Below are 72,089 nucleotides of genomic sequence, written 5' to 3'. Positions count from 1 at the left end.
TTCAATTCTATTCCATTGGTCCTGAGGTCTGTTCTTGTGCCAGTACCAAGCTGTTTTTATTACTATGGCTTTGTAGTAGAGCTTGAAATTTGGCATTGATATTCCTCCAGCACCATTCTTTCTGTTGAGGATGTTTTTTGCTATTCGTGGTCTTTTATTGTTCCATATGAATTTTTGGATTGCCTCTTTTATTTTCTTGAAGAATGAGGTTGGAATTTTGATAGGTATCGCATTGAATTTGTAGCTAGCCTTGGGAAGTATTGCCATTTTCATGATGTTGATCTTTCCAATCCAGGAGCATGGGAGTTTTTGCCACTTTTTAAGTTCTGTTTTGATTTCCTTTTTCAAGTTTTTAAAGTTTTCATCATAGAGGTCCTTCACTTCTTTGGTTAAGTTAATTCCTAGGTATTTTATTTTTTTTGTGGGGCTATTACGAATGGAGTTGCTTTCCTAATTTCAGCCACACTTTTCTCATTGTTGGCATATAGAAAAGCCATTGATTTTGGGGGGTTAATTTTATACCCTGCTACTTTGCCGAAGTTTTGAATCAGCTCAAATAATTTGGGAGTGGAGTCCGTGGGATTCTTTAAATACAAGATCATGTCATCTGCAAAGAGGGAGAGTTTTACTTCTTCTTTCCCTATTTGGATCCCTTTTATGTTTCCATCTTGTCTTATTGCTGTAGCTAGGCATTCTAATACTAGATTGAAGAGAAATGGAGAGAGTGGACATCCTTGTCTCGTTCCTGGTGGCCTCATATCTTATTTATGTCTTGGGAGGTGGAACCCAAGCACAAATCTTACACATTCCATTAACGATTATTTATTAGGACTCTGGGCTGCTAGCAGCAGACCTTCTTCCTTTTGCATCAAATGTGGTGATTCCCTTGTCTCTTCTAGGAGGATATGTAAAAGATCCCCGTCACTTCTGGCTTTGTGTTTATACTAGAGACAGAAATAACCACAAGCAGCATGATGTAGTGAACAAGGAAATGTGTTTTGCCATGTGGAGTTCCATGTGGAGTTGGGTTCGCTCTATAATTCTGATGGTTAGTGCATCTCTTCTATAGGTCAGAGGCTTTTGAAATATTTTCTCCTTTGTATTTGATGGGAGGGAAAATGGTGCATAGGAAATTGAGGCCCTGCTGGGCAGCCCATTCTGAGCTGAGAAACAGGTGCTTGGGAAAAGCATAGGCTTTGAGAATGATGGAATCTTGGAGCAAAGAGACATGAGATTGGAGGAGATCTTATCACCTAGTTTTTAGTGGGCAGGTGGCCAGAGATACCTTCTTTTAGTCTAGGAAATGGATCATTGGACGTAGCATCTCAGACAGACACGTTATCTGTATTTTTCCCAGTGTCACCACATGCAGATTCTCATGGAATGAATACCTCTCATCCTTAGTGGACTCCAGGCTGAGCACTTCAGGCTGAGCCCCTCCATTTATCTCCCCATATTCCTCCCTGAAGACTCCCACTTAAATGGCACTGACGGGATGAAATGGTATAAATAGAAGGCAGGAAGAGATATGGAAACTAGAACAAGAGAGGAGACACAAAATGGATAAGGTATGTCAACAAGTTTTGAGCAATGGTGTGTGGATCAGTGAATGGGAACTGAAGTCACAGAGTGAAGCCAACCAACATCTACAGCTCTGTCAGGGGGAGACAGAAACAAAAGGCAAAGTGATTTGAATTGCAGAGCCTTAGACCGCTTCAGTAACTGGAGGCAGCACCCGTGCCCTCAGATAAAGTGAGCAAAGGGGTATGCTCATAACATGAGGGTTAGTTGATAGCTAGATTCCCAGACTGCCCACCCACCTCCATCCTCCATGCCAATCAGGGAATAGCATGTGAGGATCTAAAGAAACTGGACCAGGATGGCTCTTTATCTGGAAGTATCAACATGGTGAGCAATGTGTATGTGAGGCATGGGAGTTGCTGAAGAGCCTAAATCTTTCTTTTTTATTTTTATTTTTTATTGTGAACATACTGTACAGAGGGGTTACAATTACATGGGCAAGATAATGATTACATTTCTTACCAAGCATTGCAGCCTCCTCCTTTGTTTACACTTCACATCCCTTCCCAGCCTCCCCCCACCTCCCCATTTAATCCTCCCTCCCCCACCAAAGTTCGTTTTCGACATGACAACTTGTACTTCTCATTGTTGCAACGGGTCCACCTGTATCCTTATTTAAACGACTTGTTTTTCCCCTTCCCCTCCACAAATTATACTGACATCAAATATAGTGAAAGCAGGGGTTATACTTTGGGGGAGGGACATAAAAAGCAACAAAGAAATAATCTTATAAATGTGTTAGAAACAAATGTATGAAAGCAAAAAAACCATTTAAATACATATCTAACGGTTCATTTTCCTAACATCACATTATCTGACCTTTTCTGCTTGACTCATACATATACTAGATATTGCAAATAAGGGAAACCATGGGACCTATGTTTCTTTGGGCTTGGCTTACTTCACTTAATATAATTTTTTCCAAGCCTTTCCATTTCCTAACAAATGGGGCAATGTCATTCTTTCTGATGGAGGCATAGAATTCCATTGTGTATATATACCACATTTTCTTGATCCATTCATCTACTGAGGGGCATCTGGGTTGGTTCCATATCTTAGCTATGGTAAATAATGCTGCAATAAGCATAGTTGTGCTGGTAGCTTTAGTGTGGTCTTGTTTGTGGTCATTTGGGTAAATGCCCAAAAGTGGGATTGCTGGGTCATAGGGGAGCTCTATGTGAAATCTTATGAGCCTAAATCTTTCTATCCCCTAGGTCAAAGAAGATCAAAAGACTTTCTGAAAGAAATAGAAAGGACCAAGAAGAAAATAGGTACTATAGATTCTTGGTATCAGTGGGTGTATACATATGGTGCAAAATATTTCTGAGGAAATGGTGCAAATGCTCAGAGTGAATGGAGTTTAACACTGTATGGCGGATGCTAGATTCCTTTTCCCATAATGCCACCTGCCCACCTTTCCCATACGGCCACCTTTCCACACATCTCAAATGGTCACCTTATCACTTCAGTTAAAGCACATTCGCTTTTACTTTGATTTTTGGGCACTGATTTTTTTTTTTGTTTTGTGAGGGGGCATATTTTCACAAAAGTAAGGCAAGGAAACACCTGGCAGATCACAGTGGAAGGTAACACGGGACTTTGAACAGCTTCTCTATGTCAGCTGAGCTGCACACTGCCTGTGTGGACATTTAAACTGTCTGTTTTTGAAATTTCTTTTGATTAATATTTTTTGTTTTAGTTTTCACCATGCTTAGTCAAAAGCGTGTGTAATAAATCCATGGAGAAAGCAGGCTTGCTGCACAGGCGCTGACATTTGGGATTACCTCAATAGATTGGTTTTGGTCCTTGAGGCGGCAGTTCTTGAACTGATGGATCCCAGTCACAGAGCTTCTAATCAGTGTGAGTGATGTGCGTGTGCATGTGTGTGTGTGTGTGTGTGTGTGTGTGTGTGTATGCCAGTGTTCATGTCAGTGTGTGTGCATTTACTGTGTATGGTGTGTGTGAAAGAGAGAGAAAGAGAGAGAGAAAGACAGACAGAAACAGAGAGACAGAGCAATGAGCCTGGTGCTGATGGCTCATTCCTGTAATCCTAGCTACTCAGGAGTCTGAGATGGGAGGATTGCGATTGGAAGCCAGTCCTGGCAGGAAAGTCTGTGAGACTCTTATCTCCAGTGAACCACTCGAAAACTAGAAGTGGAGATGTGGCTCAAAGTGGTAGAGCACTAAGCCTTTTGCAAAAAAGCTCAGAGACAGTGCCCAGGCTCTGAGTTCCAGCCTCGACCAATAAACAACAATGTGGGAGGGGGAGAGAAGAAGGGATGGATGGGAGGAGGGAGGGAAAAAGAGAGACAAAGAGATAGAGAGACAGAGAGAAAGACTCAACTATTCACATTTCACTCTTATCTTCATTTTACCAACAAAAATCCTGTAGTGGAGGTCATGCAGCTCAAGTGGTAGAGTGCCAGCCTAAGTGAATAACTAAGGGGACAAATGCTGCAGACCCAGAGGTCAAGCCCTGTTATACAAAACAAACAAACCCCACACAAGAGGTACAGCCCTGCTGACATCATGCTTTTAAGACTTCTGACATCCTTGGATGTTTTCCAGAAGCAATGGGCAACCACCACACAGCCTAAGAGAGTGTACAGCACTCCCTGAGAACATAATACGTATTCATCAGTGAATGCAAGTGTGAGCGAGCGGCTTGCAGTCAAGAGTGTGTCTCCATCTCACACAAGTCCTTCTTTAGGTCAAGGGTGATGAATGAACACAAACAAACAATGGGCAAGACAATCCTCTGGCCTTCTGAGGGAGAGGTTTGAATCTTGCAGCCAACACACATAGGCTGGGGCTGCTTAACCTGGAGTAAATCCAAAATTGATTTGGTCAGTGACTTGGGGAACCTTATCCGGTCTTTGGACATATCCATTCCCCCATCTGTAGGAAGGAAAAAGTCCAGTTCTCTTCCTAACAGTGAAGTCCGTAAAGACAGTTGAGGTCACTCACCCAGTATACTCCTCAGCAGACCATGCACTATATAAATACTAGGTGGCATTAATAATAAAGATTTAAAGAAATAAATCTGTTTCCACAAACAAATAAAGGAAGACTCCCAGAGGCAGCTGTCACTTAGGAAAGGCTGTGCTGTCTTCCTGAACTAAAACACTTAAGTTTTTAAAATAGCTCCCCCTTTTAATATTCTGTAACATAGGAAATGGAACACACAGCTTTAGGATTAAATATTAAAATATTAAATATTAAATTGGACAGCAGAAATCTATCACAGACATGAACCTGCTTGGTTTACTCAGGGCTCTGAGGTACTCAGAGAAATCCAAGCAGTTTGTATTCACTGAGGTCATTGCTTGCTTGCTTGCCTTTAAAAAAAAAGCCAGACACACAGGCACCGTATACATCTTTTTATTGATCAGGGTGGAAGACTTGAATGAAATAGACCGAAGACTTGCATCTGTACTTGAAATAGCCTATCCAGCATGATGAATGTAGAGGTTACATTTAACAGACATGGCCAATTATTCCAAATGAGAGAGTGTGACATGCTTTGTCTCTTTGGCACAGGCCTGTTTCTCCCCGATGCTTCATGACAGCAGCTTTACGTATCCTCAGTTGCAATTCTGGCACTGATTTTTTGGTAAATTCAGGCTGTAACCAGGACCTGATAATCTGCTGGATGTTATCATCATCGAAGCTGCAGCACTCAAGTAAGTCCCTTAAGAACCTGTTTATTAGATGGATAAAATTTGGGGTTTCTCTACCCAAGAAAAACAACTTTGAGTTTTATCTTCATTCCATCTGCCTTCCTTGCCTGACTCAAATTCTCCTGTCATCCAAAACCTGTTCCTGGGAAATGAACAGATGCCAGGTATTTATATTTCATTCTTTAGGCAGGCCTCATGGTTTCATGACAAGACAAAAAGCTCTAACTCCACTGTTTTAGCTGTTTGGCTTGGAATAAATGGTTTCATCCTTTGTAGCCATTTCCTTACCTGTTAATGAAGATGAGAAGAATAAATGTGATAGCAATCACATAAATTTGGAGATGTAAATCAAGTCACATTTCCTTCGGTGATCCGATTACCAAAGTCCTAAACCCAAATCTGGCCTGACAACAGTTACCCCGGTGTGCATTGGAAGTTGTGATAATGAGAGTGAGGAGAAAAGGTCTCCTGTACAACCACAGTTGCTCCATGCTATCACAGCACTCAGTGGCTGGATTTCAGAAGTTTTCAGTTTTACCCATAAGCATGTTCAGAAACATGTTGAGGTGTGGGCTTTGAACCAGGGCAGCTGGTCAACCTTCTATCCTGTCTCATAGTGAGCTATCAATATCTGTTCTTATTCTAAAGTCATTCAAGGTTGTGTTAGTCATCAGAATTGCTCATTACTATTGGAACTCATAATGGTAAGTGGCCTGTTCTACCCATGGGAATTTGTTCATATCCTTCTCCAAAACTTCTGAGTTGTGTATCCCAAGGAATGATACTATAGTCTTTCTGCAACAATAGCCTTATCACAGTTGTCCATTTTCCCATCAGATTCATTAATTAGCTATTTCAACTTTCCTTGAGCTCCTATCTAACTCCTTTGTTGTTTTCTCATAGTGCTAGAACTATGCCTACCACAGTAATAACATTAAAAAATAAACTCACAGTAATGTCTACATGTTAGACTTTGATCCTAGTCCACATGTTATTCATTCAGATGTTTACTGAGCAAACACTCATCTGGTGCTGTCCTGGGTGCTGAATAAGCATGAGCCATGTCTGGTTCCTGCATTCAAGGAGTGTTAAAGTCTTGACCAGCCATGAACAACTTCTTTGTGGCCTCTGATTAGTGTTGATTTGGTTTTAGTTTTTTTTTTTTAAAGCAGAAACCATATGCACCAGAGACCTCATGTGACCTGCAAAGTCTGACATATTTACTACCTGAACTTTTTATAGAACTTCTGCTATCCCCTGATCATCCACTGTAACTTCCCAACTATCCTGTGAGATTTTCTCTTATACCCATTTTATCAAGGAGTAAACTGGGGTGTGCAGAAGTGAGCTGTCTTCTTGAAGGTGAATTATGATTTCTTATGTCGATTGACAAATAGTTTTGGAGTAGGGAATTCAGACTAGAATATGTTTGGTCAGTCTAGGACCAATGCTTAGTTTTATATTCTGGACTTGGATGGAGGAGATCAGTGTTTTTTACACTTTGCTCTGCTCCAGTCCAGCCATGAGAGCCATTGTTGCACCATGCTGAAATGCTATGAATCCACCCATTTGTTTGGGAATCAAGGAAATATACTTTCAGCATAAGATGATGGGGAGCCACAGCCTGAGAATCAGGAAGCTCAGTTTCAACCCTTTTTTGATCTCTAGATTCCCATACATGAAATGTAGACATTGTGTTGTTTGACTTCAAAATAAGTCTCAGCAAGCAGAAGCGGTCAGATAAGTTGATGTTAGGCAAAATGAACCCCAAGATAAGGACTCCAATGTTTTTTTCTTTCTTGTGATTATTTCTAACATATTTATAAGTTTATTTCTTTGTTACTTTGTGTGTCCTTCCCCCATAGTAAAAGCCCTGTTTTCACTGTATTTAATGTTGGTATAATTTGTGGAGGGGAAGGGAAAAAACAATTGTTTAAATAGGGATACAGGTGGACCCATTGCAACAATGAGATGTACAAGACGTTATGTTGAAAAACAAACTTTACAATTTTGGTGGGGGTGGAGGAGATAAGGGGGAAGGGGAGAGGGATGGGAAGGGGAAACAAAGGAAGAGGCAACAATGCTTAAGAAACGTACTCATTACCTTGCCCATGTAATTGGTTTTTTTTGGGGGGGGGTCCGGGGCCTGAACTCTGGTCCTGGGTGCTGTCCCTCAGGTCTTCAGCTCAAGGCTAGCGCTCTACCATTTGAGCCACAGCGCCACTTCCAGCTTTTTTCTTTTTGCTTATGTGGTGTTGAGGAATCAAACCCAGGGCCTCATGCATGCAAGGCAAGTGCTCTGCCACTGAGCCACCTTCCCAGCCCCTTGCCCATGTAATTGTAACCCCTCTGTATGATATTTTCACAATAAAAAAAATACAAAGAAAAAAATAAGTCTCAGCCTAAAATTTTCTTCTGGGGGTTATTTCCTTTACTTCAGTAGAAGGATCCACATTTCGCTTTCTCTTTACAGTGGCCATGTCATAACTGTTAACCAACTGAATAAATATTACTTGATTTCCATATTTTATGTTGAAAGAACACAAAGTCATATCCTGACTTTACAAAGTTTTGCTTTTTCTGCTTGAAGGCTGGCGTGATTACATGTGTTCTATTTAGCAACTTGTAATGAGGAGGGAGAAGAGTTTAAGACAATTAGCATAATAGATACTTCTGACCGGGTGGGACCAATATGCTAGTTGCCCCAATGGAAACTTGTTTATATGCCACTCCAGCAGCCCCTAAAACCTACCAGCATCTCTAAAATGGACAGCAGCTCAGCCTGCAGCCTTTCCTTTAACCTCTGACCAAATTAACACTGGCTTACTGTGGACAGTGCTTTGTGATTTGGAGTATGAGAAGTACTCACTGTGGTATTTGCCTTGTATTAGCATAAGCCCCCAAATGTACATAGAGATATTTCTCATCTCTGTTCACAGTGCTCTCTCCAAACTTGGTCCTTGTTAGCACACCTGCATTGTGCTCACCTAGATCCAGTGGTTTCTGATCTGTGTTTTGGAAGTGCAGATGACTTATACTCTCCAACTGTTTCTGAGCCTAGTGACTCTCTGTCTATGATATATGTTAGACTCATCTAAGGAGCTTTAGAAAAATACCACAGACATAGTCCCACTCATCAAGATGCTAATTTAATTGAGCTGGGGAAACATTTTCAAAGCTCCACTAGGTTCAGTGTAAGAATTCCATTCTAGAAAAGGGCTCATGGGGATCAAGTGCCTTAGTAGGCAAGATAGCTAATTCTGGATTAGCCAAGTTTAAGACAGAATTAACTCCTATGCAGTTACAGAAAATACATGCATACAACAATGTGAATATCTTCAATAGTTGACACATATAAATGTTAAAACTTCTTTGTGGATTCACCCAAAGAAGAGGCACAGCACAAAACACACTGTACTCCTTTGATTAATTTGTTTTCAAATATTTGAGGGTAGGTGATCATAAACAACCCCGTCCATATTGTTTCTAATTATTTACTGAGTTAAGCAACATCCAAGGCTTTTCAAACCATATGTTGATGCAAATGTTTCATTATTATTTTAAAAGATAAGGAATTTTGCTCTATGTTAACCCTATCATTTTTAATTTCTGAGTTGAACTTTCATTTTCTATCTTTATTTTTATTTTATTTTTGTCAGTACTGGGGTTTCATCTCAGAGCCTCTTGCTTGCTTGGCTTGCTTGTTCAGCTTGCACCCTATTACTTGAGCCACACCATGGGCTTGATTTTACTTTGGAGGTAGATTCTCATGGACTTTTATACCTAGACTGGCTTTATAACTGTGGTCTTCCAGGTTTCAGCTTCCTGTGTAGCTAGGAGTACAGGAGCAAGTTACCATCTCCTGGCGATTTTTATTTTCAGAAGAAGTGGGTCATGAACTCAGAGCTTGCAAAGTAGGTACTCTCCCTCTTGAGCCGCACCTCAATCCCTTCTTGCTTTTGTTATTTTTCAAAAAAGTGTCTTGCTTTTGGCCTCATGCTGGCCGTGAAGTACTGCTGTTTTACACTTTCTCTCGTAGCTGGGTTGACAGGTACAGCCACCCTACCCAGCTTTTTAGTGTTTAGAGATGGAGGCCGCAAGAATGTTTTGCCTAGCCTGGCCTCAAACAAAATCCTCCCTATCTCAGACTCTTGAGTAGATGGTATCATAGGCACGAGTCACGTCATTCAGCTAGCTTTCTTTTTTGCTTTATAAAATTGCATCAGTGTCAGTATGGCGAACTACATAGGAGAAAAATTCCCTTGCTTTTGCCACAAATAATATTTTGTGTGGCAGAAAGGATGTGGTTGGCAGCCTGCAATGCATGTCCCGTGTAACTTGTTACCAGCTTTGGGTAAAGGGATTCAGCGCAGATGGAGCACAATTATGATGTGGGCAAATGGATTCCATTTTGAGTAGGTGCGTACTCAAAGTAATTGTTGAATCATCTCCAGTTGTATTTACCCTTGTAATTGGAAGAGAACGCAAGAAATAAATAGCCAGTGCATCTAACTGTGATTCTATTAGTCTGAAGAGATGAGCCCAAGGCTTATTCAGTCATGAAAAGACACGAGTGCCTGCCCTGGTCCTGCGTGCCAGGCCTCACCGGCACGTGCACTCAGAGGCCCCGCAGAGGGAGATCTGCTTCCACCAAGGCAGTGAGCTCATTAATGGACTGGATTTCTCTTTCTGAAAAGAGTCCCCAAAGCGATTTGTGATTGGTGCAAGTTATCAATGCAGAGCTCTAAGCTGATTGTGGACTCCTGGTCTCCTGTGGTAAATAAGAGTTAGAACAAATCAATATGTACATGATTTTGTTCTGTAGATGACATTGTTCCTAATTTGATCCAACAAACATTTATCAGGCATTTACGATGCCCCTAGTGCTGAGTTAGGTAGAGAGATGGGGACACAGTCACAGAGCTTGACTTCAGTGTGCTCTCAGCATGGCAAAGAAGAAATCTGTAAAAGACAGATTCCAATTCAGTGTGTTGAGAGGGGTCCTGGTACAAGGTGCAGGGGCACACAGGGAAGGGCGGTTGTTTCTACGTTGATGGGAAAGCATAGGTGGGCAGGGGCAGTTTGGAGTACAGGTCAGACGCACACATACACAAAGGACAATAGAAGTTGCTTCAGGAATAAAGCTGCGGGAGGAATCTCATCGCAGAAAGTAGCAGCATTGTAGGAACTGTGAAATTATGGGGAACCTTCTGTGTCCCCTACCACATGATCTCTCTTTTCTGCTGGGCTTCTTCTCTCTCTTCTTCTGAGTTTCTTCTCTGTGCCTTGTCTAGATACACAGGCCTCCAGAACCTGTCAGGACTCACTCAGTCTTCAGAGCTCAATTCCACGTATCTTGGGGCCAGAGAGAGAGATAGAGAGAGAAATTGGTTCAACTCACTAAGGCTGCGAGGTAAGGAAGTAAGACAAATACTTTTGGCTTTTGGCAAGAAAGTTTTAGAAATTCTTTTTTTCCAATTTTTTTTAACTGTAAAGGTGATGTACAGAGGAGTTACAGTTATGGAAGTAAGGAAACGAGTACAATTCTTGCCAAACTTGTTACCCCCCCTCATTTTCTTCCACTATTCCTCCTTCCTAACTCCCCTCCCCCCCAAGTAGTAAAATTCATTTCCAACATATTGTTCTGTGAATATTACTGTTTAGGGATGGAATACAGGGCCTTGCACATGCAGGTCAAGCACTCTACCACTGAGCTATACCTCCAGCTTTCAAAATGAAGTTTTAAAAGCCACTGTTGGGAGGAGGAACTGGGGGAGCAGTCACTAATTGATGTCCAGGAGATACTAGTTTCTGGTACTGGACAAGTTTCTCAGCCATAAAAATACCTGGATAAGAAGTGGTTTGTTACCAGGTGTGATCTCATCACTCAGGAGGCTGAGGCAGGAGGATTACAAGCTCGAGTCCAGCCAGAGATACATAGAACCTATATTTTTTAAAAAAAGTTCTTAATCCTCATTTGCATGAACATTTAACAGTTAGTAACTGTTGAACATAGTCTGGAGTGACCACTTCCTTGCAAATCCAGAACTGAAGAGACTTGTTTTGTTATTTAGTGGTAGGCTCACCACTGGATCTGCAAAACAGAAAAGTAGAAGAGATCTCAAGCAGATGGAGAAAAAAAATCCATCTCTCTAGCTGGGCACTGCTGGCTTATGTCTGTAATCGTAGCTGAGATCTGAGGATCAGAATTTGAAGCCTGCCTGGGCAGAAAAAGTTTATGAGATTCTTATTTCCAATTAATCACCCAAATGCCAGAAGTAGAGATGTAACTCAAGTGGTAGAGTGCCATCCTCATGCACAAAAGCTAAGGGACAGTGCCCAGGCCCTTAGTTCAAGCCCCAGTGACAGGATAAACAAAACAAAACATGGACTAGAGGTGTGGCTTAGTGGTAGAGCACCTGACTAGCAAGCATTGAGGCTCCAAGTTCAAACCCCAGTACTGCCAAAAAGTAAAAACAAACAAATAAAACCCTCCAAATGCATCTCTCACCCTTTGTGACTTTTCCCATAATTTAATATGTCATTGATTGCTCTGCACTGCTTTGGCTCACTATTCAATGTGTGTCTGCTATACTCAGCACACTGAGTATGGCAGGAAAAAAATGTGGAGATAATTGTGTTCTATATAGAGCTGTTGGGGGGCTGAGGTGTGGATCAAGTGGTGGAGCACCTGCCTCGTAAGCATTGAGGCTCCAAGTTCAAATCCTTGTGCCCTGCCCCCATCTGGTATAAGAGTCTGGAGGTGGTTTAGAGCCCAAGGTTTGGAAGGGGACTTGGGCCACAGAAGATTCTCCATAATGTAGTAGGGAAGAGATGAGTGCAGTTGGGAGACAGACACTCTCTCTCCAGATAGTCTGAGGGGGTAGATTTTAATAACAAGAATGCTCTAAGAGAAAGTTTAGATTAATGGCTTTGGAATGCAATGTGAGATCTTCCTCACCGAATGGAATTTTCTATAAATTTTACTCTATCCACAAGGGCACTGCTGAGGATAAATTCTTCTTATGGATCGGTTCACATCCGTACAGTAGGGCAGCATGCAATTAAGCTGCCTGAGTTGCTAAACTAGTCCCTGCTCCAGGTGCTTAAAACATTAGAGCATCATCCAGCGGCCTAGGACAGTGGCTTTGAGTTTTCCAATTTTCTTTTTGTCATAGGAATTAACTTAGTGTATCAAACAACAAAGCAAACTAACAACCAAATCCACAGCATGGATTTGGGGTCATCACAGCCTCTCAACCCTCTGTAGCTATGAACAAACACTTGAGCATCTAAAAATATAAGGCACAGAAACCAACTTGATAGTGCAACTGAACTTTGGCAAAGGAAGTTTCTTCAACAAACATCAACACGTTCCAAGGGCAGCTGGGCTTGCGCGGTAGGAGGTGGGGGGTGGCGGGGGGGGGGCTTGATTGCTGGATATTTCTGACAGCATCACTATTAGTTGTATTGACAACATCCAAGGAAGGTCTGCTCGTCATGAATAGCAAGGAATCGATTGAGTCCAGAGCAGAAGGACAGTGTCATGAGGAGGAAGAAAGTGCAAATCCTTTACCAAGAAGTTCCCTTTCTTCAAGTAAATGCCCTGGAGGCCCAAATACAACTCCCACAGTCACCCCATTGACCCTGAGTACCTTGGACCTCCAGCTTTTCAGTGACTAGGTCATTTGTGCCTTCAGTCTCTGCTCAAGTGCTAACCATTAAGGAAGTCTTCACAGACCACTCATTTCATATAAGCATTCTTCCCTATCACCACGGTGATTTCTTTCTTTCCTCAACCTAATCCTGAGTCATCTTCCATATTTTTTATGTTGCCCTTTTACCTTATGGCTTCCTCTCATTCCTCTTTTTTCTTTGCAACAGTGTTGCTTTGTTGACCAGGCTGACTTTAAGCTTGTAGTGTTCCTACTTCAACCTCCCAAGTGTTGGGATGACAGGCATGCACTGCCATGCTCAGTTTTCCTCCTTCCTAACAAAATACAGCAGTTTTAAAGGCCAGCACTATGACAGGATTCATGGGCAGCTTTATGTGGATTAATGAAGATCCCAGCTGGAAAGCCAGATGCATATCCTGGTAGGTAGATTTCCTTCCTCTCCCCTTACACCTCCCCCTCCCCTTTCCTTCTTCCCTTCCCCTTTCTTTTTCCTTTTCCTTTCTGTTTCTTTCTTTCTTCCTTTTTGTTTTTTGGCAGTTCTGGAGATTGAACTTAGGTCCTTGAGCTTGCTCTAACCTTGTTCTTTTTTTTTTTAATCATTTATTTTTCAGAAAGGATTTCATTGACTTTACTAAGCCTTTCCTCTGCCTCCTGAGTAGCTGAAATTACAGACATCTGTTACCACACCTGGCCCACTGAGTAGATTTCACTCCTCTAGCCTTTGTGCTGCTTGTAATGCAAGCACTTTATAACACACAGGAACATTCTGCTTGTCCACTGCTGTGTGGAACTGCTCCTGGCACACAGTAGGTACTCAGTATCTCTTTGGTGAATAAGTAAACACCCCAATACCTACCAAACACTCCTATGTTCTATAGAAACATGCTTACAGGGGAACACATAGGAACCCTGGAAACCTTTTGAAATGAATGCTCATTCCCTTACAAGCCAGCCAGAGACAACCAGAGGCTCACAGCTGGAACATAGCACACCTGAATTGAGGGTGACTCTTGTGACCTTGTGATATTTCATAAATGTGCCGACCACAGGAGCTCTTATTTAAGAACAGTCAGCTGGTTCTTGAACACTGGCTTTACAGTCAGTCCTTTGTATGTGGCTGGGGTGGTGATTGAAGCCTCCTTTGCTAGAGGTCACACACATACTAAACAGAACCCATCTCCTGCCTTGTAAGAAGGGTAGACTAAAATCAAATCCTGCCAGTAGTTTTGGCCCACGCATAGAGCAGTGCCGACAATCTGCCTCCGGTAGAGATGGGAAAGAACTTTGCAAAGGAAAGAAAAACCCACGTTGTTTCCCTAAATCAAAACTTGCGATAAGAACAAGACTTTGGCAATTCATTTCTCTGCAGAATTAACCTTTGTCTATCTGCAGGCTGCTTCTAAGAATTTACATCATGCCTAAAAAGAAGTGGTGGAGAGCTTACAGAATGGAAATGAAAGCCAGGTTGATAGAGGGGCTGTGATTCCCTCAGTGCCAGCCTCCAGACAGAAATCCTGAGCTGTAAAAGCAATTATCATAGGCCCAACTCCGAGTGCTGTGCTCAGGTGCACAAATGCTACCCCTTTTCCTGATGTTTCTATAACATGTGCCTGGTCAAGATGACAAAAATCTGAGGTCTGGAAAGTGTTAGGTTTTTAAAAAGAGATTGCCAAGTAAGAAGTACACCACGCACATGGTATTCAGGTAAGGGGTAGGTTTATTCATCATTTAGGCTGGCACCAAGCCAGCATGTCAGCACTCCACGCAGCTGGGAAAGAGGGCGTCTGGCCCTGGGCTAGGCCTTATCTAGGGTAGGGGTGGGGCAAGGTGTGGCCACATCGAATCCAAATGTAACCTCAGTGGATGCAGATGTGACCTCTTCCAAGTGTGCCAGTTGCCTAGGTAACACAGGTACTGGGCAGAGACTTTGCTGCAAGGAGGGTCGAGTCCGCTCGCCATCCAGGAGCGGACCTTACAGAAAGGGCATCAGAGAGCCAGCAATTGACCTCTGCCTTGTCGAAGCCTTCCTCTGAGATCCCTTTATTATGGAATTGGTCATGTGGCCTTATAGTTAGCTCTTCATGTGTCAAGGGGATGGGCATTTATTTTGCCTTTTTTTTTTGGTGGTACTGAGGTCTAAACTGTTACCTCTTCAGCTATGCTCCTAGTCCTCTTATTTTATTTTATTTTTTAATCATTTTTCAGATAAGGCCTCACACTTCTGCCTGGGAGCTCACTTCAGACTGTAATCTTCCTATTTCCTACTTCTGAATAGCTGGGATTATGGGCATGAACCACCATGTCTGGTTTGACTTTTAAAAAATCTTTGAGGTTGAATACTTAGCACGTTGTCTGGGATGAAATGACATCTCAGTGAGCCCTTAATGAATTAGTCAATGGACCGTTCTATGAACAGTTGCTTATTGAACTCATACTATTTATTGCCACGTCGTCCCACATGGAGACTGTATACAGAAACACAGCGCATGGCAGTCCCCGCAGGAGCCAGCATTTCCAGTGTCCGTCATGCGCCAGGCATTCTTTTAATTGCTTTACAGAGAGTGTCCTCATTAATCCCCGAAGGCCCACAATGACCTTCATTATTAATGAGACTGAGACTCGGGGAGGTGACCTGACTCTCCCCAAAGTTGCTCAACAGGCTGGAGAAGGGATCAGGCTGGAGAAGAATCCTCTGATAGTCACTCCATGGAGTTGGCTTCTCTGACCTTGAAGGGCACCCAACATAAGGGGTATGGTGCACTTGAGGTTTCTGTCGTGAGTGGCACCTGGGGAAGTAGGGACTGGGAGGTAGGCGCGCTCTACAGACTGGCCTGCCAGGGAAAGACTTAGGGAGGCTATAGGCTCAGGCTTGAAATCAGAATGAGATTTCAAATGTATTGAGGAGAGATGGTAGGTCAGGAACTTGAGTCCTAAATTCCAGCTCTGTGATGCACTTTGAGCCATCATGAATGGTTGGAATATGCCCAACCTTTGAGGCCCCATCTGTAAAAGGTAACCAGAGACCTCCAGTGTCACTTAAGAGAAACATGGATGAAAAATAGCACACGAAATCAAGACACATCTCAAGAATGGTTCAGTAATTCTTAGCTGTTAGCTTCTCATTCTTATAAGTGAGAGATGGCTGCCATAGCACCAGTTATCACATTCATATTCAAGGCAGGAGGAAGGGAACTGCCCCTTTTATCCGGAAATAAAGCCTTCTCAAATACTCCAAGAGGAATTTTCCCCTTACATCTTAGAGACCGAATGGAGGTAGGATCCACCCAGAATTACTGAAAGAATGAGCACAGTGATCCTACTTTCTTCTTATTCTTTTGATAGTGAGAGGTAAGAGGTGGAAAACAGCTGGGTGCCAGTGTGTGATGCCTGCAATACTAGCTACCAGGGAGGCTGAGATTGTGAAGATCCAGGTTTGAGGCCAATATGGGCAGAAAAGCAGATGACATTCCATAGGAAATTGACAATGGCTTTGATAGAGAGTTGGAAATTCGATTGGAAGTTCTCTCCTTCTCCCCTCCCTGCTACTCGCCTAGTTGCTCAGGCTTTACTTACAAAAGCACAGTCATGCGGATGAGGTAATGGGTGCATGGATGTGTGGCAGGAATCAGACTTTATACCTAAGCCCGATGGTAGCAATATGGAAGTGGACAAAGGGCCTGGAGCATCAGACGACATCACCACTGTCCACCTACGTCAGAAACATGGGAGTCCAGCCATATCCACCTGAAGTAGTTGGACCAGGAGGGCTCTTGGTTATCAGGGCCAAGGGCAAGGTAAGCTAGGTGCAGCCCTGGGGAGAGTGAGGATAAGCTAGAGACGCACACGAACACACACTACCCTCCCTCCTCCCCAGGGGCAATGGCTGACATCTGTCCCTCACTCCTCAGACCCAGGGCCAGCTGAAGGTGGGTGACTGTGGCTCCACATCTTCAAAATCAGACAGTTTCAGAATGGAAGTCTACAAGGAAGGGAATTGGGGAAAGCAGTTGTCAGTTTAAGTAAGATGACAATGGCAGACACACACACATCTAGACATAGATGTCTTCAGGGATTGGGGTCTGGATGAAATACTGATGAGCCTGATTTATGTCCAACCTGTAGGCTCAAGTCAGGACCTTGCTCCTGCTCTTAATCTTGCTTTTAAGAAGCTGAGGGAGCAGCTAGGGACAAGCGACAGAGTAGAGTCCTCTCTGTCTATCTTTGTCTCTGTCTCTCTGTCTCTGTCTCTCTCTGTCTCTGTCTCTGTCTCTCCCCCTCCCCCTCTCATGTCTTTGTTCTCTACAGCCTAATGCATTGTTTTTCATCTCCTCAAACAGGCTGAGTTTTACCTGATGCACAGTAGGACCCCAACTAATCATTGTGAATGGTTAGGTCACTAAAAAGATAGGTGAATGAGAAGATGAATTGTTGATGATCCAAAGGGGAACCTTGATAACATGGACCTGGTGACAGATTTTGACTGTGCGGTGAACTTGACCATTGAGGGGAAAGATACTCTAGCTACGTCAACCTGGAGATTCAAACTAGGGAAGTCATGGCCGATTTGGGCTTAGTCGAAGGAAGGATTTCCTAAGTATGAAACTGCCCTTAGTTGAACAGGGATTTCTCTCAAGGGGTTCAAGCCAAGCCTGGAGAATGTCTCACTTAGGGATATTGGTGCGGGGGAATTCAAGGAGCATGTGCCTGAATAAAGGACCATGTGTGACCCACCAGTGTGTGGTCTGTGGTTTCACTTAGGTAACTTCATGGTAGCAATCAAGGTATAGGTTCAAACCCCAGCGATGCTTGCAACCAGATGTGTGACCTCTAGCTGGTGCATTCTTTCTGGGAGCTTCAGGGTCTTCCTTGTGGCAGACTGAGACAGTGAAGCTTGTCTCTTGGGGCTGGAGGCAGGATTAATGTTCTCATAAGGACCGCCACCTGCTCAGAGATTATTCGCAGTCTGAGGCGAGTGTGATCATGAGGAGCAGTGGATGGTTAATAGAGTAACCAGTTACCTACTGCTACCAGCAATAAGCACAAAGCAATTAGCAGCACACACTCAAGAATATTTATGGAAGAGCGATCAATTTTATTGCAGTCATTAACGGAAAACCACCTGCTACTTGGGCAGGCTTGGAGCTACACGGTTTAGATGTATTCTCATTCCATTCTCCCCAAACCCTAGAAGCTATTGTGACCTCTCATTTCTATGTGTCTTTCTTTTCTCCTCTCCTCCTTTTCTCTACTGTTCTTCCCTTTATCCCTCTCTCCCTCTTTCCTTTATTCTGGTACCAAGACTTGAACTCAGGGTCTTGAGCTCTTGCCTGGCTTTTATACTCATGGCTGGTGCTCTGCCACTTGAGCCACACCTTCAATTCTAACTATTTGCTTGCTGATTGGAGATAAGGGTCTCTCAGATTTGTTTACCTGGTCTGGCTTCAAACTGAGACCCCTAGATCATCCCTGCTTCCTGAGTAGCTAGGATAACAGACATGAGGCGCCTGGCTCCTTGGCATGGCCCTTCGTTCCTTGGTCGTCTCTTCTGCAAAGTGGAATGGAAGTTCTCATCTCACAGGTTTGTGAGAATTGGACGTGTAGAAAGTTAATGGGAATATCTTGCTTACTATCTGTGATGAGTGAATGGAATCAGTGTGCCTGTGCCAGTCTCTTTGCTGTGTAACGAATACCTGAGAGAAATATTGGTAGGAGGAAAGGCTCATTTAGGCTCAGGGTTCCAGAGGCTTTAAAACATAGCTGGCCCTATTCTTTTGGGCCTGAGGTGAAGTAGAACACGTGGTGGCAGAGGTGGCAGAGGTATCCGGTCTGCTTTGTGGCAACCCCTCACAGTCATTGGAGGTTGTGTGGGGCGGGGGAAGGGGGAGGAAAAAGGAGAAGGGGCTAGGGTCACAGTACACCCTTCTAAGAGCCACTCATAATGACCCACTTGCTCCAGTCAGGGCCTACCTCCTACTTTCCCCCACCTCCCAATCATGCCGTCAAGTTATGAATCCATCAGTGGCTAAATCCACTGATGAGGCCACAGCCCTCATTACTCAGCCATTTCCTAAAGCCACACATCTGGGCATGGATTGGAACCACGCCTTCCACACCTGAGCCTTCAGATCCCATTCACAACAAGAGGCCAGCTGAGGCTAGCAAGTAGCAAGACTGAGGTTCAGATCGAGCCTGTCTTTACCAGAGCTGTGGGGGAGCTCCCAGGCTGGATCACCCCGGGATACCAAGGATCCCCACTCTTTGCAGAGCACAAATGGCCGTGCGCATAGGCCAGGCTACTAGCACACGGAAGATGGAAGGCTAGAGACAGCTGGGCACAGTCCCGTGGAACCCTTTGCAGCCCAGAACAGGAGTCTTTACTGGGGATCAGCTGTGCCTTTAACTAAAACCCATGTGTGTCCAGTGGGGAAGACTGACATGACCTATCACACCAAATTAGCCTAATTATGTACCCAGCATGCCCTTTGCATACCATCCCCAGCAAAATGGCACCCGGCTTACAAATGGGATTTGCCTTCCATTCCTATCTGTTGTTAAGACATTGTTAACAATTCCTTAACAGCAGAGATTAGAATGAAATGCTCAGGCCAGAGACAAGCTGGTGTTTCAACATGTATTTTAATAAATAAATGAACGTTATCAGGCTCATGGCGCAGAAATGTCTAAACAGTGTTCAGGAAACCTATCAATCAGCCTTCCTTTGTAGTTCCAGGTCTTCCGAGCCCTCTCCCCCTACCCTTGTGGGCCCTCAGTTTCTATGGCAACCCCAAACCAGGAGTGGTAGCTGTAAACTTAGAAAATATGACATTGCCCAGTCAGTCATGCTTCTCTATCAATACTGAAGTCTTTGCCTGAATTCCAAGTGAGGGGGGGATTTGTGGGTTGTGGGTTTTTTTCCTTCTCGTTCTCCCTAGCCGTAACTCTGACTTGGAATCTATAGCAGCCAAAATTAGACTATAAATCATTGTAATGGTCCCTTTCAGAGAATTCTTTACTGGATCAATTCAGATCATACAAGGCAGCAAGCGTCTGAGGCCAGTCACTAATAGTGGCAGTGTCAGAGATGTATGGCCAGGAAGAGTGGGATCCGGCTAGATGGCTGTTGGAGTTCATCTCTTTGAAGGTTGGCCACCGGACTACAGTTGTGTTGAGTTTTTTTTTTCTTTTTCTTTTCCTTTTTCTCATGGTAGCTCAGTCTGCCTTTCAGCCACTGCTCTGTGGAGTCATTTCCCACAAGTGCCTCAGAGTCCCCAGAAATAACAGAACCTCCCAATTCCTGGTGCATGATATAGGTGTGGCATCATGAGTGACTGAGTAGTGGGGAATCCAGCTGCAGCATGCCCCTCTCCCCGTGCATCTTCTATGCCATTTTTCAGGATTACAAAATATTTTTAAAACACACTGACCAGGTACATAGAAGGCATTGTTTCCCATAGAGTTAATGGCCCAAGGAATGTAGGTTATGAAGCATGAAGAGTTGTCGAGGCTAAGTAGTTTATTTGTTGTGTTGACCTTTCAACTTTTCATTCAAGTTTGGAAAATTTTATAATAGAACGTGGATGAAAAGAAATGTAGACTGAGATGTACAAGTGGTTATGTCGAAAACAAACTTTACAATTTTGGTGCGGGGGGTGGGGGTGGGGGGAGGATGGGAAGGGATGGGAAGGGGAAACAAAGGAGGAGGCTAACCCCCCTGTAAACAGTATTTTCACAATAAAAGAGACAAAAAAAGAAATGTAGAGTGAAAACGGCAACAGAGACCTTCTTTTGAAAAATATATTGATGCACAAAATTATATATATCCAGTATACAACATGATGTTTTATATACATATTTGTATTGAGGAATGACTAAATCTAGAAATAGTGTGCAGATTACCTACCTCACATACTTGTGTGTGTGTTTGCACACGTGCGTGCATGCACCTGTACTGAGAACATGTAGAATTTGCTGACCTAACAGTTTTCACCATGTTATCAACTCTAATCACTATGCTGCAGAATAGATTTTGGCTTCTTCATCTGATCTGCACAAATTTGTTTTTTGTTTTTGGTTTTGTTTTGGTTTTGGTATCTCCCTATTGCACTCTCTACCTATACCAGTGAGCATTCTACACTTTGCTTCTGTGAGTTGAACTTTCTTATATATTTATTTGCTTGCTTACTTAATTTCTTACTCACTTAGAGACAGGCTCTTGCTATGTAGACCAGGCTGTTTTCTATCTTGAAATCCTCCTACTTCAGCCTGCTGAGTGTTTGTGATTATACGCATGTGCCACTATGCCTGTAAAAAAAAAAAAAAGCCAAACTTTTGGAAGTGGCGCTGTGGCTCAAGTGGTAGAGTGCTCGTCTTGAGCTTAAGAGCTGAGGGACAGTACCCAAGCCCAGAGTTCAAGCCCCGATCAACCAAAAAAAAAAAAAAAGGATTTTTAAAAATGCTAAACTTTTTAAGATTCTACATCTAATTAAGATCCTGTGGAATTTACCTTCTTTTCCTGGCATGTTTTACTTAACATAATGTCCCCCATGTTGTTGTAAATGGTATTATTTCTCTCTCTCTAAAGCTGAATGGTGTCTGCACACCACTCTGTGTGCATGCACGCCGCATTTTCTGTACCCATTCTTCCATTGATGCTTGGGTTCATTATGGTGAGTAAGGCTCCAGTGATGGTGCGAAGGCAGATGTCTCTCCAATGTGCTGCTTTAACCCAGTACTGGGACTGCTGAAATGTATCACAGGTTTGGCATGCACAAGGCAGTGTGTTGCAGAGATCACAGAGGGCCCAGAGGGGTGGAGGTTATTTACCTCCACAGAGCCAGCATTCTATTGGCAGAGTCAGAGGGGGAAATTCAGGACCTAATTAGTGAAGTAGGGGCAGGCATAGGTACCAAAGTGGGCAGGGGGTGAGAGTTAGTTAACTCAGGCCAACGTCTGGTCTTTCCAACCTGGGCCTTGAAGGATGAGAGAGGAAGTGGCAGCTGGGACAGTGTGTATAAATGCTCATAGCAAGCCAGACCTGAAAGAATGGCATTTCTTCTCAGCTCTGCCTAATGTGACCTGTCTTTCAAGATTCCATTCTCCTTCAATCAGCAGGTCCAGAGAGGACCTGCTCTGTTCTAGCTCTGGTGTTGAACAGGAACTGATATATATGTATATCACATATACACAGCATATATGTATGGCATATATGCATGAGACAGGAGGATTGGCTTCTCCATCAGCCATTGGCTGGGGCCGCTGATGGACAGTAAGGCAGGGAGCTTGACCTTTCCTTCAAGGTGATTGTGTCTGCTGTGTGTGGGCATTTTTCTGCACGTGTGTGTGTGTGTGTGTGTGTGTGTGTGTGTGTTGGGGGATCTGCAAGCCAATAGTATCCAGTGCTCATGGCCACTGGGCATGTGGGCAGCCAGCTGTGGTGTCTGGATGTAGCAGTAGCTGCATTTCCTTCTCCTGCAGTATGCCAGATGAGGCTTACATCAATGGACAAGACAAATGTTTGTTGACCTCATGGCCATTGCCATTCATTTATGTGTCTGTGGCTGCATTTGAGCTAAATGGTTGAGGGGAGTCGTTGCTATGGAGATCACCTTCCCCCATACCCCACCAGACTATCAAATATTTACTATGGCACCCATTGCATGAAGCATTTGCCAGGCCTGTTCTAGAGACCTTCTCCTGGAGGTCAGATCAGGGGTAGACTATGGACTACCTGAGCAAGACTTGCTCTGGGCTTTTTCCCCCATTAGGCATTCTTTCTTCCATTAGAGGATTTTCTGGAAGGTTTTTCACTCAACTTCTGCTTCCAGGGAAAGCATAAACATGTGATAAACATCCAGAGAGTGATGAATCCTTTGCTAAGTGACATGTGGAAACTGACAGAAGATGGATCAAAACTTGGGAGCACATGATGGAAGAGGCTGGACAAAGACCTAAGCGGGGGTGGGGGGTGAGGTAGGGTGGGGAATGGGTCAGGATGGTTCTATTTGTCTGGCCTGGATCTTGACAATACTCATACTTAGCCCTAGGGCAAGAATTGACTCTTTTGCATGTGCTTCATTAGATAAAAGAAGCAACACATGAATGAAGGGATATTTTCTATGTCTGCATTGTATGTTCACTCATTCCCTATGTTTGCCAGTGAGCCATCTCCAAGGGAAGAAGAGAGGCAGATGTGATTAGTCAGTCAGGGACTGGAACATATTTCTTGAAAGCCAGGGACATATTTTGAGCTAGGCTCCCTCTTCTCTTCCTAGATAGCTGAGTTGAGGGTTACCAGCTGTACCCTCTTCATGCTCTGCCTGTCCTCTGGTCCCCATAGACAGGAAGCAGTCTACCTGCCAGGGCCCTGATACCCACAGCTCCTCTTCAGTGTGTTCAGTCAGATTTTTGAGTTAGGTTAATGCAAGGTGTGTAATCAAGACCCTGTTGTAGAAACTTGGCCTTCCCAGAGTCTACTGCCGGAACACTGGGCATCAATTGGGTCAGTTGGCAACAAAGTGGCTTTCATTTCCATTTGGGTAATATTCTTTGTTTATGTCACCCATCAAAACCTTTGACAAGGAAAAGAAAAAGAAAAGGTGGGACAGAGCTGGGCATTGTTGGCCCCCTTCCACCAACATAACATCTCAAAGCATCTTACATCTCAGCGTCTCTTCTGTGCAGCAGACGTAGATAGGAAGGAAAATGCTGGGAGAGCAGTCTCCCACTGAAAATGCCACTCAGGGCCCTCCCTCCATGAACATCTCTTCAGTCCTTTTGTTTTCTCTGTTCACAGTACTTGGTAAGGTGATTAACTCTCCTCTCCAGAGAATGGCCATGATTTCCCATTGAGGCTGTGGGTACCTTGCAAAATGGCTTTAAATTAGAAGCACTTGCTCATCAGATGCCTGTGTGTAGCTGGCCACCAGGGCTCTGCTTCCGCTCTTGAATCTGCCAGCACACAGACAGTTCCTTGGAGGCGAACACATTTTCCTTTGAAAGTATTTAAAACTAGCTGTCAGAGAGACCACCCACACCCTAGCTCTCCCTGTTGCAATGCTTTACTTTGCTTAGGGGAGGTGCATCGTTGACCTTCTAAAGACTTCATTTTTATGACCTTTCTCCCTCTGAAGGAGAAACACGGAAGAGGAGAAACATGGAAAAGCTCAGGGGTTCTTGGGGTCTAGATAGCTTTCAGATGTGGGAGAAAGTGCCACAGATACATCTTTCTGCTAATGATGGTGGTGGTAGTCTTAATAAAAGTACAGTTGCTATAGATTGACTGTGTATTATAGCCCCTGATGGAGTATTAGGGTTTGGCTTACAAAGGTCTCTGGGAGTTCAGGTGTTGAAGGTTTAGCCCCTGAGACAGGGTTCACAGGTTATGTCTGTGGAAGGAGGTTGGATCTCAAGGGCTCTGCCCTCACCATGGACTAATGCACTGATGGGCCCAGAGCTGAATAGGGTTCTGGGAGGTGGTGGAACCTGTAGGAGGTGGTCCTGGAGGGAGCAAGTAGGTCAGTGAGGACCTGTCCTTAAAGTTTGTGTGTGTGTGTGTGTTGAAGCTCCACCTGGAGCCAAGGGCCTAGCTGCTGTGTTCAGGAAAGCACACCTGGCAGGTGAGAGAGGAATGGTACCTGTGTTGTGGTCTTAGTGTTTGTGCACCCCAGAAAGAGCTACCCATTGAATCCTTACCGGTGAGGCATTGGGGAGGTGAGTAGATTGTGAGGGCAGAGCCTGCAAGAGTGGGATTGGTGACCTGAGGAGTGGTCACCAATGTGACCTTCATGTGGAGCCACATTGAAAAAGGGCCTTCCTCAGTCCAGGGGGCACACATCGAATCTGCTGCCACCTCGATCTCGAACTTCCCAACAGCCAGAACCGTGAGAAACAAACCTCTGTTTGCTCGTAAGTCACACCGTCTACAGAAATCTGTTATAGTAGCCTGAATAGACAAGACTGCTTGCTCTTAAAGAGATAGATCAACAGGACATACTTTCCTCTTTCTCACCTCCCCTGGTGGACTTCAGCCTGGTGCTAAGTTACTAAGGTTGGGTATGGGTATTTTCCCTGTGCTAAAGTCAGGTCCTGCCACTCTTTGCTTAAACCCCTTCAGGAGCCTTCTTAGTCATGCAGAATAAAAGCCAAACTCCAGACTAGAGTCTTGTCTGGACCAAACCCTTCCTGTGTCTCAGACACTAGCTCCTACCTGTCTTACCTTTCTCCTGAGTACTCACCTATTCATTTTTTTTCATGTTCTCTGCATTCATCCAGCCAACTCTACTCCAAGCCGTTACTTCCAGTCATGCTTCCTGGAGATTCCCCTCTCCTCTTCTCTTCGGGCTGTCCTTTACTGGCTCCTCCATGTCACTCAGCTTCAGTGTCATCTGTGCCAGACAGGTCTTGCCCACCTCTCAATATGAAGTCGCCCCTTGGATGGTCTCTGTGGGCAGACTTGTTTGCTTTTCTGCCAGGCATCATCATGGACCAGACCCATGTGTTTAGTGCTTTCCTATATGTCCACCTACCTCATCTGCCACTGAAACTCAACCTTCAAGCAGTCCCCGGCTTTCACCTTTTCATCCTTGGTGCTTGTACTAGTACTGGCTGAGTCGGAGTTCAAAAAAGAAAGAAAGACAGAAAGAAAAAGAAAGAGAAAAAAAGAACCGAATAAGCCTGCTGTGTCAGTTTAGCATGCCGATTTCATTAGGCAGAGGTACCGTAGGAATTCAAATTGCTATTATGGGTAAATAAAGCACACGCATACATATTTGGCTCTCCCTGTCCACTTTCTTTCCAACTCATGAGAAGCAGTATGAATAATATATTCTGAGTTTTTTTTTGATTGAACTGTCAGCATGATTTATTTCACAGCATCTTCTTCCCTCTCCCCTTTGTAAATAGCATCTGCAGAGCTCTTTGCTAACATTTGTCTGGCTAATTTGCCTAAGGGGGTGGGAAGATGGTGGCATTATTATTTTTTAACCCCCTTATAATGGGTCTGGAAGAAAAAAATTTTTTTTCTTTGTGGCATTGGGACTAAAAAAAGAGAAAAGATCAAGGTTATACGGAGCATTGACTCCTTGCTGTTTTACAAAATGGCTCAGACTCATTTCACAACTTGAGAATAATTCAAATTGGAAATCACCTCCTCTAAACCCATCAAATTAATGGTATTCCCCTTACGCTCCCTGCCCAGCCATGTGAACAATGGAGCCTGAGCTGCAGCTGCTGGAATTTTGCATCAAAGTAAATAATGCCCTAACGAGACAGCAATTTCACTCCTCCTGCAGAAACCCCAGCCATGCCCCCACTTCAAGAGGCCAGAAGGGGTTGGAGGCAGATCCCTGTGGGTGGTGCTCAGAGTTGGGGATGTAGGTAGACCCCTGAGTATTGAAGACTGTGCAATAGCATGCCGTCTGTGTTCCTCAATTATTGCTATCTTTTTTGGGCTCCCAGAAAACCATCAAGAGACGTCAATGTTACCAGTATTTGCTGATGAGTTTGTTAGAGTCTCTGTCCGTAATAGAACATGGGAGTGTGTATGTGTTATGTGAGTATATAGATAGAATTGTGGATAGATTAATTGTGGAATATCATTTCGTACTTATTCACCCTTCTCTTCCTGTTCTCTCAACTCCTACTTCTTTCAATCACAGTGGTCAAGTTTGGCTCCTCTAATATTTTTTATTTAAATCAGATCCTGTCTCTTCCTGTCTTTATTTCCCTGGCTTACGCTCTCTAAGACTCCTCCTCCTGCTCTAAACTAATATCTCAGTGCCCAATAATACTTGAGAGCTGTCTGATGTGCATTTAAATATACCAGTACCCAGACTCTACTTCCAAAGTGCCTGGTTTAATTGGTCTGGGATGAGGGCCTGGCATTGGATTTTCTTAAATGCTCTCTGGCAAGCTTGCCATATTGCCCAGATTCAGAATTACTGTGTTGGTTCTGCCCAGATTCACACAATGAACAGCAGACTCTCTGGTAAAGTCTGTGCGATGTGGCCTTCCCTGCTTGGGACCCCACCTCCCACTCCGCAACTGCTTCTTGGTGCCTGCAGAGTGAGGTGCGGGGTCTCCCTGCGTGACTCCGCACTGACCTGCCTCTACAATACGGTTTGCTTGTCTCCCTGAGAACAGCATGCTGATTCATGCTCCTCCATGCCTTTGCACAGGCTGGTTTTGCAATTGGAATGGCTCCTTCTCCTCAAACCTGCAGGTGTTCATTAATTTTCCAAAACCTGCTTTAGGCTTCTGCTTCCTCTAGGAAGTTCTTCTTGAGTTCCTCTCCTCCCTTTTGTGATTTTTATATTTTTTTGCTAAATATCAAAATTTTACAACTGACTCCTGTTTATATCACTTTTCCTTGTTGGATCCTGAGAGGGCCACATCTTACCCATCCTTAAGACTCTAACACTAAGCTCTGTGCTGAACATGCAGCAAGTGTTCACTGAGGCCACGACTATTTGTAAACTAACAGTCCTGGAGGCATTCATTCTGTCTTTAAGAAGGATTCCCTGTTGGTAATATCCCAAATACAACACATATGTGTGGTTAGACACAGATAATCTATGAGAGGTGAAATTGAATGAATGAATTGCTAAAGTGTGGAAAATATGCAAGCTGAATGAAGTGGTACACATCCGTAATCCCAGCCCTACCTGGAGACTAAGCAGAAAGATTCAGAGTTCAAGGCCAGCCTCAGCTACATTGTGATATCCTGTCTCAAGAAGAAGAAAAAAAATGAAATTCTGGCTCTGTGTCTTATGACCTTCTAGCTATATGGCCTTGGATAGATTACTTAATATCTCTGAGCCATGTTTCCTCATTTATACAATAGGAGAGCTCATTATACCTATTCTGTAGGTTGTGATGAAGATTAGAAGGGAGAATTAGAAGGTACCTACCAAGACATCACACATATCATAGAACAAGCAAACATTTAGTTGTTGATAAATTGAGGCTAATTATCCCTATTTTGTTAACAATTTTTACTGCTGGAGAAAATGACTCTTTAAGAAACCTTCCTTAAATAGCAATCATCATCAGAGCCAATATCCATGATCACCTGCCTTTGCCCTGGGCATGTTGTGCAGGACCTTGTGCACATGGAGGCAGAATTCCCGAGGCTGCCTCAAGAAGGAGGTACTGTGTTAGTCTCCTTCTCTGCTTCCCTAGACTAAGGCTTGAAAACTCACAGAGGCACGAACCTCACAGGTAAAGCAGAAAGCAGAGAGACCAGGTGTCCCTTTCCTGTCTTCAGACACCATCACATCCCATCAGCCACTCCCCCCTCCCAGGGAGCCTGGGATTTTGCTCAGCTCACAAAGAATAATCATAGGAGGGCCTCCTGACTGGTTGTCAATATGAAATGCATTGATTGTTCACTGTGTCCTGTCTCCCCTTCCTCATGCCAAACCTTGAGAACAGAGCTGGAAACATTCCACACAATTGGGCAAACAGGATGACACATCGACGATCCTTCTTGTTAGTAATTAGAGCATGGTAATGTGCTCTGCTGGTAATTAGTGCATTAATGTAGCATGGACTGTATTGCTTTAGAGTGATTGAAAGGTATGGCAAGCTCAGAACATTGTTAGCATCAGAGCCGGGAGCTTATGGAGGCGGTGGGCGTGGTGTGGATGGGAGGCAGGCTGGAGGGAGTTGGGAGCTGTACTCCTGTGTGCTCCGTGACTTTGCACAAGTCATTTCCCCTCCCTGGGCTTCAGCTCCGTGACTTTGCACAAGTCATTTCCCCTCCCTGGGCTTCAGTTTCTTCAGGGGTAAAAAGAAAAGATTGGATTCTGCCACATCAAAGGAAGAGGAAGAAGGAAAGGAAAGTGCTAATGGCTTGGCAAAAGCAAGGATGAAGCTGATTCATCCCATTCCCACCGCAAGAATGGAAAACTCGGGACTCTTAGTGGTTTGGCATGACAAAGGTTCATGTATTACTCAGGCACATTCCACAGCCAGACAGGAACCTCTCCAGAGTGACTCAGAAACATAAGCTGCTCTGATCATTTGCTTCCAGATTGCAAAAGAGCCTGTCAGAGGGTCTTGCCTGGCTCAGAAATGCCCTGCCCGTGAAGCTCCACCCGAAACCTCCACTCACATGTCAATGGACAGTGCTAGTCAGTGTCAGGGGCTGGGAAGTATAGGTGGTATTAGTTTGCATCCATGTGATACAATATCTAAGATATATATAACTTTAAAGGAAGAAAGATTTATTTCCACTCATAATTTCAGAGCTGACAATCTGTGGTTACTTGGTTCCATTGAGTCCTGGGTCTGTGGGGAAGCAGAGCATCATAGTGGGAAGTACATGATGGAGCAGAGCAGCTCACCTTGTGGTGGCCAGGAAGCAGAGAGAATGGAAGCCAGGGATGACCTGCCCTCCAGCCAGGCTTGCCCCCTTGGATTCCACCACCTCCCAATTATCCATCAAGTTATGAATCCACTGGGTTAATCTATTGATGAAGACATCGGATCCCTCACGATCCAGCCACCTTTCGAGGTCCAACTTCTGAACATTGCTGCACTGGACCAAGCCATCACCATCTGAGCTTTTGGGTGACATTTTAGATCCAAATCCAACAACAGGGGAGATTCATGGCTGAGAATCACCAGGTCAGAGAGAAAATAGTTGCCTACATGCTGGCACTGTTAGACAGAAATGCATCCACTCATCCTTCACTATCTGTTCTTTCATTGGCCTCAGTTTTCACACAAAGACATCAAGTCTCAGGTAGTTTTCAGAACATGAGTGCAGACATTTATACTGCTAACAATTTGCTGAACTGGAATTTCACCCCCATTTTTTTTTATGATGCTAGTGTTCGGTACTGCACTACAGTGTTTAAATGTGGTTGTAGGGGTCTCATAGCCTTGGTGATCCTGGATAACAATCCCATTTGAAACACTGTGCCCCTAATGTTCTTAAATGAGACTCTTTTCTAGAATCAAAGCAAAAGGGAAACCATTTTCTGTGGCGAGATAACCACCAGCTGATGGTGGAATCCTATGTCGGAGTGCAGCAGGGATGGCTGTGTGATGGAGGTTGAGTTTATTGAGGTACTTCCACTTGACCTGATAGCCGTACTACCTCACCAGAATTCTTTGTGATGTTCTATCATTGGTGGAGGGGTGGGGAGGGAGGAAGAGAAAGTGACAGCTCAGATTAAAAGTCTCATAGCCAACTCACGATGGGTGAAAACTGCACTGAAGATGGTACCCACGATCAAATGTCGAGGGCACCCCCAGAGAGGGCGGGGGAAGCCATTGGAGTGTGGAGGTGGTGGGTAACCAAGACTGAATTTTGTCACTTTCAGTGGAGCTGTGGAGGCAAAAGTTGCAGGTTAAGGGGAGGGGGCGGCTAGAAGCTGAGAAAGCAGAGATGGCAGATGTAGGATCCCCTTTTGAGAGCTTTGGCAGGACGTGGAGCCCAGAAATATGCTGGGAGCTTGGAGAGGAAGTCAGGGCTTAATTAAATTTGTTGATTGAGTGCTTTATTTTGGGCTTAGCCAGTTTAGTTCTTAGTTACTTCCTGCCCATTAGTTTGATTGCTACTAAGGAAACAGCAGTGGGCTTTGTCATTGGCTATTGTAAGTGGTAATTTACGAAGGTCAATCTACTGAAAAAAAACCATATGTATCTGGGATCCCACCGGGGATTATTTTGAGTTACTCACTGTTCTGGATGATGCAGGCTACTGCTTTAAACCATTAGCACAGATAATTAAATACTGCCTCTCACAGACACGTCTCTTCTTCTGTTATTCCTTCCAGTGTTGTGGCTGAAAGCAGGGACTGTGAAACCCAAGGATGCCACATTCTAGCAGGTACCCTTGGTCGCTGCCTCTTCCTTGCCTCAGTTTCCTCATCTGTTATGATGGAGGACAATAACAGTATGTGATAGGAGAGTGGATGAGCTCATGCCTAGGAAAGGACTAGAATGGTACCTGACACAGGTGCTCAATGCAAGGCTAGTCTCTTCATTTATGTGGATTGAATGCCTAGTGTCCATCAACATTGTTGATACCCTGGGAATGCAAGAACGGATGCAGTAAGTGGTGGTGGTACGTGGGAATGATTGGTTACCAGTACAGCACGGTGCTGAGCCAGGAAATACAGAATGTGAGGCACAGGTGGAGGGAACACACCCAGAGATATGTCCAGGGCATAGTATCCAACGTGTGGTGGTGGCTTAAGAGAAGCTGCTTTGGGCCAGGGAAGAAAAGAGGGGTGCACATCCACCCTCGTCCCTCTTCTGTTCCTTTCTGACGTCATAAGAATCTCTTCAGGCAAAACTGGACCTAATTCTGGCCTTTTCATGGCTTCCCATCACTCTTGGGGAAAATGCAAACCATGTATGTTCCCACAGCTGGTGTCTGCCTTCTCTGGTCCTGGTTCTCGCTTGTTTGTGGTGCTCGGGAAGTGCTGCCTTTGTATTACTGCAATGATCTCCCTTCCCTCCCTTCTTAGCGAGACCAGTCCCTGCTCATCTTCCCTATTGCAGAGCTGGGCCACTCCACGGCCTCCAAACAGGGAAGCTGCCTCGAGCACAACTTCTGCATGTTTCTCTATCATGACATCACAGCTCACAGGACTGTGTGCGATCCATGTGTGCCTCCCCCGGGTGTGGGGGTGGGGAGGTGTGAGCTGCAGACAAGTGTGGATCTAGAACCCCATAAAATGTAGCACTTCTACAATACCCAGCAGCCAGACTGCTTCGTTAGGGCATGTAAAAGAAGAAAGTCGATGTGAGGGTGAATATGACACAAACCACAAACCCAGCACACACACAGGCCCAGCAGGGCTCAGCGTGCTTCCCCAGCACGTGTCAGGGTCTGACTTCATGGTCTGCCTTCACGGTGGTGGCCCAGTGGGGTCAGGACAGGTGTATGAACCACCATCCCCGGCTTCAGTAATGGCATCCAAGTGGGTCTGGTAAACAGAATGGTTGGTAGAAAGGCTCTGGGGTCACTGAGTGTCCACTTTGCATCACGCTGACCCTTGTCATGTGCACTCACTAGTGAGAAAGTGAAATGTTAAGATGTCTGCTATCGATCTTCCTAACCAGGGAGGGTATAGAATTCTCTGGAATATTGCAAATGACTGGGCAGGAGTGAGAAGAGGAGAATCAGAGAATAGATTTTGTTTGCTCTTACAGAGTAGGACTTGGCAAATTTGGCAATTCCTTGTGCCTCTGAGTCACACAAAATACACAAATAGTGACATCTGCTCTTGGGTTGTTTCAGGGTTAGACCTGATATATACAGGGCACCAAACAGCTCCTCAACAAATGGATTTCACATCATTCATTTACCTGGCATCGGGACCTCATCAACATAAAAAGAAACTTACAGTATAAATTATACTTGGATAAAAACCTCCAAGTTAACAGAAATTATTGCAAAACACCAGGTTGATTAAAAAAATTTACTACCTGGATATTTTATCAAATGGTCCATATGCTCAGACTTGGAATCACAATAGTGAATAAGATACAAACATTTTGGCCTCATGGAACTTAGAGTCATTGTTATTTCACTTATTTACAAAGGATTTTGCTTCTAGTCAAAAGAGCATATACGGACATTTATCTATAGAAAGGAAAAAAGAAGAAAAAATGATCGTCAGGCTCAGTGCAAGCCCCTCATGGCTTCTGCCGTCTCTTGTTCTATGGTCATTGGTTTTACTTAAATCTGTGACCGAAGTATGTGCTGGTGCTTATGATACTGCGTTGTAGAAATCATTTTTAACGACTTCATAATGTTCCTTGTAAGGAATGGATTTGCTGAACCATTCACCTATCATTACACATTGGTGCCTAAAGATTCCCCTCCTTTGTGACTCTGGATAAGATCTCAGCGCCGAAACATCTGGGTGAACAGGTATCTGCATAGCTTTAAGGTTGTGGAACCATCCCTCTCAAATGGTTTTGTTTTTGGTTTGGGTTTTTAGCAAGGTTCATGAGACTTTAGAAAATACTTCTTATAATGTCCCTTTAAGAAGACAGAGAAGATTGAAAATTCTCTGAAGAAGATGCAAAGTTAAAGCCAAATTAATCATCCCAGCTCTGTGTGGAATATTAAATATTAATGTCCCCCTTTAGTGTGGGTGGCATGTTGTGTACAATTCATCTGAATATTAATAGTTCGGATGGTGACATTACATTATTCACGATGAATCAGGGGTCCCCGCTCTGGACAGTGCATCGCTCAGATAAGCAGGACTCTTATTAATTAATCCACAGGTAGAAAATGGATTTTGTTCTCCAGGAAAGGGGACTGAGTGTGCGTGCTGTTTATTATGTGGTGGGGATTTTATATAAATCATATCATTTAACGAACAGACCTTGAGGTTGGTAATTGACATACTTATAGACTCTCCTCCAGGCTGCAAGAGTTTTGCCCACCTGCACCCCATGTCCCTGCCTGGGTTAAACTCCTCATTTGTGAGGTTCAGATGGAGACATTGAAAGCGGCATTGCAGTAGTAAAGGAATGTCCCCTGTGAATTCAGAAGGTGAGTCGGTGGCCATGGGAAAATTAGCAGTTGGTGAAGGGAGAAACAGGTCATGTGATTGTGGTCAATATGGAGATTCTGGTGGCTGATTTCAATACCTCTATCTCTGTCTTTATCCCCCCCCCCTTTATTTCTCTTCATCTGTGACCACTCTGACACTCTTGAGCATGACCCACTTGCCACTCAAACTGCACTTGAGAAGGGGCATCGTGAATTCTGCATGGCCCAGTTGTTCTTCGAAAAACATTGACTTGAGCCTCCCCTGGGTGTTAGACATGCAGTGATCTTAGATCATGAACGCCAGCCTCTAGTGTCCTTCACACATTTGGTCACCTATGGACACAGGGAAGTCTGTGGGATGATGTGTCATTCAGCAAAAGAAATGTTGTTCTATGTTTTGTCAGTGCACACAAGTCACTGTAGTTCTTGTTAGTTCCTAGTCAGTTATGAGACCTGGCCTGCTCGGTTAGAGAGCTTGGCATGGTGCCTTGTGCTGACTGGGAAAGTGGTAATAGACCAGCTCCCACCTGCTTTTGGAGAGAAGCTGTCTATGGCTCACGAACCCTAAAGCTTGGCACGTACTTTTTGCCTTGTTCTGACAACCCACCAACATTCCATCACATATAAGGTGTCTTAAGAAGGTAAATAAAGAATGAAAGTTCCCCCCAACCATTTAGAGCCCCATCTTCACATGTTGCATACAGAGAGACCAAACAGATGTCAGAATAGAGCCTAAAAACACCCGATCTAGGACAAGATGGAGATGGTTAGGGAGTCTTCTGTGTGTTCCCCCACACCATCCTTTTGGGGTGTTTTGGGAAGTCTGAGCATTCCTCATACCAGGTAGAGAAGTTTCTCAGGTTCGCTTTGTGGGCCATGGTGGGGAATGGCAAAATGGTGGCAGACTGAGGACAGACTGAGTCCTCCAGGGGAAGGGTGGCTTATCTTTGTTTCTTTCCACCCATTGGAGAGGTAGGGGAATCACTAAGCCATGGACAATGAGTAGAAACAATATGCGATTATTTCAGTGTGATTACTATTACTATTGCTATGCAAAGAAAGGGCCAGGTCAAGTCCTGCATACCAAGAACTGTAATTGTCTTGACCTCTTCCCTTCTACTTTCTCATCTGTTAATTGAAATAATAATGGCGGCTGTGTTCATCCTATAGAGATGAAAAGAGATTATTGGAGGGAGGGAGCAGGAGACAAGATAGAAGAGAGACACACACACAGACATAGAGAGAGATAGAGAGAGACAGAAAGATGGAGAGAGAGACAGAGAGATGTAGTGGGGCAGTATCAAAGCGTTTGAAACTCTGAAATGCTGTGTAACATAAGGGGATATTGTAACAGTTTAATTGATCATATAGGTAAGAAACATTTACAATATCTAATGGCAAAGTGAGAAATGTGTGCACTATAACCCAAAACAGAGAATTTTTACCCCATGAATTTCTATTAGGGAAACCTGTCATGAATCAATTGTAGCCCGATTTCAACCAAAAGACCAGTTAACTCAGTCATTTATCTTGAGCCTCCAAGTTCTAAATCAATATTTTATGAGATTACCTTGAAACTAAGTCTGGGGACCTCGTTCCCAGTGTCATAGCAAGGGCTTCACAAGCTGCCTTTAAGAAGTATCTGGAAGGTTTATCCAGCAGACCAATGCCTTCTTGTCTTTCTGATTTTTTTTAAACTCAAAGTTCCTGTCCACCGTCAACTAACATTTCTTGAATAAGGATATGTTTGATTTCTACCAAGTTGTCCAGGAAAAAAAAAGGTTTATGCCTGCAGATGTGTCTATATGCTATTTTTTACCTGAAATTCAGAAGAAAATTCAGAACGAGGAACTATGCAACCTGTAGGGGTTGCATTAAATAGGTTGGAGGTATTTCTGTCACTTACTAATTTACATTGACTTTCAGTAAGATTCTTAAATTCAGTAACTGAATTCAACATACACAGCACAGCATAGTGAGTTTTCTCTCCCTCTAGGATAAGTGATTCTAGAATAGGAGAGAACCTTAACAATCATCTTGTCTAACTCCTAGTTGTTTTTTTTTTTTTGGTAAAGATGCTGTACAGAGGGGTTACAGTTACATGAGCAAGGTAATGAGTACATTTCTTGTTCAGCATTGTTACCCCTTCCTTCCCTTGTTGTTATCCCATTATCCTCCCCCCTCCCCTCACCAAGTTGTAAAGTTTATTTCCAATATACTGTCTTGTGGGTATCATTGGTGCAATGGGTGTCTGTGTCCTTGTTTCAGCCTAACTCCTAGTTTTACACAGGATTCAATGTCAGACATGCCAGGCTTGGAGCATTTGCTCTGTTCTAGGGTAACCATGAAATGTGAGGGAAACTTCTTAAACTGCCTGGGTTTTGTAAGCCACAAGGTGAGTTCCAGTAGCACTAACCAACGAGAGCACTTAGCACTGGGACTGGCACCCAGAAGTTGCACAGACATGGTGGTCATGGACAAGGCCATCAGGGAGGTGCTTAAAGAGGTTCTTCATTAATGTGTGGGAATCATAGTTGTATTCTAATACAAAAGACCTGGTGTCAGGGTCACAAGTGACAGCACCCTAAAACCCTAACAAGGTTATCTGTATGTGAACACACACATGTATGTATGTATGCATGCATGCATGCATGTATGTATGTAACAGAGGATATTTCTATTCGAGCAGCTTGTGGAATAGATACTGGTTGGTCCCACAGTGAACAGCTGCATATTTGAAAGCCAGAGAATCTGATGACTGCTCAGTCCCCAAAATCTGGACAGTCACTGGTATGAGTCCCTGTTTAAAGGCAGTGGGTCCTCGCCCTCAGGAGAGCAGAGCTCATGCCCACTGGCTGCCTAGCTCTTCTTCCTCTGAGATTCCATCGAGGCCACCGGCCTCCCGGCGTGGCCACTCCCCTCCAGTGGGTTCTCAGTTTCCCTTGTAGGGGCCAGGTGTTTCGGGAGATAGTGTCATGGGCACACCCAGAAAAGGGTGCTTATTAACCCTGACATTCCTCAGCCCCATTAACCTGACAAGATTAATCATCTCATATTAATTCTTTAAATGGAGAGTAAATTTGGGGGGGGAGGGAAAAGCTTGAACAGAAGGATTGGGAGGTTTTTATTTACCATATTTACTTGATTCAGTAATACATTCTCTAATGCTTTAGCCCTTACAACATATAGAAAAGTTGGATTTTTTAGTGAAAACCCAGAGACCAACAACATAGTTTCTATAACTGTAGTCTCCTGAGCTCACATTATTACATATCCAAATATCTGTCCATCCATCTATCCATCCACCTTATAATTTGGATGCATCCCAAAATATGCTGATGCAGACATCAGCATACATATTAACTAGAGTTGAGTTTTTGCTTACATATTTTTGGTTATTTTACATACAGTGAAACGAGTTTCAACAAATGAAGGTACTTGTCTAACTTAGCACGTATCACATTGTAGAAGGTGACTGTCACCCCTCGAAGCTTGCCCCAACCCTCACACATTGCTCCCTGATCCTTTATCCTCTGGAGGCAGTGACTGTTATGTTTTCCATTGCAGATTGCTGTAGCTTGTTCTAGTTTGACAGAATGGAATCCTACAACATACATTCTTTTGTGCTTGACTTCTCTCACCTCAGCGATTCCTGAGGTTTGTCTATATTGTTGTACATATGTGTACTTTGTTTCTTTGACCATGTCTTTGGCATACTGGACAATACTCCCATCAAGAGAAGATACCTGAGTTTGTTGATTTGCTAGTTCATGGATAACGTGACAGTTTGGTCTGTTATGAACAGATTTCTGAGTGATATTATGGTATATTGTTTTTGTGGACCAATGATTTAGCTTTTCTCAGATAGCTAGATTGGAAATCCTGGGTCCGAGGGTAGTTGTAGCTTTAGTTTCATAAGAAAGTGCCAGAACTATTTGGCCTGTTTCACCCTCATTCCAGCCTTGTATGTGATTTAAGCTTGTTCTACATCTTTGCCAATGATTGGGGTATTGGCCTGTTTTTAAATTTTGCCATTCTATCCAGTGTATGATGGAATCTCATGAAGTTCAACAATGGACTGCTCTTCTTTTCACATTTAATATTATCTGGGATGCATCTTACAAGTTACATCCATATTTAAGTTGATTTACTGCATTTAATTCTCCTTCCTCACATGAAAAAGAACTTATTATTAACTCCGTCATACTAATTGCAGTCAAGAGCATTTGGGATTGAGGAAGGAACATATCTCAGAGTATGCTATTGGCTACAAGAACTCCATATGGGAGCCGCCTCTGAGGTGTGCAGGGGTCTAAGACAGTGCCTGCAACTTAACAGCATGTGACTGAGTGGCAGAATGGACAAATAGATGGGACCTTGAGTGAGGCCATGCTGAGTCCCCTGAGCTCTCAGCTGTCAAGTACTGAAGACAGATGCCTGTTTCCTAGGGTACTATGCAGGGCTTCTCCCCATAATTATTCTGTGTAGCCCAGACATCCAAGGGAACACATATAAGTGGATCCCAAATCAAGTCTGATGGAAGGCCAAAGGCCCTGACTTGATGGGAAATCCAGCAGATTTGATGTAGACATTGTAAAGGCCTTGGCCAAGCCTTTGGGAGCCAGTCATCGGCTCTGGGAAAAGCTCAGAAGAGTAGGAAACTAATCACTTGGTTTTGATCCATTACCCCAGCTGTAATGTAGCAGAGCTGATGCAGTCCTCGGCAGCAGACAGCTTCTGTGGCAGAAAAGGAAAAAAAAAATAGAGAGAGCTCCTTTCATTTTTGCAATGAAAATTAAATGTGGAAATAATTCCCTGCTCCTTTTTGGAATATTACTGTGCTATTAACTGGGCTAAGGTCATTAAAAAGTAATGACATGAAGTTGCATGCATCATTATTTTAAGAGAGATTGAATGAAAATATACTGTCGATCTTTTCTGCTTCCTGCCTCATCCTGCCTTAATAGGAATTGGTAAGAACCACTGTGAACATATATTTTAATATTAAAGTTACAGCTTGGCCTTGAAGAAGGAAATCTGCATCATTAGGAACTGGACTGACAGCCTTCATATCTTCCTGATTTTTTTGGAGGGGGTGGGGGGTCCGGTCGTGGGGCCTGAACTCTGGGGATGGGCTCTATTCCTCAGCTCTTCAGCTCAAGGCTAGCGCTCTACCACTTGAGCCACAGCACCACTTCTGGCTTTTTTTCTTTTTGCTTATGTGGTACTGAGGAATCGAACCCAGGGCCTCATACATGCAAGGCAAATGCTCTACCACTGAGCCACCTTCCCAGCCCCTGATTTTTTTTTAAATTGATCTACAAAATTAAAAACTGAGTGGCTTAGCAAATGAGTATAAAGTGTACCCTGAATTTAAAGGAAGTAGTTATGCTTCTCTGCTAGTATTTCCAGGACAAACAGGACGGTGAATTATACAGATCTTGGTACAATCATGGGGATCTATTTGTTTTTTGTTGTTGTTGTGTGTCTACCTTATGTCCTTTGGGGGACTGGGGAAATGTAACTGAAGATGGGCATTCTGTACCATGAGAACTTCGGACCTTTTTACTGGCTACATAGCACTTTCCATGTGCAGTATGTCTAGGTGGGAGGTTGAGAGAGGCACTTGCTCCTGTATAAAGGATGGGTAAAAACAGGGTGAACTGTTCAATCACAATAACTACCCGCATTGCCTTCCCCACACCACCGTCCCCACTCATGTGGCTATAGGGGACAGTGTGGCCGGATTGGGAGTACTTATGAAGCTGCTCTGGGCCCTCGGTGCACAGGTGTGAGGATGAGGAGATTAATTGCCCCTCCTCTGGCGTCTTGGCGGTTTGAGGAGTTGGCTTGCCAGATTTCTGGCTGTGTTTGCTCAATCAGTACAGGAATTCTACCTCTGTTATCTCTGAAAAGAAGGATCAGAGGAACTATTGTGCCAACAAGATTCTGTCTAGTGGTGAGTAGACCAAATCCGAGCTCTGCATTCTCATTGTAGGTTCCCTACCAATGTCAGGACATAAGACCTCCACGTACATCGTTAATGTTCTACCTCACACCTTGCAGCCTGGCGTGTTCATTTCCCCTTGTGACAAAGGAGAAATTTCATTTTTACTGAGGAGGATTGGGGGGGAAAAACAAAAAGTCAACCACAACTAAGAGAGGGAAGTCCGAAGGCTCCATCATTCGCATGTCCCGGGTCACACACGTGGGCAGGATGAGCCCTGTGTTGGCATGCCCATGCATCCTGACTCACCAGGCTCCAAGGGCTGCCTGTTTATTGAAACACGCAGTTCCTTTGAGCTGTGTGGTTGCTCAAGTCTGTGTTTGGCTTTCCCCTCTAGAATGTGGGCACATTTGGTGGGCAGAGTGGTGGGGTTCACATGTTTAATCCATACATCCTCAGGATGTAGACCACAGGCCCCCAACTTGGAGTCAGGGATTGGATGACTGGGATTTGGGTGACTTTCCTGGAGTGAGATGGACATCCTCTCCTCAGACCTGTGCCCCACACGGCCCTGCAGGGGTGGACATGAGCCTCTAATGTGAATTTTCCTGGGGATGGAGGAAATGGTGATTTGGTTTGCTGGATGTGCTATTTGAATCATACATTCTCTCTGGACAAGGATCACTCCCTCTAAAAACAAGACCAGGAGAGAAAAGAAAGACTTGTTTAGAGCCGGAGCTTAGCCAGAGAGCAATGGCTGAATAATAAAATAGAATAAATATTCCAAATGAAATATTCATGGGCGCAGGAACTAGGACCTATGCTTAATAAAATGACCGTGCCACGCTGCAGCCCCTCCTCGCCTGGCTGCAAATCATGCCTCGTCACACGAGCATTAACATAGACAATTAATGCTCGTTGTTAATAATACATTTCCAACGCCCAGCTGCAAAAATGTAACTTTTCCTTCTTGTGGAAGATCACCTATATTTTGTCATTACCATTTTGTCATAAACAGCAAGAATGATTTAAACAGACAATAAATTTGGGTCTGGGCCACACTCTTTGGGGGAAAGGCTTCATTTATCACCTGGGACTAAGTGGGGATTTGTGCTGACTTCCATGCAGAGGAACAAGAGTGGGAGAGTCCTGAGGCAGGATTTTGGGGTTCTGGAGGACCGGGAATAATAAATAGGGTTTTTAATGGAACAGCTGTCAGAGCCAGAGCCGCTCCAGCTGGGAGGGGGCGGGAAGGGTGGGTTGGTTGTTGGTCTGGCTCTGAAAACAGCTGTCTGAGTGTTGCCAAACACCCTGACTTGGCTGCCTCACACAACCCCACCAGACACTCTCCTCAGGCATGGTTTATTCCCCTGGTTTCTCACGTTGGCGACCTGCGGGTCAACAAGTGCTCCCTGCTGGTCCTGGCAACCCCACTGAAGGTTTTCCTCCTCAGCTCCCCGGCTCGCCCATAAAAGCCTGTGAACACAGTGGAACAGGATTTTTTGTCTCCTCTAAAAATTTTTTTGACTGATGCATAATTATACATGTTTATGAGGCACAGTGGGATGCTTTCGCTCATTATGCACGCTGACTTGGCAATGATCGAATGTAGTATGTGTACACAGGGAAGTACTATACAGCCACAAAAAGAATGGAGTCCAGACACGGATGCTCCTGGAGGACATGATGGTAAGATTGATAAAGCCAGCAAAGAAAAGACAGACCCTGCACAATCCCACTCATGCGTGGAAACTAAAAGCATTGATCTCACCAGAGTTGAGAGTAGAAGTTAGCTTGTTTTGTTTTGGTTCATTATGGGGCTTGAACTCGGTGTCTGGGCACTGTCCTGAGTCACTTTGTGCTCTACCACTTGAGCCACAGCACCACACTTCCAGTATTCTGGTGGTTAATTGGAGATAAGAGTCTCACAGGGACTTTTCTACCCATGATGGCTTCAAACTTTGATCCTCAGATCTCAGCCTCCTGAGTGCTAGGATTATAGGCGTGAACCACTGGTGCATGGCTGTTAGCTTGTTTTTCTGAATTTTCCCTGGTTTCTAATACTTTGCTAAACAAATGTTGCCTCTCCTGGCCTTTCTAAACCACTCACCTTTCCCTATAGCCATGTACCTCAGGTTTTATTTTCAGATTTATGTTGACATAGGAAAGTGTGTGTGTGTGTGTGTGTGTGTGTGTGTGTGTGTGTGGTCTCTAAACCACTACCTTATATTTTTTCTTTTTCTTTTTTCCTTTTTTTTTTTTTTGATTTAAGAAACTTGAGTATCTTCCCTCACCACACCAATAAGTAGTGAATGTCAGATTTAGGAGTCAGGAATGTTCAAACCACAGTTTAATGATCTACCCAGAACAACATCTAGCAGTAGGCTTTCCCCTCCCAGTCTCATATCTCCCCTCCTCCTTCTCTTCCTCTTCCTCCTGTCATTCCCTCTTTCTTCATCTCTTCTCCCTCTTTCTTCTGGGTCTGTAAACACTATGAAAGTGTTTATGCTTACCTCATTATTTGGTTTGTCTGCCCCGTGCCCATCCCCTCCGGTCTTTGTGATTTGCTTTATGTCATTTCATGGAGACAGGCCTAAAGCACTTTGGTGAATGAATTACCTTCCCCAGGTCAGGTTTTCATTGTGATTCTGCTCGTGTCTCATCTCATCTCACAGATGTTGGGGTTCTGCTCTTATTCTGCAGGATGGTGTGAGTGGGGCTGGTGATGTGGGTTAGAGAATTAGGTTGGGGCTCATCTCAGATACATCATGAATATCAGCATCTTTCGCTTTGATCTGGAGAAAATAAGAAATCCACATCTCAGGAGTGATTGTGAAGACTTGGTGCATGAAGGATGGTGATGGATGAATGAATGACCTCAGGACATTCTGTCTGCAGAAGACTTCATTGGTCTTTGGGTTATTGTGTACCCTTGTGTATAATTCCATTCAGGCACAAAATCCTGCTTCGTGGGAAACACAGTTTGATTCCAAGCAGTTAAGTTCCTTGCCCAACACCTCATAGCAAGTCCACAGCAGAGTATGGATCAAAATGTAGTTCTTTAGGTTCCAGACAATGTCAGGAGGAAAACCTGAGTTTCAGGGGACTGAAGTAAGAAGTTTCACGGATGGACAGTGAGGCTGGGACTCCTGGCATGGAGTCAGAAACTGCTGGGTTTCAGTGTGGCAATGCCGCATGCCAGTCCTCTGAATCCCTCAGAGCTTCTGCTTCTCGTCTGTAAAGTACAGATCGTAACTGGCCATTTCTCCTCATTTTCAACCTCATATGTGTTAAAGCTTCCTCCCCGCATAGTGAAGCAATGGAAGCATCATGAACTGTGACATGCCCTGCAGAGGAGGATTCAGAAACATAACTGGAGAAACTTTGTTTCTTTAAGTGGAGCAGCATGAGTGAGTTCGTGGGTGTCTTCTAGCAGTGAGGGAGAGGGCGCGATGGTGAAGATGGGCATTGGTTTTTCTTTTTAGGATCTTGATAAACTGTGTCTGTGGAGGTTCTGCTGCTGCCAGCAACGGAAACCAAGTCTCAACAAAAGGGGCAGCTTCTTGGGCAAGGTGGGGGAATCTCAGGATTCTCACTGTGTGCTTGTTAGAAAATACCTGAATGAGGCTGAGGTGAGATCCCGAGGTGGGAGGTGACGGGGGTGGAGATCTCCATGGCCCCTGTCTCACAGGCTCTAACCTCCTGGACATCCTCGTCCCCACAGCTTCGCTTTATAGGAACAACGCTAATATGGGTGTTTCGTTTTGACTCCAGCCTGAGTCAGGAATGGTTTGTCCATGTAGGAACAAGCACGCACCACATAATTTGACAATTCCTTTCCTTCAAGACTCCCTTTTGGAGATAAATATCCCAAGGTGGGAATGGACTTGCCTAAAACTCTTAAAATGAAACCTTCTATCTCCAAAATAGAATGTTCTGGTCCTTCATTTGTCTGATACAAATGTCCTGGCGTGCACAGGCTCTGTAGTGAAATATCTACACAGAATTTGTCTGCTGAAGACCTCAAGTGACTTCAGAGAAAGCTGGCCTGTGGAGGAAGCTGCCGCATGGAAGCCTCTCTCCTTTAAGACAGAGCTTGCTTATGTGGATTCCTTTCCTTTCTTGCCACCTCTGTGGAGCACCTTCTATTTGGAGCACAGCCGCAAGCTTCTCAGTGGCTCTGTTGTGTGGGCTCCTCAGCGGCTGCATCTTTGCGGATGCCTGCTCTTTAGCAAGTTTTGGCTCCATGGCTGATGCTATTTCCAATTGTATTTCTTTGCAGGAAACAGGTTCTTGGATGCATGCTGTGTTCGTAATGCCAAAGATGGATTCCATCTGTGCCCGGGAACTGAGCAACACAACCTGGTGGGCCAGGACCATGGGGTTAGACACGTATGTGAGGCTTTTGTGGGGCACCCATGTAGATGAGCCAATACAAAGACATATAATTAAACTCTCAGCACAGCAAGCTATCCTTGTAAGATGAACAGACCCACCAAGATGGACAGATCTTTTCTCTTTGCTGGTTGACAAAGTGATCCCCAAACACAAGTGGATGTTTTAGGCCAAGATCTTCCATTTGTGTACTCCGAAATTCCTTTTGAAACTTGAAGGTGTTCCTAATTCTGGATACAGTGACTTGGAGACTAGATCTCTGCTCCTCTCTTTACCCAGAGAGCTTATTTTTATCTGTGCTAAATATGGAATCCCATCTCTGTTATTCTGAAAGCATCTTACATAGTTTTAAGCTACAGAAACAGGCTGGCTTGCTTCAGCAAGAGAGAGAGAGAGAGGGAGGGAGAGAGAAGGAGAGAGAGAAAAAAGAGAGAATTCAGAAAATATGCAGAAGTAGAGGGAAGCTAGATACGCAGGAGTAGACTGATTGTCAGATCACTAGCCTTGGGATCCAGCATTCTAAGCATCTTTGTGTTAGTAATTGGTATAGGACTTAGTGTTGAAATTCTCAGGCACAAGAGGCTGTCTGGCTTCCATTAGAGAAATGACAAAGTTGTGTATTAGGTAGTTTAGTCTGTACAGTTATGGCATCTTCAACTGTTTCCGTGGTTGGGAATGGAGAAAGGATATCATACTAGCCAGCGACCAGGCTGAATGGCTTTACAGTTGCTGAGTTACCATTATCTTTTAGAGGTATTGGGTTTTGAACTCAGGGCTTCATGCTTGCTGGACAGGTGCTCTGCCACTTGATCCACACAGCCCTTTGCTTTAGTTGTTTTCTGGATAGGATCTCCATTTTTCCTTTGTCTGCAATCTCTTATGTATGTCTCCCTCATAACTGAGAGGATAGTTATGTGATACCATGCCTGGTTTGTTGGTTGAGTTGCAAGGGGTGGATATGTGTGTTTGTATAAATTTTGCCTGATTGTGGGGCTGGGAAGGTGGCTCAGTGGTAGAGCACTTGCCTTGCATGCATGAGGCCCTGGGTTCGATTCCTCAGCACCACATAAGCAAAAAGAAAAAAGCCGGAAGTGGCGCTGTGGCTCAAGTGGTAGAGCGCTAGCCTTGAGCTGAAGAGCTGAGGGACAGCGTCCAGGCCCAGAGTTCAGGCCCCACGACCAGACCCAAAAACAAAACAAAACAAAACAAAATTTTGCCTGATTGACCTTAACCTATGATTATCTGGATCTCTGCTTTCAGAATAGTTAGGATTCTAGGCATGTGTCTCCATGCCTGGCTACATGAAACTCCTTTGTGCAACTAGTCTGTAATAGTAAAAACATGATCTAGATTGTGACTCAGTTTCACCAATTTCGGGGGGGGGGAAATAGAGAGATGAGGGTGTTGGAAAAAATCTCAAGAGCTCTGTGCATGTCTGGTCCTCTGTAAATGTTCCAATTCTGAAAGAGGCTATCATATTTTATGGCATTTCAATTGCAGCAATTTATCTTTAATATTCAACTTCCCTTTTATGGCTATTACTATTTGACATTTGGAGTGCTTTAGAAAATTCTGATGCAGTCTTAGCACCTTTTTTTTAACCTAAAAAGCAAATTCCACTGGACATCTTTAATTGCCTGTTTTTATTCAGACCAAAATAAAGTAAAATTTAGACTAAAAACATCTCTGACCTGAAACTCTAGGAGAAACTAAATTACCTGAGCCCTTTCTCTACAGTAAACTTCAGTTCTTTATATGAGTCCTGAGTACCAACTAAGAAATTGGCTGATGAGCAATTTAACCAAACACCTGGCTGAAGTTGGAACCATACTAACACGTGGGGCTGGCTGCATTGGGTACACTGAATTCCCCACGGGGATCTTCAGGAGAGGCACAACTCCCTGCTTTAGGAAGATCTGTTGAATGTTTGGCAAGTTCACATAGCCAAGCCATCTGTTGGAAGCATCCTTGCTTAGAAGTCACATTGGCATCATTTGGTACCTACTTCCAGAACTCTGGCCCTGCAGAGATGCGAGCATAAGACCAGGATGCCCTTTAGGAATAGGTAGACCCGGAGTCAAATCCTGTCCGCCATCTATCAGTTGAGATGGTAAGAATATTAAGGTCACTCTGTGAGCTAAAAATTTAATTTTAGTTTCCAGGATGTTAAGGTAGATAATACATATAGATATATGTATGTATGTCACTCTGCTTTTCTGAATCATCTGACATGGCCTGGGTGTTGCAAATTTGGGTTTGAGAACCCAGAGGACCCCATGAAAGGATCCAGTGGGTTACCCAACCCAAGGGCCTATGTATTAAAGGCTTCACCCTCCAGTTGGGTCCTTTAGGAAATGGGGTCCAGTGGGTGGTTTTGAGTTATTGGGGTTGCCCCTTGAAAGGAGCCCAGTTTCTTCTTTCTTCTCCTTTTGCTTTCTGGCCATGAAGTGAGGCGCTCTTCCCTACCACATGACCACCATGGTGTCTCAACACAGGCCCAGCACAGTGGAGCCCTGGTCTTTGATTGGAACCTCAAGACTGTGAGGCCTGGAAAGCTCTTGTCCTGCTGCACTGCTTACCTCAGGTCTGCCTCGTGGTGGTGGAGAGCTGACTGACATAGCTGCAGAGCCCCAGGGCTGCCGTCCGTAAGGAGGAGACCCAGGCCGGCCCCAGAGTTTGCAGGCTTGGGACTGAAGGAGGGATGAGGCTTCCATTCCATTCCAAAGGCCAACAGAAAGCCTTCAAAAAAAAAAAAGCCCCTCAAAACCCTTACAACTCATGGTGAGGTGGGAGGGTGGGAGGGCGTCAGCCATTTTGTTCTACCCAAGCTTTCAATGGCTTGAATCTGCCTATGCAGACACAGGACCACTCTGAGCCTCAGTTTCCCCAGCTGTAACTCAGGTAATTATTGTCTCCACTCCAAGGCCAAGGAAAGAATGAGACAATGCATGTAGCTTGCCTGGCAGCATGCCTGACACGTGTTGCTTATGTACTTTCCTAGCACAGTGTGGACTCATCTTCCTTTGTTCTTCTTTATTAGAATACTTTTAAATTACCAAACAGTGGGTTTCATGATGACATTATCATGCTCGTGCACCTTCCTCAGTGGACTTTGAGGACAGATGTGCGTTCTCGGCAAATGCTCAGTATGGACACGCATGTTCGATATAGCTGTTCCTTTCCAGAGCTCCGAGTAAATGTATGCCAGGCTACTGACCTCCTGGGCTGGAGGTGGAGGTGAGGTTGTTGTCCAGCTCTTGTTGACTCTCTGGCTGACATTGTGTGTGGGACATTGGGGGAGATGCTGTATGTACTGAAATAAGCTGCGTTTGCCATGTACTTGTGTTCTGTCCATACCTCCTTCTTGACAGTATCCACAACTGCCCCATCATGGGTGTTGCTATGGAGTCACAAGCCTGAGTTCTACTCTTGATATGGCCACTTAACTGTGTGTTTAAATCCTCTGGACTCTGTTTCCCTATTGGCAAGATGGGATTTAAATGAGATAATGTAATGGAAGGCTCCCTAGAATATATGCTCTCTTAAAGAGATACTCATGTGTGTAACATTTCCAGGACATTCTTTTTTCACTGGGTGTTTTTGAAATGCTTATTAACTTATAAAACTCTCTGAAGCAATTATCAATGCTCCTTGGGGTTCCTTTTGGGGAGGCCAAAGTTCAGAGAGGTCAGATCAGTCACCTAGTAGCAAAAGGCAAGTTAGCAACAAAGCCCGGACCCCAAGCTTATTTCCAGAATCCCTTGTGTATCTTCCTTGTCTGCTTTAGCCAGGGCCTGAGGTGAAAGAATTCTAGACCCGTCATGTAGCTTGGACCTCTCCTCTCCCCTACAAGATGCACACTGTGGCCCCAGGATTGTTTTCTCCTTGGCACATGAAGAACCCAGGGCTCTACCCAGTGTTCTTCTGCTAGAGGGACCAGATGGGCTATTCAGACTCTCCACTTGCCACCTCCAGCAAATGCTGAGATTGCACAAAATCACGCCAGGCATTTCCCACTCCCGATTCTCACCTAAGCATGTGGGATTCAGATGACTTTCATCTCTGGTCCCCTGGGAACACGAAAGAGCCCGGAGCACAGGGTGAAGAGAGGAAGAATTAAGGTTCCTTCTTAAGAAGAGAGTATGTTTGCTCAGTGCCTTTGGATGGGTCAAGAACGTGGGCTCCCTTCCTGCTCCATGCTTTATCTGTGTGGATTGGACAGAGCATTCCTTTTTACAGAGACTGTCACCCCCCCAATTCAGAAAGGATGTTTCTACATCCATTCAAGAGCTGCTCTGGAGATTAAGTCAGGACACAGGTCACCCAATCAATCTAGCTTAACTCTTACTTTATTATTATTAAGTGTGGTCAAGGGAAGGGCAGATTTTTGCTTATCACGGCAGAAAACTTCTTTGTAAAATTGCCAGAGCTGATAGGATGATAAAACACTTGGGATGATCAACTCCGCAGACCTCAGACCTTGGCAAGGGTCAGGGACAGCCAGTGTCAGGCGGCGGAGCAGAGGTGAGCTGGTTCTGTGACTCTGGTGGAGGTGAGGTAAGACGTGGCATCTTTTTGAGTGCCTTTGAGCTCAGCACCTCCAAGGTGCTGCTCCTGGACTACTTTCCTTTTTCTTTGAATATTTACTTCCTATTTAAGCCTTATGTCCTCATCCTATTATTTCATCCTCTGGATTTCTAGAAGTTGTTGTTCTTGGAGTCCTGAATGCCTGTTGATGATCAGGCCTGCCTTCTCCACTCCCGATCCACTCATGCACCATCTCATCATTATGGGAGAACTCTAACCCTTTGGACAGACAGGTCTGAGTGTGACTCCCTCTTAAATGGCCATGTGACCCTGACTAAGTTCCTCCCATATCCCTATGGAACAGGAAATGGTATTCTTCCATGAGCTCAGTGGCCTAGGGGAGCTAGAGATACTGTCTTTATAGTTCTTAGCACAATATTTGACACAAAGGACACAGGAACTGGAAATTATCAAAATAAGCACAGCAACGGCCATTGTTACTACCATTTATCCGACGTTCACTGTTCAGCTACGAACAGAGCTGCTCCTTTTGAAAAAGCCACAGAGAAACAGCATTCTCCAGTTAGTGGAAGAGAAAACACCCAAGGGAGACAAGAAACACTCCATCTGTCTAAGTTTCAGGTTGTGTGTGTGTGTATGTGTGTGTGCATGCGCGCACGCATGTGTGATACAATTGGCAGCCCTAAAAAGAAGTTAGGAGAGCAGCTCTCAGGGGAGAAGCTGACCACAAAGCTGAGTGTGAGCAGAACTCACATTTCCTTTCCCCCTATAAGAGTTCTGCACCCTTGGGGGCTGCTTTTCATTTGTGAGCTTAGTAACTTGGCCAAGCTGTAGGCAGCAGGCCTTGTATTGATCGGGCGGCACTCAGGCAAGAGGAAACCTGGGGATAGGAGTTTTACCTATTACTTACCTCTCTTCAGAGTGCATGTGGGTATGTCCCAGTGTGTGTGTGTGTGTGTATGTAAGTGTGTGTGTGTGCCTGCACATGTGCACATGGCTCATTGTATGAAGGTAATTCTAGGCCTTTGGAGGACCTGGAACAGTAGCTTCCATGGGGCAGAAGAACTGTGTTTCTTTGGTGTCTGGTAAATAGCAGAAGGTCTTCCTTGACTCATAAATAAGCAACTTTTCCAGACTGTTGTTGGGTATCAAGATCAGGGACATGAAACAGGAATAATATTAAAGATGTTATCTGCCTTGTGAAGTCATCTTGAAGGCAAATACATAATTATGCCATTAATTAAATGATTCTAAATAATGTTTAAGGAGATGGGAAGTATTAACTGCCCTAATTTGATCATTATGTACATGTATTAAATTATCATATAATACCCACATGTACATCTAACTAAAGTTATAACTTCTTAGAAATGGAAACTGTTTTTATTGAGTATGTTGGTGTATGTTTATTGGACATAGGAAGGGGTTTCATTGTGAAATTTCCACACCTGCACATAATGTCCCTGATCATATTCATCCCTCCATTACTTTTTTCATAAGTTTTTTTATTGTTAAAACACTGTACAGAGGGGTTACAATCACATGAGCAAGGTAATGAGTACATTTCTTATCAAGCATTGTTGCCTCCTCCTTTGTTTTTCCCCTACCATCCCTTCCCTCCCATCTCTACTACTACAGTCCCACCTCCACCCTGCCTAAATTGTAAGGTTCATTCTTCAACATAGCGTCTTGTACATCTCATTGTTGCAATGGGTCAACCTGTATCCCTATTTAAACAAATTTTCCCTTTCATTCCCAAATTACACCAACATTTTATCCCCCTTTTCCTTCTCCATCTACCTCTCTTTTTGCTTCCATACGCATGGTTCATCAGAAGTTTTTAAGTGAGTGTATGCTAATTGTATAAAATGGTTTCATTGTGTTTCCATGTGTCTATGTAGCTTCACTTGGTATGGCATGTTCTCTCTTATTTTTGGAGAAAACAAAGCAAACTAATAATATTCACAGAGTTAGTGAGAGGCGGGGAATGGTAGCTTTCACATGTTAACCCAGCTGTGTGGAAGAACCCGCAGGATGATCTCGGTGGAACATCACTGACCCTATTTGAAAAATATCTCAAGCATAAAAGAACTGGGGAGGTCTGGCTCAGGTGGTAGAGTGCCTGCCTGGCAAGTGAAAGCCCTGAGTTCAAACCCCCAAATCATAAAGCAGAAACAAAGTTAATGGAGTTAGAAGTGACTAACCTTGAGAAACAGAGCATTTGAGACCCTCTGCCATGGTTCCCTGAAATTTGCCACGAGCTCTAGGCATCTCCTAAAACCCCTCTGGGTTTCAGGCTGCACGTCCTGTCCTTAGGGAGTTTCAGGGCATGTTCAAGGTGATGATGGGAGGCGTGGCCCAGAAAGAAGTGTGGTTGGACATTTAAGTAGATGCCAGGCATTCACAAGAGCCGCTTCCTCAAACACACCAGGCGTTGATGGAGCGGTGGGGAGGGGGCGGGGTAAAGCAGAGGCCACAAGAGTTTCTCTTTTCTCTCCTTAAGCCTCACTGGAAAGCTAGAAAGAAGGAAAGGAGAGATGAGAGGAAGGAGGGAGGAAGGGTAGGAAGCAGGGAACCACGGAGAGAGGGATAAGTGACTTGGCTGAGCAGAGTCTGCTTCATTCCTGACGTTCAAGGCACAGAGAAGGTGGCAGATGCAAACGGGTCACGGGTCATACCTGGTCCAGGTGCCCCCCTCCCCTGACATGGTGGGACAGCGCCCTCTCTCCCACACGCAGGAGCTTCCCATGAGTAGTGAACAAGAAACCCCCGGGACTCCATCAGGGATGGCAAACAGTGAAGAGGACTGGGCTGGTCAGCATCCCTCACCGCTCATGAGAGAGAAAGAGAAAGACTGTGAAGATGCTGTAAGATGGCCGCTCCCCCGTGACTCGCCCGCCTCTCTGCCCATCACCCTAATGAACTCCATCTTGCACAGCCCTGTCCCCATATATTCAGAGCTCCCTTCCCAATCTGCCTAACTACTCCGCTGAGGACCCTCCAAGGAGAGGGGTGAGGGCAGGCAATCCACAGCATTTTAATCTGCCAGAAATGATGGAAATTGGCAGGCGGGGTTGTGCGTAAGCATGTGGGAGCAGGATTCCAAGCAGATGAAGGCCAACCCATACTCACTGGTTTTCATTAAGAGACCTCCAGCATTCGGAGGCCGTTCATGGCCATACCACATCAGCAAATATCAAAGTTAAACTCAGAACACTCTTTTTAGGAGGAGGAAGGACTGCCTCCCACTAGACAGATGCATTAACGTGGGCTGGTAGAGGTCAGAAGACTTGTCCTGTGTCCCAGAGTGAGTGAGTGTCAGAGAGCCGTGTATCCTAAACCTTCCAATGTTCTTACTGCTCTGGACTGCTTCCTTGCTTGTGAACTTAAATCAGTTCAAGAATACCCTCACATAGCATTCCTATTCGCTTCCTGTGCGGTCAGTTAGACTGAGCTGCTGTCAGCAGACTCTTCAAGTTCCTTGCTTGGGGACTGGAGTGTTTCTGATCATTTGCTATGATTCTCGGCATGTTCTTTACTGTGACCAGGATTGCCAGTGCTGAAACTCGACATGGCAGCCCCCCAGGACTGCCAGAGACAACGAGAAATGTAAAACTTGCAGCTCTAAGATGCATTATTGATGTCAGACTCTGTGGGGAACTGGGGAGTCTTGAGGAATTCTTTTTGTGATTTTTTAAAAGAAAACTTCATTTTACATAAATAAATGAATGCACAAAATCAGCTCCATGCTGGAAATCCACAACATCTCTGTGAGTGTTATTATTTCAAGCATCAGTAGGGTTTTGTTTTTGTTGTTGTTAAGTTGGCAATGCCAAGAAATTTCCCTCTCTTTCCTGTTGATTAGGCCACCATTACAGACCACATTATGGGGGCTGCTAAGAAGTTAATCTAGACGTTTCCAAACAGAGACTGATAGAGTAGGAATGGAATTGCGCAGGCGGTGGAAAGTGATGGAGGAGTACCCATGTTTATGGCTGCACTATTCACCATAACCAGGTTACAGAAACAGCCCAAATGCCCTGTAAGCAATGAATGGATCAAGCAGATGTGGGCTATATACTTATATGAATGAATGTTGAAATTAATGAAGCTGAAACATGTCTTGTCTAAGGGTGGCTAGGATTAAGAAGGAGTGGGAATAGATGAATAGAAATTGGAGGGTGAGAAAAGACAGCCATAATACTCGATGTACACGTGTGAAAAAGGAGGCAGGTAGCTTGGGGGACTGGGTGGGGTTGAGATAGATGGAGGGGGAGAAGAACGATGGAAGAGGTGACTGATCAAGATACATTGAACGCATACATGGGCAGGTTGAATGGTAGCCCCTTTGGACAACTACTTAAAGGTAAGAAGAAGATAGAGGAAGATACAACATTCTGCTTCTTCTGATCTAACCAGTGAGGCCATTGAGCTGAGACTGGAATCTCCCTCAGGGAGAAGTAAACACTCTTTAGGTGCTGTTCTGCATCTGAAAGTCCTCTGACTCCCACCTTCCTTAATTAAGGTGAGGTGACATCGCTGCATGTGGGCTTGGGCTCCTGAATGCCCTTTCTCTGTCCCACATGTTAGCATTTGGGGGGGGTAGCAGTGTTGGGAATTGGAATCAGAGTCTCAGGCTTGCTGAGTCTATAATCTCTTTCCATTTCTCCTTTTGTGAATCTACCAGACTCAGGCTTTCTCCAGCTAGATGGGAACTGCCATTTGTGAAGGGTTGGGTTTGTACTACATTTAGCACCTCATCTATACACCCAGCCACCCATAGGGCTCTGCAGTGTGTAAGGCTGGTCATAGAAAGTAGAGGAGGTGCACTGTGCGTCAGTGCTCATGTGGGCACTTAAGGTAACTTGCACACTCAACATCTCTATATCACAGTGCATGTGCAGACATCCAGTACACTTGCACACTCACCATTTCTGTATCTCAGTGTGTGCAGACACAAGTACAGTTGCACAAGCACCATTTCTATATCTCAGCATTGTGCATATAAGTATACTTGCACACTCATTTCTCTATCTCAGTGTGTGTGCAGATACTCAGGGCATACTTGCCCACTCACCTTTTCTAGGATCCAGTACTAGGTTCTTCTCTTTGTCTTATTTCACCCTAACACTATGGGTGTGTGTTTACTCAGATGGCCTTCCTTACTGGTGAGTCTCTTTGGACTGTGATGATCCATGGGTGGTTCATCTTTTGGTGAGGATCCACTCAGTCCCTGCCATGTATAGTTGTTCTTCCTAGGATCTGGAAGATTACATAGAAGGACAGTTTCATAACCTCAAACTCTACAATACCTTGCAGTCTTTATAAGCTGTGACATACTCTTGTTAGAGAAGACATGAATGTGACTCAGTCCAATCCCTTCCTCTCACAGGTGGGAAAATGGAGGCCTGGTGGATTGCTCATGACCACAAAAGAGATTATTGACGAGAGCAGGGCCAGAACCCATCCATCTCCATCCCTGGTCCTCTCTTCAAGTCTACAATTCACTTCCCAAGCTCCCTGTATACAGAAGACCCCGCCCAAAGGAGAGCCATCTGTTTCACACAATGGAAGGGTTTATGAGCGGCAGATGGGAAACTTAGCCTTGTTGATATTAGGGAACCTTGGTAGCCTCTGTGGCCCAGTCACTTGCACCATTTTTTCTTTGAGCCACGGCACCTTCAAAACTCGATAGCCCTGGGAAGCAGCAGCATGGCAGTCCCCAGGCCTTGCCACATTCTGAGAAAACACTGACATGTGGATGGCAGAACTCACCGTGTTTGTTCCCTGTCTTCTCTGAACAGAATCCACAGGATGCCAAAAAGACAAATCCATTTTTCTCTTCCAAATTATTCCTCCTACAAATGCTAAGTGTCTCCATCTGGGAGGCATTTAACATTTCCAGCAGCTATTGCTGCTGATCTGTAGGAGGGTCTGCCAAGTATCAACTGTCTCCCCAAAATAGCTCTCCCCCTGTTGCCGAGGGCCACCAAGACCCAACCCAGGCAGGAAGAGAAAAAGAAGGTGTTTGGGGAGGCCCCAAAGTTTGTGGAAGCAAGGACAAACAGTCTATGGCCTATGTCCATGTATCCACGCTCTGCCTTTTAGAGGTGCATCTTTATGAGAAGCACACACTGAGGTGTTACACAGCCCACTCCCAGGAAGGATGCCTTTCCATAAGGTATCTCATCAACAGTATGCCCCGGTACAGCCTCCCCCTTCTTATGCTTGAAGTTCTTTTAGGCACTTATACTAAGCCACACACATTTCCTGCTAGGCTAAGTTAGACAAAGTCTATAAAAATGGCAGCCAAGACCACACTAAAGCTACCAGCACGACTATGTTTATTGCAGCATTATTTACTATAGCTAAGATATGGAACCAACCCAGATGCCCCTCAGTAGATGAATGGATCAAGAAAATGTGGTATATATACACAGTGAAATTCTATGCCTCCATCAGAAAGAATGACATTGCCCCATTTGTTAGGAAATGGAAAGGCTTGGAAAAAATTATATTAAGTGAAGTAAGCCAGGCCCAAAGAAACATAGGTCCCATGGTTTCCCTTATTTGCAATATCTACTATATCTGAGTCAAGCAGAAAAGGTCAGATAAGGTGATGTTAGGGAAATGAACCCTAAGATTTGTATTCAAATGTTTTTTTTCTTTCATGCTATTGTTTCTAACACATTTATAAGATTATTTCTTTGTTGCTTTGTACTCCCTCCCCCACAGTATAACCCCTGCTTTCACTGTATTTGATGTTGGTATAATTTGTGGAGGGGAAGGGGAAAAACAAATCGTTTAAATAGGGATACAGGTGGACCCATTGCAACAATGAGATGTACAAGTCTTTATGTCGAAAACGAACTTCACAACTTTGGTGCGGGGGGGGGGGGGACAAAGGAGGAGGCTACAATGCTTGATATGAAATGTACTCATTATCTTGCCCATGTAATTGTAACCCCTCTGTACAGTATGTTCACAATAAAAATAAATAAATAAATTTCACATATTTCAAAAAAAATGGCAGCCATGGGAATGTTGGAGCTGAAAAAGGTCCAAGTCTCCATCTTCAGCACAGCTTGTTCTTCGGTTCAAGTTGGCCAAAGCTAACCAAAGGGACAATGAACAGAGGGCTCACATCTCCATGGCAGGAACCCTGCACCACCCAGTCGCATGGCATTGAGTCACCAGAAGGGGGGCCCGAGGGTGAGGGAGACAGTCTGTGTCATCAACAAGTGTACTTACCAACAGGGATGGATGTACTAATTATATCCACACAGGACACTAAGTCTGATCAGGGTGAATGAAGTGGAGAATCTTGATATAGGACCTAGGAATTGGAACAGGGAGAAATCATTACTAGCTGAATGGCTGGGGGAATTCTTTTTCATGTTTTTCTAGACTTTTCAAAGGGGGTTAGAATTTCAGTGTAGGGGCATTAGTCAAAAAAGGCATCCAAGTACATGGGCAACCTGAGCAAAGGCAATTCTGGGGTATAAGTGTGAGTATAGAAGTATACTGGGGTATAGAAGTGAGTTTTGCCTACTCTCTCCTGTAATCATTAGAAGGGACGAACATGTACTGTCACAGCATATGGGCATATGCTCAGAGCGTAGAGCTGAGTGTATTGAGATACAGAAAGCATCTTCATTCTGGAAGAATGAATGGGAGAGGCAAGAGGAATTGAGGGAGATTAAAACAACTCAAGGCCTACAGGAGACCTTGGGGAAATGGGCCAGTGACAGGAGGAGAAAGGTGTTTAGGGAAGGTGCCACTAGCGGACAGCATGGCAGAGGGAGCGGGACCTCCCTGCAGGTTTGCATGACTTGACTCTAGCCATGCCTGTTTCTGCTCCTACAGGGAAGGTAGCAGAGGAGTTGGCTCCCACCCCAGAGGGAATCCTGCTGGCAGTATGAGGGGCAGGAAGGTGGAGCTGTGAAGTGTACAAAGCTTCTGTCTGTCACTTTGTCCTCCAGGGTCTTGGCACATTTCATGATGTTGGTTTTCTTCTCTCAGTGTGTTGGTTTTGGTCCCCAGTGACTTCGTCAAGGCTAGGGAGCAGCGAGCTCAGAGCAAACTGATGTTAGCAGTTGCTCGATGTGTGTGTGTATGAGAGAGAGAGCGAGAGAAAGAGAGAGAGAGAGAGATTGAGAGAGATTAAGAGTAAGAGAGGTTGAGAGAGATATGGATATCCTGTGGGATTGAGACGTGGCTTCATTCCTAGATTTGAGAGAATAAAATATTTCTCCAGATTTTATCAGTACTGTTGATCCTTTAGGGAATCAGACCATTGATAATTTTTAATTTATATTACTTATATAATATTTATAAATAACATACATGCTTGTCTGTGGTCAACATCAGGGTAGGTGTTTGGAGGGTGGTCTGCTCAGCCAAACACCTGTCACTTGATGGGAGAAGAGAAAAGAGGAGAGAGAAGGAGAGGGGAGGGGAAAGGAGAGTGGAGGAAATATCTCATTTTTTTTTAATTCAGAAAATAGGGGACGAATCACTATGTGTCATTTAAGGCATGAAAAGTACATGTTTATAATAAATATTTAAAAGCCTTAGACTATTAAATAGAAGTAAAAATTTTAAAAATAAAAATTGAATATCACCATTATTACTATGTTGATAAATGTCTTTCTATTCCTTTATGCCTAGATCAACATGCATTTTTAAAAAGGAGGATTTTGTGGTTGAATACTGATTTCTGCGATGCATTTACAATTATAAAAATAGCATGTAGACATTATCTCTCATACGAGCATGATTTTAATGGCTGCAGAGTGTACTTTGAGAAGTTATGCCCTGAAGGGGAGATGGGCATTCCTATGTTTGCATTGAAATATCGGATTGGTGCTGTGTGAAGAGCCGTGGGGGAGATACACGGTGGGTATCAGGCCTGGAGGTCAGAAGCTAGAACAGTTTTCACAAGAGAGGCACGGTGGATTTGACGTCCAGACAGTAATTACAAAGGGAAGGGGAAGGTGGCTCTGAGATGGGGTGGGCAGAGCCCGCCAGCAAAGGCAGCAGCATGCACAATGTACCTGCTGTCAGTAATGGGAGCCCCATTGGGGTCTCCTGTTTTGCAACTGATTTCCACTATTTGTGTGGGGTTTTTTGTCATTGCTGTTTGATGAGGTCTTGCTGTGTCGCCAGCCTCCTGAGTGATGGGCGTGATGAGAGTGGTGGTGCGTGCACACCATGCCAGTTCATTTGTATGCATTTCTATGATGTGTGGACATCTGAGTTCACGGGACTTAGTATTTGTCAGTTGCTTTACTACATTGCTTAGGTTTGGGTTCATATCATTTGCCACAGATCTTAAAGCACAGTCATGATTCAGCCTTAACCTAGGTCAGGTGCCAGACCCAGGGCCCTATCTGTGCTGTCCTCTAGGTGCTCATGTCCTTATTCCCAACTCAGCAACAGGGTCCTGGGTTGCTGGTGAGGAAGTGATTTTGCTAAAATTCAAACCCATATCTAAGACCAATGCCCAGTTTCCAAGGTGCCATTAGATGGAATTTCTGCTTTTCAACATCGGAAGCTGTTGAAAACCAGAGGCCTCTTTGCCCAGGATGTTTCTGCTTTTTGGTGGTTGGGCAACATGTTGGTTATTGGCATAAATGATACACAGTTCTTTCTAATGTTAGCTGTTCTTTCTAATATTCTTTGTAATGATTTCTGCATTTAAAAGTAGATAGGTGGTAGGTATTTGATTTTTGTCAAAATCCCTCTGATATTTGATGATGACCTTTCTCCTTTGACCCGTGGATGTGGTAATGGTGTTAGCAAGTTCTGAGCAGGAAATGATTTTGAAATCTACCATGGCTTCCTGGAATAAAATCCATTTTCCCACAGTGAATTGTTCCTCCAGAGCAGAGTAGAATTAGGCTTGCTGGCATTTTACATATCTACATCAGTAAGTGATAGTGAATTTGAGCGTTCTCTTTCTTTGGCTAGTGTTAATAAGTCTTAGTAATAAATTCATGTCAAACATAATACAGAAATCGGGGCACATTAAAAACATATAAATGAGAGAGGGGGAGACAGACAGACAGACAGAGACCCCCTCTGTAGCTCAGGCTGGCCTTGAACTCGCAGTTCTCCTTCCTCAGCCTCTCCAGTACATGGATTACAGATGTGTGCCACCACACCTAGCTCCTTTGGATGGGCTCCTTTTGGTAACTCAGATGTATTTGCCTAGAAAGCCTTCAATATAATTTTCAAGTAAGATTTTCAAATATATTGAGCATATGATCATACATCTCTAATCGTATTCTCTCATCTTTATTCATGGGTGGCTTTTTGTCTTCGGGTTCTCCTTCCTGCGAGGGGAGTGTGTACCACAGTGATTAGGAGCGTAGTTTTGGCAGTGTGATGGTGGTAATTTAATCTATCTGCTGGTTCCTACTGGGGAGATGTTAGGCGCTTATCTCTTCTCTCTTCCTTAGTTTCATCACTTGGAAATTCCTTATAGTAGTGTTAGCAGCATACGTAGGTACTCTTAGGAGCATACTTAAGCAGTGCAGGGTCTATACCTAGTAGTCAGTAAATAACAGTGTGTGTGTGTGTGTGTGTGTGTGTGTGTGTGTGCAGGTGTGTGTGAGCATGCGCATGCACACACGTGTGCACCAATCCTGGGACTTGATCTGAGGGCCTCGGTGCTGTCCCTAAGCTTTTTCTGCTCAAAGCTGGTGCTCTACTACTTGAGCCAAAGCTCCACTTTTGGTGGTTAATTGGAGAAAAGAATTTCTTTTTCTATTTTTAAATAAGTTTTTTTTTATTTTGAAAATCCTGTACAGAGGGGTTACAATCCCCATGAGCAAGGTAATGAGTACATTTCTTATCAAGCATTTTTGCTTCCTCCTTTGTTTTTCCTCTCCCATCCCTTCCCTCCCATCTCCACAACTACATTCCCCCCTCGCCCACCTAAATTGTAAAGTTCATTTTTCAACATAGCATCTTGTATATCTCATTGTTGTAATGGGTCAACCTGTATCCCTAGTTAAACAATTTGTTTTTTCCCTTCCACTCCCCAAATTATACCAACATCAACTACAGTGAACACAGGAGTTATACAAAGCAACAAAAAAATCACATGGTTCCTTTATAAATACGTTAGAAACAATAGTAAGAAAGAAAAAAAACCACTTGTGTCCTTATCTTGGGGTTTATTTTGCTTAACACCATCTTATCTGACCTTTGGAGAAAGGAATTTCACAGAATTTGCTGCACATGTTGGCACTGAACTGGGATTCTCAGATCTCAACGCCCAAATTAGCTAGGATTACAGGCCTATGTCACCAGCAGTTGATGGCTTTTGTTATTTTGAGAGAGTGGACCTAATAAGACATGGAGTTCGGAAATTATATTAACTGAACTCTTAAAAAGGCTTCCAATGTATTCCTTGTTGTTTTTATTATATTTTTATTCAAGTAGTTGTACAAAGGAGTTACAATTCAGTTTATGAGTAGGTTGAATCTTGACTAGTATCACCCTCTTTTTTATTTGTTCTCCCTCTTCCATTCCAACCCTTCTGTCCCCTGAATTTTCCTAGTTTCATGAGATATACACAAATATTATTTATATAATGCTTAAAATGTATTAAATCAATGTTTGTTATATCCTGCGGGTCTCTTAGACCCTTATTTATTTTCCTTCTTGATCCATTAAAAACTCTGTTCAAATCTCACGCATCACAGTTCACCTTGATGTGTTTGTGCCCCTTGTTTCTGGCATTTCTCGTCACTTCAGCTCTAGGTATTTAATGAGTTCAGCAAGCAAACATTTAGGACTGTTTGTCTGCCTTCTGAGTTGCATATTTATTAGAATCAAATAACCTTGTTGCTCCATTTTGTGGTATTTTACTTGAATTGGCATTCAGCTGCAACCTCTTGTTTAATTTTTGTCTGCACGGAGCAGACACCTGTTTGCCCATTCCTTTGCATTTAACCCAAATATGTAATTTCGCTTTAGGACTGACTAGTGCAGACAGTGATGAGATTGGATTTTAATTTCTGACCCAATCTCATTGTCCCTGGCCCTTAATTGGAGAGCTTAAGAGATTTGCATCTGATGTAGTTCACAGGCATCCTCCATCAACGTGTGGTTCTCTTACTAGCCAGCTGGAGCTGTTACCCAGAAACCTACGGGTACATTTTGAGGTAAAATGGTTATGTTAAATGGTAAAGTTGCAGCCTAATTTTTTAAATGGTACTTGGGATGGAAAGCTTTGTGCATGTTAGGCAGGTGCTCTGCCATTTGAGCTATATCCCTCCCAGAACATAGCTGGAGGAGAAAAAGACTGGGAAACTGAGGGATGAGAGCCAGGGTCAAGAAACAATCAAACATGGAGCACAGTTTTACAGGCCTGCGTTTCAGACTTTCAGAGGAGTTTCCCAGAACTATCTCCACTAGAGTCTCAAAATGTTGCACCTGATGTGGGCCAGGTGGGAAATGAAATCATGGCAGCATGGGTTAGACCTTGACTGTGTATGTAAGTGACTGGAGCAAAATGTGATTTCCAAATACAGAGGCCTTCTGTTCCTCTGCCTGGCTGCACTGCTCACTTTCCTGATAAGCAAAGTCATTATGGGGTTTAAGGCTCGCACAGTTATCTCGAAGGTTATCAACTAGAGTGTCTATTCTTGGGGTGATGTTTATCGGTGTAACCTTGAAGCCACTCAGAAATGGAAGGCAGAATTTAGTTGACCTCTAGGGCAAAGAGCTAGGAGTCAAGCCTAAATATTTCTTTCAAGTTGAAAAAATAAAAGTAAAAGTCGGACTCTGAAAGTTCCCAAGCATTTGAAGATTCATGGCTTCTGATTCCATATATCCACATCCAACCCCAGTCAAGCTCCTGGTTGGGTTTGCCTGGAATTCCACAATGACCATGTCACACTCTGAGGATCTTCTGCATGGCCCCTTCAGAGTAGTTGTTATTAAAAGTCAAAGAGGAGAGTTGAAAAAGTTATGTGGGTTCTGCACAAAACAATTTAATTATCCTGAATAGCCATGAGAAAGTCATACAAGCCTCGAGTCATGAGGGATGGCAGGAAACCAGGGCTAACCAAGGAGGAAGGTAGATTGGAGGTGGTCCCCGGAGGCTGCCTGAGCACAGGCACCTACAGGTCTAATTGTAGCCATGGGCCTCATCCTTAAAGAATGATGTCTGATTGCTTTCTGTCTGTCTGCATTTGTAACTATCATCCCACCCAGCATGTGTCGTAAACATTAGCCGTACTTCATCATTCAGTTAGCCTGAATCAATAATGTGGGATTCTTGGCTCATTGGATTTTTAAAGTCACCCGTGAATCGATGTCTGCTGTTTGTGCAGCTCCCCTTATCCCATGCTAATTTGATATCATTGGACAGAATGCCTAGTTTCAGAAGACAGTTATTGGAAACTGTAGGATGAGTATGAGGGCTGTCATCTGGAAGCACTGGAGGGCAGAGGTTGTGTGGGTTGGTGGGTTCTGGTACATGTGGGGACTCCATTCCTGGGGGAGGAGTAGGTAGGTTTGAACCCAAGGATGGTCAAGGGACATGTGAACAAGAGTCTTCCCAGGGAACCTTCCTAGAGTCCCTTCCAATTATCCAGGAATGATGTGAAATGCCACAGTCACTCTTAGAAGATGCAGTAAGGTACTGGAGATAGCAGCCTATGCAGGAAATGAGGGCTGTGCATACAGAGAAATCCTGCAGAAAATTCCCAGCCTGATTACATAATGGCTCAAACTTTAAGATAGTCACACTCTTCCTTCCCTTGTGGAAATGGTCATAGAAATAGAATCCTGGGGGCTGGGAAGGTGGCTCAGTGGTAGAGTGCTTGCCTTGAGCTGAAGAGCTGAGGGACAGCGCCCAGGCCCAGAGTTCAGGCCCCACGACCCGACTCCCCCCCCCAAAAAAAGAAATAGAATCCTGTTTTTCCTAAGTTAAAGATGGCCATAGAAAACACTCAGTTTCATTAGTTATAAATGCAGTTTTTTTTTACTAGAAAAAGACTATTTTACCTATCAAACTAGTGAACACTGAGAAAATGTTAAAATTGATTTAAGTATTGGTTGGCTTACTGCTAGATGGTACATAAATGATTGCAATCTTTATGATAAAATATCTGATCAAAGTATTTGGAGGCTCAAAATGATCATACCCTTTTAACCTAGTAAAACTCAGTTTCAGGGATCATTCAGATTTATGGACTGATACTTATGTTTAAATATATTGATTACCATATTCATTCAGATAATAAAAATATGAAAACAACCAAAGCATCTAACAAAATAAATGACTAAAATAGTTGCAACCTTCTATGGCAAATTATCGTGGATTCATAACAAAAGGAGTTTGCAAAAGAATTTTTTTTATTTCCTAGAAAAATGTTTAAACAATAATACAAGATAACACAACCGAAAAAGGTTTCATGTGGATTTGCATTACCCACCCATGGAGGATGAGCTAAGACAAGTATCCTGAGGTGACTCCAATACTGGTCACTAAAGCAAGTGGACACTGCTTGCCTAGATGAGGGCCATGGAAGAGGGCTGTGACAGGTATAAGGTGCGACAGGTACAGCCCTTCCCTAGCATGTAGGAGGCCCTGAGGGGTTCCATGACCAGCACTGAAAAGAAATAAGGAGGAAATCCGATGAAACAATGTAAAATTGAAGGTGAAGAAGAAGCAGACTGAGACTTCTTCATTCAAAGCACTCTTCTTTGGCAAAGAGGAAAGAATGAAGATGCAGCCCCAGGAATTTGAGGAGCAGGGAGGGGGTGTTTGTATCAGTGAAGACTGAACAGTCGAGAGAAACTTGTAGCTCAGGAGAGACAGTGATCATTCCAGAAGCTAACCTACTCATATCTCTCAAGAGTGGAGAGAGATGGGAGGGAGAGTCTGAGTGGGAGCTCCAGCTCTTCTTCCCCCTTTGCTGTGGTTATGTGGCAAGGTTAAGTTAGCGCAGTTGCTTGACAGTGCCTCAAATGTCCTCGTCTGAATAATGGGAAAATATAGCATCTTCCCTTCCCTTTCTGTAAGAGATGCCTGCAACAATGCTCAGAAGGTAGCATGTGCTCACAATTGCTAGCCATTGTTTTCAGTCTGTGTATTTCCCAACTATGTGATATTGGGCATTGCTAAAATAATTAAATAAGTCAATGTTATTCATATTAGTGTCCTAGCCTAGGGGCTCTGATGAATACTGTGAACAATGGAATGCAAAGGCGACCCAGAATCCCTTAGCAGCTTGAGACATTCTTGGGACTGAGAAGAACAAAATCATGATGATAAAGAAGACCTGCAAGGCTCCAGCCTTGTGCTGGGGACCCAGTGGTTTCATTCATATTGAAGGAGAGGAGGAGGCAAAGTAGTAGCAGCCTCAGATGGAACCCTGTGATGAAACCCACTTTTCATGTGCAGAGAACAAGGCTCTGCCTGCCTCTGATGGTGTCTTATGAGACACCTCTTAATATCTCCCTAGAACTCGGTGTGTCTATACTCAGCTTAGAGCAAAGCAAGGGAAGCAGTGGAAATCAGAAGACACGAGCCACACACAGGTGTCCAGGATGCCTGCGCCTCTGGCAGATTACAAGGGGGTGTGATGTGAGGCTCAGATCTGAATATGTTGACTCTATCGTTCAATAATGCATTTCATTAGATGTAGGGGCTATTGTTACGCCTGGCAAAGAAATGCATCTCCCTGGGCTGCCTTTCTCTTCTGGAAGCATACACAGGAAAAGCACCCAGGGACAGTTGTTAATCTTATTAAAAACCCCCACCTTTGACACTGGGCAAGTGGGCAGAACTGGGTGGGGGGTAGATTGCAGGATGAAAGTAGATGACATCTGAACTCAAGGCTTTTTTCCTCTGTTTAGCTGGAGGTCCTTTCTATCTGTGTTTCTCCACTGGGCACTATCCATATTTCTACTTGCATGATTATTATGTGTGTGCTATGTGTGCATTGTGTGTTGTGGATAAATATTATGAATATGGCACAGGTATCACTAGCCTGGGAAGTGATAAAAATTCAAATTTCAAATGTCCTCCTCTCACTGACTGAACAACCATTGGTTGGAAACCATGAAAATGTCTTGATCCATTATAAGTGGGATAATCTTCATCTAGGATCATCCAGTGTGCCTCCTCTTGTCCTTGTTTTATTTGCTGTTTATATAAGTGAGGTTCAAAGCCACCTAGACAGAAAAGTCCTCAAGAGTCCATCTCCAATTATAGCAAAGTGTTGGACTGGCATGTGGCTCAAGTGGTAGAGTACCAGCCCACTGGTACTACCAGACCCTGAATCCAAACCATGGGATCAGTCTGACAAAGACTGGGGCCAGGGGGCAGTGGGGAGGAGGGATAAGGGGGTGGAGGAGGAGGAGGGGAAGAGAGAGAAGAAGCAGAAGAAGAGAGACTCACCTAGTCTCTCCACTTTCTGAGCCATGTTGGTTGTGACAAGACCCTTGAGTCTGTTTTGTAGCTGTGTGCCCACAACCCTTCCAGGACAATATTTTCTTTTTCACAGATCATGCATAGCAGTTACACGATGCCTTGGACGACACTGAAGACCAATTAGTTCCTTTTCCTTTCCCTATCATTATGTAAGTCAGGGGAGAAATGAAATATGGCGACAGGAAGTGACCTCACTGCCTGCCTCTCATCTCTTTGCCTCAGAGAGAATGTCCTTGGAATTGTGCCTAGCGAAAAGCTGAGGTATATTGTGAGCCACGGGCAGAAAGAAAAGACAAGTCGAACTAGGGACTGTTGTTCTTTGTTAAATCCCACACCCTCCCCTCCCTGCTATAAAAGTAATAACTTTTTTAAGCAAATTGGAAAATACCAGAAACAACCAAAACAACAGACAGCTGTAATGTTGTCGTCCCTTGACGGCTGGCTGCCTTTCCTCTCGGGGTGCTTGTGTTTTTATGGATGAGGTCGTATTGGATGGAAAGTTGTGCAGTTTGCCTTTTTTAACTCAATATCATGACAGAAGCATTTCCTCGGGATAATGGCAGTCTCTCTGCAATCATCATTAACAGCTGCATAATGTTCCATTATAACTATCATGATTTATTTACTCCAATCATGTCCCTGCGTTTCTCATGGCTGTAAAAATGTTCAGATGACCGGGATTTTACACATAAAAAGTTTAGCAGAGTGTCTAGCCATTTCCCTGAGGCAGGAACATTTGTAAAGACAGGGACATAGCCCTTTACCCTGGCTAACAGGGAAAATCCATGTCAGATAACTGTGAAATGACGGCTATCTTATTATCTGAACAAACAGTTCTTGGGACCAAAACATTGTTGAGTGCTGGTTCATATCAACTTGTTTGGATTTTTCGTTGTGTCCATATTTTCTGTTTTTCAAGTTGCTAGTGCTGTATAACAAAAGTATTTGCTCGTGTAATTTAAGTAATAATACAGTAAAAGCCAATGTGTCCATCGCCTAGCTTCTGAAACAGAACTCTTCTCTACGGAAGTTCCTGTGTGTGCCTCTGACGATTCTTCTCCCTTCTGTGTCACCACGGTTCTGACAATGGTTGTCACCATTTCCTCCATGACCTTTATTATTTTACCCAACAGTCACATATTCCTAAGTAGTACAGTTGACTTTATATTTTCGAATATTATGTAAATGGAATTAATGCTGTTAATATTTGCTTTTTTCTTCAGTCCAGATTCTTGGCACTTCTCCATGTTAATGTGTGTATTAAAATTCCTCCTTCTTCCCTACTATAGAGTATCCTGTTCTGTGACCTTCTCATTACTTCTCTGAGCAGTGTTAGTGAAATTTTTCTCTTTTATTTTCTCTTTTATTTATTCTTTTATCTAGAGAGTTCTCTGTTGCAATTAAATCATACTTTTTCTCTCTTTTTTTTGCATTTTCTTCTGTTTTGTTGTCCTTGCTGTCCTTATTGTTCTGTTATACTTCTCTATTTTGAGTGTTTTTGTGCATCTTTAACCCTTTAAATGACTTGGAACTTACTTTTCAGTGTAAATGTTTGGTTTTGCTCAGTTGGCAAGGGATTGCTTTCTATATTATTGGCAAGTAAACTCTCTTTGTCAGACACTGTCAGCACTGCTGTCCATAGGCTTTCAGCCCTAAATCTGTCTTGTAGATGACCTCCTGTCTACTAATAGAGCTGGGAGTCTGAAAACTGTAAGAATTCCTTCCAAGCCAAGTGCTAATGTCTGCCACTGGAGACCATCACAGGGGGGTAACAGACGGGGGAAGCTGCAGAAGGGGCTTTTCTGCCTCTGCTTAGGCAGAAATGCAGATTCCTGGGCTCTTAGCAATACTATCTTCCTCATTTTAATTCTTCAGGTCTGTGGAATGCCTGGCTTCCTGTGGGTGTTAACTTTTGGACTGCACAGCTTTCTGCCCCTCTGTTCCTCTGGGGTTTCTTTATACTGTAATCAATCCCCTATATTAAATTTCCCTCTGCTGAAATTCCTATGATGGTTTCTGTTTTCCTAATGGTACAGCGGTCAATTGTCCTTTCCTTACTGATTTATGATGTTATGTCTATTGTGTATGTGTGCTATGCAGATGTGTACACATGTATAGAAGGCGGGGAAAGAGAGAGAAAGCGGGAGAGAGAGGGGGAGAAAAGGAAGGAGAGAAAGGGAGGGAACCGTCTATTCCTTTAGAGCTGTAGTCATCCATCTTGCTCACCTTATACACACACAGTTCTCATTGTAATTCCTGCAGCTTGAGCATGCATTTCAATATCCACCAGTGCAAATCTTCCCTCCTTCCTTCACATGGGCCTCCACTGCTCTCATCCGCTTCTTGTCCTGGGTTTACAAGGAGGATGGATCTTGTCATGTGTCTCACAGGCTTCGCCTGTGCATCTCGATGGCGCTGGGAGCCTGTTCAGGGTACTGACATTGCTGCACTGAGGAGTCAAGGAGACAGTCACCCACTGCATCCTCCTTGCGCGGCACGGTGGGCGGTTGAGGCTGGGCGCACAGGTGATAAACTATTGTCCCTCTAGACCAGCTCTTTCTGCTCCCGTGGGCTGACCCTATTTAGAGAAGAGGCTAGGGAATTGTCATCTCACAATGAGAGGGGACCTTGTTTCCTGCGAGCCAGCCTGACGAACAATGGCCAAGGTCAGAAGAGACATTTCCTGCAATACCTTGCAATTTCCCAATAATCCTATTTGGGCTCGTTGGCTGTACTGGCCATGGGAAAATGGCCAGATCATTATTTTAAACACCCGGCAATCATGTCAGCAGGCTCCACAGGGATACACAGCCCCTCTGTAGCAGAGGACGGCATCTCTTGGATTCCTCTTCTTTATTTTTTTTTATTTTTACTTTTGGTGGTCATTAAAGGGTTGTCCAAAGGGGTTACAATTCCATACATGAGGCGTTGGGGTACATACAAGTGCTCCTTGGTCAGAGTCACCCCTCCCTTATCTGTTGGGACTCTCTCGCTCCCAAGTTCTCTCCCACCCCCATTTTCTCACCCAGCTTTGTGTGCTTTGCTGTCCGCCCAGTTTGTCTTTGGAAGTCTAGCCCCGAGGGTGCCCCTGGCACTTTCCCCGCACAGTTGGCTTTGTCCGAGAGAGTCTTTGGAACATGAAAGCACTTGATGACCTAAGGGCTCTGTACTCCCCAGAGTCACACATCTATTGGAGAGGGAAAGAGGGGCAGTGCCAGTGCTCTTCTGGCAGGGAGAGCAGTGTGAAGGGCAGTGTGACTTTGCAGGGATTCAGAGCAGAGGCCCCTGCCGCACCCCCACTCCCTGGGGTGTCTTAAAGAGAGGGAGAAGACCAGTGGAGTGAGGATCGATTGGGGCAGAAGTGGGAGGAAGGGCGAGGCTAAGTCTTGGATGCTGTGTGAAGCAGGTCACGTTTTCTTCAGAAGGCAATAGGTCATTCTGTCAGCCACCAGGGAAGTATTCAGTGCCTTCTGCATAGTACCTTCTTCATGGGTGCCCAGAAAGAACACGATGTTGTCTGAGTAGCAGCGCTCAGGAGAATGATGCTCTGAGTTCCTGCTGCATACACTGCCCCTCACTGCAGGCAACATGTGCTCAATAGCAGCCTCTTTCTGTTCCCCGTCCTGGAGGATTGCCTGGGTCCAACCTGGCTATAAGCCCTTTGACTTGAGTCTCAGATTCCTGGTTTGAGGAACAAGGAGACTGGGAGATCACTGACTAAACTTCCTTCCCAGTTTCTCCATGCAACGGGTACATCAAAGTTCTCTGTGGACTTGTGGCCCACAGCTGGCCGTGTGTGCAGGTCTAATTGCATGCCAGGTGTTTTTCTGTCAGTCACAGTCCAGTTACACCCTGGGAAAGAAAATAAAAACATATCATTTCCACTACAGAGAAGAAGGAACAGAGATACAGAGAGGCCTTGTGACATGCCTAAAGCCACGCGGTCCACACAGTTTGGAGACAGACCCACGAGACCGACCCAGCTCTGTGGGACTGCAGGACTCACCCCTGCAGCTCCATGAGCTTATGAGTGGGAGAGTCAAGCAAGGTGGCCTTCAGAGGTGCGTGCAAACCTACTTCCTCTGTACTGTCACACCTGCCCTGCTTGGGAAGACCCAGATGGGGTTTCTAGGGTCTTTCTGGAAAGATCTCAGCTGTAGAATTGAGGAAAGGGTGCAGTGTTATCGAGCACTGGCCACAAGACAGCTTTGTAATTAAATCACAGGCTCTTTGTGGGGCCTCAGGGGCATCACAGACCCTTGTCCAGGGTCAGGTGGAAGACTCCATCGAGACAGAAAACATGAGTTGACACAAGGGCCTTGCTGCTGTGGGTTGCCTAGCAACCGTAGTGACAAGCTGCGAATGTGGCGATACCATCGCATGTGGGAGATCAGAGGATGCCAATTAAAAACTCGGCTGTTTGTGCATTTTCTTTAATACTTCTGTCTCCCTCGTTTTATTTAGTCCTGACAGGCCCGCAGTCTACCAAGGCAGGGGAGGGGAGGGCTGGAGCACGTGACATCGCAGTGAGAAAGCATGCTTATCGCAGGGACCCTGGTAATCTCATTGGCATGAGGTTTGCTGGCCACCTCACATGGTCCTGCTGCGGATTTTAAAACTTACCTGGAGTTACAGCCAAGGCTGGCTCTCATAGCTCTATGTGGGTGCTTTTCTTGTGCCAGCACCAGCACCAAAGGCAATGCCTGGCATGCGGTAGGGTGCTCAGTAATTGACCAACTGAATGAATGGACAACCGAGAGTGAATAAATGAATGGAAGAGATCCTGCAGAGAGTTGTGACAACCATATTGATTATCAGAGGGTAATTAAAACCTTAATTATTTTATCACACCACTAGACTTTATCTCATGTTTCCTTTTTTTTTCTTTATGTTTTTGGCAATACTGGGGCTTGAACTTAGGCTCTGTACCACTTAAGCTGTGCCCTCAGCCCTTTTTGGGATTACTTGTTTGTTTTTTTAATAGAAATTCACTTTTTTTGGCCCAGCCAAGTATCAGATTGTGATTCTCCTGACTATACCTCCCACAGAGCTGTGGGTAAGCTGCTACATCCAGCCTATTTGTTGTGCTTGGGTCTCACAATTTGCCCAGGCTGGCCTCAAGCTTTGATTCTCCCAATCTCTCAGTCTCAGAAGCTGGGATTACAGACATGAGCTGCTTCATCCAGCCCTAAATCTGATTTTTATTACCGTACACTTGCACTTTCCATCTACCAGTGCTCTATAGATACATGATATTTGGCTCTATGACTCTGGAGAGTCCTGACTAATACAGGGAGTTTGGCAAGGGATGAGGAAAGAATGCGTAGCTGGCCGGATCAGACTGGCTTTTGTAGGGCCGCTCCTTTGGTAGACATATTGTTTTGATCCTTCCAAATCTCCTCCTTCTACTAATTCTGTACATACTGTCCCCCAGTGCCGTGTGCTTTGCTGCTGGTAGCTTCTGGTTTTCACTTCTTGGACTGCTGAAGCCACTTCACCTCCTCTGAGAATCACACCCCTTGGGTGGCCCCTGGCCGACTGATCGGTAACACACACTGCTAATTTCTCTGTCTTAAGACAGAACAACTCGGAGGAGAAGTTCAGCCCCCACCACTTCCCTCAGGCCCAGGCTTGGCAGGAGCCATTCCTGACATCACCGTCGGCCTGGTGTCCCACAACTCCCCCAATCTCCCCCTGCTTCTACAGCAATGTCTTCTGGAAACACTTCCTCCCTGAATCTGGTGCCCTGGACTCTGGGACTCAAGATCTGCTTCTGGTTGAAGCTCATCAAAGACAGTATGGAAAAATGTTGGGAGTTTCTCCTACAGTCCATAAGAAAAGCATAGGTGATTCAACTGGAGGGGTGAAATAAACACCTGTGTGTGGGAATTCTGCCTGTGGCAATTAGTCTGAGCCTACTTGCATTCTTGTTCTCAGCTAAACTCATCTCCTTCCCCTTCTCTTGCGTTTTCTCACTTCACAGAACCCCGTGTCACCTTGTGTGTTCACACTCAGGTGTGTTTCTGACTGTGGGTGTCTCACTGTAGATCTCCGCCTAATTCACTTGATGGATATTTACTGACTTCCTGTTCTACATTAGACATGAATCTCCAGCAATCTAGGCTTTTGACCTCTTGGAGCCCTAAGGTATTTACTGTCAGACCTCTCCTTTAGGATTTGGGCCCACTGTTACTTGCATTTCCACAAGACTTTGGTCTTCAGAACATTCTAAGCAGACTGATCATGTGTAAAACCATGTTTGGGGATGGTACTAGTGTTTGAACTCAGGGCCTTGCAGTTGCTAGGCATGCTTTCTGCCACTTGAGACCCCTCATACACCAGTTTAGACAGGGGCTCCCTTGAGACCCACAGTGGTCTAGGAAGTGAAGTTCCACCATCGTGTGGCTGTGTGACTGGTCTCTAAGGAAAGGTCCTTGTTTGCTAGAACGAATTACCCAAGCATAGCTGAGCCATAGGGCATGCACATATCCCAGCTAGCAGTGACTGAGGCTGGCTTTGTACTGTCAAGTGAACACCACCACCACATAAACATTTTCTGAACTCAGTAGTGATGAGGAGAAGGGTATTGTGTGAAAGGAGATAGTTTGTAACTGCTCTAAGACTTAAAGTTCTCTGGCTATCATTCCTACATGAGTTATAATTTTTGATATCATAGTTTTTGTGAGGTGAGTTTATCACCTCCCTCTCCCCCCACCTCAGTGTCCTGAAAAGGGGCAGGGGTGACCACCATAAATGCGGTCTCCAACACTATATCGTTCCTGCACAAATAAATTGCTCTGTCGACTCCCTCTCATCACGATGTAGGGAGGGACCACACAGCCAGTGGCTTGTTGTTTTTTCAGGAAGAGCAAAGCATCAAGATGACAGGCCACTCGGACAGCAGTTGACAAATATCTATCAAGACCACAGGGACAGTGAAATCTTTTTGACAACCCTTATTATTTTTCCTTATCGCCTAGTCCGGGGGGAACAGTCTTTCCTTCAGGGAAATAAAACTCTCCCTCTTTCCCTCACTCTACATGAGAGGATGGTGGGGGAGGAATGTACGATTTGTAAAGACCTTTCCAGATTTCAACTCTTTACACAGGTCAGTGAGCGAGGCTTCCGAAGAACAAATGCTCCTTCGTTGTGAACAATCCTATCTAACTACTTACTGATACCCCTCACATGGTGATACCTATTACTCCATTGAATGGTTTAACTGTGGGATACAGATAGCATCGCCTCATATCTAGGGGTAACAGTGAAGTTATTGTCT

The sequence above is a fragment of the Dipodomys ordii genome, unplaced genomic scaffold (assembly GCF_000151885.1).
Source record: "Dipodomys ordii isolate 6190 unplaced genomic scaffold, Dord_2.0 Scaffold14, whole genome shotgun sequence".
Lineage (NCBI taxonomy): Eukaryota > Metazoa > Chordata > Mammalia > Rodentia > Heteromyidae > Dipodomys > Dipodomys ordii.
The sequence above is the reverse complement of the archived record's forward strand: the minus strand, read 5'-3'. Positions refer to the sequence as shown.